This window comes from Anopheles coustani, chromosome 3 (assembly GCF_943734705.1).
Source record: "Anopheles coustani chromosome 3, idAnoCousDA_361_x.2, whole genome shotgun sequence".
Classification (NCBI taxonomy): Eukaryota; Metazoa; Arthropoda; class Insecta; order Diptera; family Culicidae; genus Anopheles; species Anopheles coustani.
The window spans coordinates 97,539,949-97,602,170 of NC_071288.1; the positions used below are offsets into that span (position 1 = coordinate 97,539,949).

Sequence of the window (62,222 nt, forward strand, 5' to 3'; positions counted from 1 at the left end):
CATTTGCCGCGTAGAAAATGCGACGATAATGATGGATAATAAGTGATGATGAGTGTTAATTACACATATGGTGGATCTAGGGTGGATGTGCTGAATCAGCCAGGTGCAGCCCTAGATTGTGATGTGGAGGTTGTGTGAGAACCAGCAGCTTTTTAGCGGTAGCTCATTGTTTTAGAGTATCATATGTTTGATTTAATCAATGATACTTTCGGCCTTTGATATCATGCATTCTGATCGTATTTTTGAAATTAAATAAACTTTTAATATCCTAACTCCTAATTTAGGTACGAACGGAGCTGATTTAAATGCATACTAAGCGCGCTAAGCTGCTTTGACATGTGTTGTCGTATAATTCGGTGATTTACATCCCAAAAGCGACAATGTTACACCGTATAGCGTAGAACCTCAACCAGTTCATGTTTAAAAACAACCGACGGTAACATGGGTCTAATTTATTCATTATCTAAAAGCATGTGCGTCTTTTCTTTTTAGGGAGGAACACACATTTTTCCTCCAACAAAATTCATAGGAAAAAAATACCGCATCCAATTACGAATGCATCCAAGAAACTTTCTGTCATGGAGTGGACCTGAAGAATTGTCTTTCCAGTTTAAAATGTTTCCATTTCAAGCAATCGTTGCAATGCCGAGAATCATGGTGGAGGCATTTTTTACGGGTTCCAGATTTTGAACCTTTTCCCGGAAACACGAGACGAAGTCGCTATTCGAGGCTGCCACTGAAAGAACTTTTCATTATCTCTCAATTAACAGCGTTTGACACATGCCTTATTTCGTATTCATGGATTTTGTCTAGCAGTAATAGTAATACTTTGTCTGCGAGACTGCGAGAAAAGTCTTGTAGGAGAAATAATTGTTAACATATGTTTTATGAATCTGTAGTCCAGGGAAAAGATGAATCGGCAGCAAGATCCGCTAGGGGTTCTCATTGCAATACCCCGTGAATAATTTACCTCCGACACTCTTCCGTGTAACAAAAAGTGTTCCAATATTCACAGAAATGCGCGAAAAAGGATTAACGCAAATACGAACGTTGTAGATAGTCACAGATAAAACACCAGTGGAGAAAAACAATTTGTTTCAGACGAGCCCTAGGTAAACAAGAGTAGCAATTTACAGGACATCCTAACAGCGTTACTAGAGTGGACCTGTAACGGATAGAGGATGAGCGCAAGATCTCATTCAAATTCATGTAAACACGACTTCGAAACCATCGACATTAGATTTTAATTGGATGCTCATCCCAGTACTGCACTGTTGGCGTCAGCACACGGCTTAATTTATTTTTCTTCGTCCTTTGAATTATTTATGAAGAGAAGGCCGTACACAGTCAAAGATAAAAAACATACGTTGTTAACCAAGCACCCAAAACTACGTTGTGACTTTTCGTGGGAAGGTTCCAAAAAAGGAACCGTGGAGTGATCGGAAGGCATGAAAAAAGACCTCGAATAGCTATCGGGACGAGCCACAATTTGTCCATTGAATCCTTTTTGCCTGGAATGGTGCAGAAACATTCACATACAAAAAAGTAAGCGGTCCTTACTGACCCGTCCTGAAAGCCTTAGGCGACGGGGATCATTTTCAGGGTAAATTTAATCCCTCCGTTTTGGTATCAAATTTCCACTTGGTATCCCAACACGGACAGTGTCATCCTTCAGCCGTAGGTGTGTGGTGCAGGAGAAAGAATACAATTTTTAAATTTTTTAGAAGCCTTTCAACCGTTCTCGAAACCCCATTGCTCAGGAGCTACCTGCTCAACAAACGGATTGCTCTGAACACCTTCAGCGATGAGCCTCTCGTTATCCATTCGAGAAGACAGCTTATCCTTTTTGAGATCTTTGAAACACTTGTTGTTCCGCCAGATTTCCACGAAAGAAGGAACAAGGTGAATATGCAGTTGCGTATAAGGGAAATTGAGGCAACATGCTCCCTTTAAATGAAAGTCATTAATATCCATTCAACAAAGATACCTCAACTTTTTTACTCTCTACAATATCTTTAACTTTTGAAGTACCGGGATTTTCAATTTTACTGTTTAAACACGTTTATTGTTTACTTTCCTGCACATGTTTTACTGTTTCAACATTAAAACTTACTCGGGAGCATGACTCAAGTAGTGTGACGGAATGCAATCCGTTTATAAATATTTATTATGATCTATACAGTGAGATCTGATTTTTTTTTCTACGGTGATAATTTGCATAATTGCTTCTTTTGATGTTTCCGTTAGGATCAAACCATCGAAGTATATCGATAGGTAATAGTACTGCTAATAAATTAAACGTTGCTCAAAATAGCGCAACGCGCCCACGCAGTGCAGTAAGGGAGAAGGATTTAGGTTCGTGGTTAAACTTGATTCTTGTTGTGATGAAATGCATTAAATATAGATGCAGAATGAGTAAAGGAAGAAGCATCTTACGATGGATCACGCTATCAATTTCTAGAGACCGTCTAGTCAAGTTTTTTTGTGCCAGCTCAATCTTGAACTTCAAGGTGTCGAGTTCTTTATGAGTATGGGCGGACCTTGCATCCGTGGTTCGCTGTTGAACTTATAGCAGTCTAGCAAAAAGGAAATCGGATACTTATCTTGTGCTAGGAGAGTAAAAAAATCGAGCAAAGAGTTCTGTTACAAATGAGACCAGCATATGTGAAGCGGTTGAAATTGATCAATCGATGTCGAAGATGTGTATGTTCTCTAAAGTATGTGTTTGAAACATTTTTAAGAAAAAATCTTGGAAATAGTCCCTGAACCTTTTTTGTGGCAGTGGCGTCAGAATCAGGTGAATTCTATTTACGCAAAAATAAAAACGATCTTCCGAATCCGATTACGAATGTTAAAGCTTCTTTTTGAAGAAATAGTGTCCGTTTGGTTTAAAAACTTGAGCGTTCACGGATGAGCTCATGAGAAAAGGGATGTAACCAGCTGGTTCGAACAAAGGTCTTAATTTACCATAAGTCTGTGCAGTTTCCTTCAATCATAAAAGCAGAAATCCGGTTTTTGAAATTTTAAGTTGAAATCTTAAAATGTTTTGCGCTACTATCGTTCGGGATGACTTTTCAATTCTCACTTTACCTGAACCAATTGGAAGAGGGTAACGTTCTCGATATACCTCTGTTTGCTTTCTCCGTGGCCAGAGGCTTTGCTTCAGATATATGACTGGGAATGCTGTCAGTAAAGTAGCGTCCATGCTTCTTCGCTCAATTGTTTCTACGACATTGCAGGACAAAAGAGCAGGTGGTGACTTGGAAGAAATATTTTCTATTCTTCTTTTTCTTCTTGGCGTAAAGACCTTGTTGGGCATGCCTGCCTGTTAAGGGCTTACGAGACTTTCATCCTTATGTGTACGTGGATAGTCAGTCCTCTCGTACAGGGGACGGTCTATTCACGGTTGGGATTCAAAACCACGCTTTCGAGGTGGTGAGCCCCGGTGCTCATGGGCCGATTTTCTAACCGGCGCTACCGTTCGGCTGCCTTGGACCCACACTGCGGATTTTTTATTCTTAATTTTACTTTTTATTAGAAATTGCAAAAACGGAAGCTTTCATTTGCGACTCATCTGTAGTGAAATCATTAATCTTATTTTTAACGAACAATATTTATGAAAATGGTTGAGAATGTTTTGATTTTATTTTACAAGTAAAACCATATTTAAAAATTAATGTGGTTTATTTATTTAACATGATTGCAACAAACTCCGGAAGAAATTTCGTCTAATACATCTAGGGTAGTCAATTTCCTCCATTTAAAAATAAGATGGTAGATAAAGTAAATTTTACAACATTCAGGTAGGTATATCTCAGTGTTGCGTCCTGCAACAAACAGTCTCGGTTGGAGTCTTGCTCTCCTCTTCGGCCGCCTCCGTCAGCTGGTTGTCTCTTTCCTCCGCAAAATGGACCCTACGGTACTTGACCAGCTAGCGGACGCGGCATCTCGTCGCTACTCTCAAGCCCTTTCCTGGCAGCTCCATCCGGTTAATTTTGAATTGGCGATCGGGCTGTTGTTTTCACAACACTCAGAGAACAAGTAATGATCTAAATTTCATTGGCTGTGTAACTAGTTTCTCATTGCGTATCGGAACAAATAAAGCACAAAATGCTACCTTGAAGTTAATCTGCGTTGAATTCACCCGTTTCTCCATTTATTTAGTTTAGATATAACAGTAGTTAGATGTAACGATGTAGTGTTGCAAACATCCTGTGCAAGGATGAAAATAACAGGTAGGTACATTAGCGTGCGTGGTATGTGCTGTTGTTGTGCCGATTAAGTAACCGAATTCATATAGTCATACCGAAGTCCTGCTTGGCTTTTACTCGAGCCATTCCTTACTCCTTACTCCTTATCCCCAAGTGGGACAAGGCCTCTTTCCGAGGAGAGTTTTCGATGACCGAAAGACGGTATATTATAGATCGTTGGTCAGCCGTTCGTAATACCGGGGGGGAGGTGCCAGACTCGAGATTCGATCTCACACCTGTGGCGTGGTGTTTCCTCGCGCTACCACTGCGCCATGGCCAACCCCCTACCCCCGTACTTCTGCCCATAGGTCCAGCAAAAAAAAGGAAACCATATGTGCTACAAGGTATCAAGAATTTCTTAAAAATGTGCCTTAGTTTTCCCGAAACGTAGTTGAATATATATGTTTACACCAGCTCAGCCAAATTTGCAAACACTTTAAAAATGTGAAGTTAATTAAAAACTCCAGACCACTCTGATGGTCGCTAGACGGTGGTCGAGGAAGGTATGCAATGGATAGTCTTCAGCGAGACTTGTTTGCTACTTGGAAAATGAATGTTTATCTACTACTGTTCTTGGAACTGCACGGTTCATCTTTCGGGAACTAAGCATATGTTTGCTTATGGCTGTGTACATTAGGCCATTCGAGCTTACATTCAACACATCCTCAACGGTAAACGTTATGTGCACATGCTGTGCACGTCACTCTATGAGTGTTCATAAACTGTGAAATTATCTTCCGCTTTCCTTATACAACATTAATACGACCAGGGTGATGGTAGGCATGAAGAGAAATCTCTAACCCATCACTTGCTACCCATGTGGTCAAAACAGCTGCATTGCCTTAACTGAGATTTAGCCAGGCATGGCCAGAGGGATAGAAAATAAAAGTTGTTGGGAGCTTAACTTAGAATTTTCGGCCTGCTTTATTACTTTTTCGTAATAAGGAAACAGTAGCAACCGGTAGCTTTACAAGTAGTTGCGAAAAATGCTTTGTTGCGTTCAATGCACCCAAAGCATACACAGTTGACTGTCGGTCGGGGAAAATTAAGCTTCACGGGGGACCATTTCAGTTGAGTAACATAATCCCGGGTCAAACACGTCTCATAAAAAATATCCTTAATAAAATGTAGCAAAATCGGCTAAAAGTGAAAAATAACAAAAAGTAGAATGTTCAAAATATAAAAAACAAAAGGATTTGAACGAAGTTCTGTTGTATTATACCAATTGACTTTCAATAGCATACAGTTAATAAAATTGATACACCACGTCACACCAACATCTTTTGTCATGAAATTCAAATGTGTGCACTTGCTGCACTTTGTTGGAAACATGTGTAACCAAGATAGCGGCAATCTTGTTATGTGGATTATCATCACGAAGAATAGCAAAAAGCAACCAAAAGCGGTTGTTTTCGAAATTTGTTTTTTTTTGTTTTTGCACAGAATCGAATCTCATGATAAGGTTCGTACTTGCATGGACAGCGATGCAGTTGCAATAATATTTTACTCAGAGTAAGATCGTAGAGAGCTCCACCATGGTGCATTCCTCTTGGAAAAAGTGTTTGTGTTTGATCATCGAATTTTCGGCAAATATCTTACTTCTTGTTGCAGTCATAATTGTTCTACCAGTAGTTATAGTGATTTTAGTTCTGTTCCAAATATATCGTAAATTCGTTGTCCAAGTGCTGATCATAAAACATGGCCAATCCTTCCGTGGTCTTCTGGAAGGGTCAGATGTTGTATGGGCAGTAGAAAATAATTCATCTAGAGCTATGACGAATGCCCTTTTTCTCTTCGAAAACACCAAAAATGAACCGAATGCCGCATTCGTACTCCTCGAGGAGCTACGCAGTCGCGTCTCTACTCACCAGCACGAGCAAGCTTATCAGAAATTGTTCTACGAGCTACGTTATCAGTATGGCTTTTTTTATTGGCTACATCGCCTACCCTGCGCCCCGATAGATTCTTATATAAGGAACGTGAAACCTTCAGAAATTAGTGGCAGCTGTTTAACACGCCGAGAAGTGTGTAGGCAGATTAGTGCCATTAGCAACCGCAAATGTAAACTTGGGACTACTTGGGAACTACTAGTTTGGACGCATCCAGCATCGCATAACATGGGGAATGCATCATTTTATCCGGTACGTTGGAAATATGGTTTGTCAATGAAAGGGCATTAGATCTAATGAAATTGCAGGTCCTTTTCAGATATCACCACTCCATCTCTGACGGGATTGCAATTTTACGTTTGTTTTGTAAAGATTTGATTGACAAACGTGCATCGATAACAATCAAGCAAGCAGAGTCACGGAATCCACACGAGGCTAAATATGTGACAGTGAAGGAGACAATAACAGGGCGTTTTTTGCTAAGGATGGCGCTTACAGCTCCAAGATTTTTAATACACGAACTATTTTTCAAGAAAGAACTAAACCGTATCCATAATGGAAGTCCTTCCGATGATAAAATAACTTCGTGGGTTAGCGAAGACGTCTCCGCTTCATCATTAGTATGCACAATAAGGAATGTGAAACAACTTTCGCCGGGGGTCAGTTTTACCGACGTTTTTTTGACCGCATTCGCAACAAGCTTTCGTTCATACTGTAAAATGTTCGGAAACGACGTGCCAGCGTCTCTTACTCTAGCTGTCATGCGTAGGTTTGAGCGAGAAACAAGTGAAATTCGCTTACGCAACCGATCTTCAGCTGTATTTCAGACAGTACCCATAGGAGACCTTCCTGTCGCTGGAGTTATTACATGCACGACTGAGTTGTTACGTCAAATACATGCTATCAACATTCATAGCAATGCCGTTAGAATGTCCACAGCTCCCGTGGTGAGAACACATTGTCCTAGATTAGTTATACTGCATTGGAAAAGATCATTCATACTCTTCTTTTCTTTTTCAGACAACATACTTGAGCGTCTTTTATCTACCAGAGTTGCTGCCAGCACCCATCGTACGGCCTTTGTTAGCAAGGAGCAAATTCTCGATCGCTATGTCCAATATTCCCGCATTTGAATCTGAAATTTATATACGAGAGTATGCTCTGAAGGATGCCATCTTTTGGGTGCCAAATATTGGAAAAAATATGCTAGGTTTGTCACTCATGACGTGGAACGGTCGGCTAAAGGTAGGTCTAATTGCCGATCGTAGAATCATTCCTTCGCTCGATGAACTGGACAAAATATTACATGGTACAATACGGGAATTACAGAACATGTCGAATGTTTTAGCAAACGGAGCATAGCTATCTGGTCAACGTAACGATTTGAATTAGGTGTTTTTGCACACAATGGTAAAAACATGTCTGATAGAAGAGTGAGCCACATAGGTATACTATCAGATTGTTCCAACATTCATGAAAATTAAATTTTAGTATGAAGCAAGAGAGATGAAGTAAATACCTCATAAATGGATATGGCACAGGTGCGTGGAATGTATAAGCGTATACGAAAGACTTGATCATAATTTCCATTAACTATCGTTGGGAAAGGCCGCTTACATATAAACATACATACATTGCTAATAATAAAAAAAAGGTGAAAAATCTTTGATCTACACTTTTTCTTTGGTATAACTACAAAATTCGATCATCACTGCCCCTTTAGGGACTTACGACACTTTTCTCTTTCGTTTATGTGGATAGTCAGTTCACTCGTACAGAACAGGGTTCGGTTGGGATTCGAACCCATACTGTCAAGGGAGTGCCTCGTCGTTCGCTGGTCAATGTTCAAGCCAGCGTATCTTTTCGGTTGTCACAGACCTCCTTTTTCCGACCATTACAAGAAAATACGAACGAAGATATTCCTATTAAGTTAGGCAAATGTTTTGAGCAGGACAGTGGAATCTATTCAGTAAATGCTACCCTCTTGTCCTGTTTTTCACATTTTGCAATCCAATGTATCCATAAAGGAAATGAAATGCAATAATTTGTGTATCATTTTAGAAATTTGATCATCGTCACCCATCAAATGGAAACATCCATTTCCTCTTTCCTAAAAAAAAACAAAAGAAGATAAAGATTCTTTATGCTTGGCTTCGACTGAAACAACCCGATGCTTGCCATCATTAACAAGTCTCATTTGTAGCCCACTAGTAAGAGTGAGTAGTACATATTAGGGTTATTTTTTTGCCTGCATCGTGTTTTCTAACTCTCTGCGTTTCCTCGCACGACATCGTCATCAGCCCCGGCAAGACAGTAGGATAAGTACTTTCTATTTGCGAGTACCCATTGGTTCTGTCCCCGAAATCACAAATGATGAGAAATGTTTCAAAGCGACTAAAGAAGATCTCTCAATTTAAGCACGAAATCGGAAAATAAACATTCCGCACCCAAGAACGAGATTAAAGATAAACAGTAGCATTGAGAAGCAAAGAGCGAGGGGAGAAGCAAAGGAGGTTTTAGACCGATGAGTGGCTGTTCGAGTTCGTCAGCATGTTTCCCTAACACGGTTCGTTTGCAGCAACTCTTAGGATGTCATTCAACGAGATTCTCCGTTTTTGGGACAGTTCTACAAAATTTTATTACGTTTCATTTTCTGTATCACATAAAGTATATTTAAAAATGTCGCAAAGTTCACGGCATTTGTTCTTTAAATTGTACGAACTGTGCTGTGGTGTAGGGTGGTGGGAGTTCTTCTATGAAGAACTCTCTTGAAGAAATTAAACAAAAATGCTTGATCCTTCTAACAGTTGCTATTCAATTCCATGCTGGCAATTAATGAGCATATTCGTATTTGAGTGAATTGCATTGCACGTTGAAAGATGAGCGACGAATGCGATCGCAAGAAATGGCTTTGATTGCTTGAAAAATAACTCTGTAATTACGTTTTCAAGGATTTACAGAAAAAAATTTACTGGCTAACCAAATCTACCAATTTTTTAAAATTTGGTTTCAAAATCGTACTGTTAATTAATCTCTTGCACGAATAAAGTTCCCTGCTATTTTTGATAAAACTAGCAAAAGTGTAGCTTGTATGTTCCAACAGTTTAATTCAACTTAGGTTAAGATTGTTGAAATGTTGATCTTGAAAGAGATATAACCTAATTGGTATAAGGAAAAGTATTTTACAAAACATTCACTTGAACGAATAATGGTTTGTAATTATCGAGGGCAATGAAAACGGGTATTAATTAACAAAACGGACACTTGAGCGAATAACGCTTGAAATCGGCCTACTATAGCAACAGCCAACGTTTTTCAAAAACTCCAACCTTTTCTACATTTTAATGAAAAAGTGAAAATTCCCCTGTTCATTGGTGGGATCACAGCTCTCACACTCTATTTTACCGGCCTTTCAACCGGGTTCCAGCACGCAGACTCATCAATTAAATTGATGACCCACCGGTATTTAGACACTTGACCCGAAAGTTCGTTTTTCTATAATTTTTTTCCTCATGCCTTCAAAAGATTCCCATTCAGACTTCATGATCAAAAGGAAACGTATGTTGAAGCTGCTAAAAAGGACAATGCGACACGAACAGAGGACCTAAGATGGTTTGGTGAACCGAGCATGGATGCAAAACTAGAATAATTTCGAAATTATTTAACGGATCAATGGCTGCAATAAATTAGACAAGGGTAACCAACAGAATCAGAGTTCCTGTTGGGTCACTTTTCCCTGCTGTTCATCTCATTAGCAATCAAACCATTATTATACTATTTTCCTCACGCTGAAATAGATATATGCTGGAAAAGAATCACTTAGGAAAATAAAAAATAAAAAATTAATAATTTGGAAAACAGTCGTAGAAAAAAAGAAGAAAGAGGATTCAATTAAAAGCTGCAACTGGTGCGCTAAGATGGTCATTCAACCATTCCTGAACAGAAATTGAGCCATTCTATTCTTATTAAACTCACAGTTAGGAGAATCCACATGATATTTGATCGAATCTATTTGATCAAATCAAAATTACTATTATACGATGGGAAAAATATCGAATTTTGCATTTGGCTTTGGCAAAACAAACAACAACAAACATGCGGCTCACATAATAGTGAAATAAGTTTCTATTATATTTCATGTCTCAAAAAGGCCGTTTCACGCCATGTGAATCCTCTATAAAATGTGAAATTTGTGCAATATCAAATAAAAATAGTTATGAGAATCTATGGCAAAAGAAAGTAACCACACAGCACAGTATCTCAAGGTATACGAAGTGAACCACAATTTTCAGAAATATCCTCTTCTTACGAAATGGGTGTAACGTGAATAAAGATTACACCGACCTATTTTCATACAACAATCACTGTTCAAAACGCTCATTTTTCTGCTATAAATATTTGCCACTGGCACTTTAGTATACACATACGTATGCATAGCAAGTGAGAGAGTTGTGTCACAAAATTGTGCATGCGTATGTGAGCGAAATTTGGCGTGTCTGTTACGAACCAAATAACCAACGAACCGACGAACGAGCGTACGACAGTCTGCATAATTGAATCACTGTTGGAAAATTGAAACCCAACATCAAAGCAAAGAAGGCTCTCACGTGTGTGTTATGACGATGGCGGAGACAAACAACGTATGAAAAGCGAGAGATAGACGTGTTGACCAAAAGTAGAGAAATACATTTCCATCGGTCAGATGATTTTGCTAGGTCGAAGCCGACTTTCTTCAAAATTCTGTCGTGGTCAATAGAAGCCTTATGCACGTATTGGTAGCACAAGCTCATCGTCTTACAGGAAGTCTTCTCTATCACTCAATGTGAAAAATTCATCCATCCGAAGTCGAGCAGCTTTGCAGGTTCGGGTTGATGGCGCCGTGTTGGAATGTGATCGAAGCATTCGACGTCGGGCGGCGCCTGCGTACAATCTTGGCATTTCGCTCCATGCACGAATTCCCAGCAAAATATTGAGTCACGAATGCTTGGCACTTCCATATCGTATCCTGTGGACTGTGGCGTGGCTCTTAAGTCGATAAAGTTTTCTTCACAATCGTCAGTCGTTCGGAAATCTCCATAAGGAATCTAGTCGCCAAAACCGCGAGTTCTTTGTGAGGAAAGTGAAAAGGCAAAGCAACTACCAAGGTCAGCTGGTGCTAGCAAAACTGAATATGTGCTTTTTCTTCAATCTGGTCTGTGCATAAATACTTAACAAAATGTGTAAGAATTTTTGTTGTTGTTCTTTAAAAATTAGAATACAAAGAAAGCTTGCAGTTCCTTGAAAGAGAATTAAACGTAAGTTTATCACTTGTGCATTTTTGTTATGTTCTCGTATGTTTCTGACGAATCAATAGTACAGCAAATTTATCTCTAGTGTGTCACTCATGAGAAAATAACTGTGATTGTGTATGTGTTCAACCTAGTGTGTGTTGCAGCAAAGAGAAAGAAGACGACAAAACTGTGACCCTATGTCATTTTTTTGTCATAACATTTCAGAAAATCCAAGGCTCTGTTAGGTCTGTGAAAATCAGTGAATAATACAATACTCAAATTTGATGATTATAAGATGACATAATAAAAGATTAGTAAAAATATAGTTTGAAAAGTGAAATGTATCAATAGCATCCGTTATGTGTTGTAGTATGTGTTCTTCGCGTTTGTGATATGTGCAAAGTGATTTGGGAAATAAAAAATAAATTAATTGTCATATTTGTTGGTGATGTTGGAAAAGAATCTCAACCATGATAAGTAGCTGATTAAACTACAATTATGGATAGTCAAAAAGTTTATCATTTGAGAAAGTATTTTCGAGGTGGCTTCCAATGGTATTAGCTTCGTGCGATTATTTAATTATTCGAACGAGACGTTAATTTGCATGTATGAAATAGTCTGCTGCTGCCAACAAACTATAAGGAAAAAAACGGATATACCCCAAATAAACAAGCTTCAATTTAAAGAGCAGTTTTCATATTTCTGGAATTTATTGGAACCATCATACTCACGAGTGAAATGTAAAATATAATTTAAGGCAAGGAACTTAAGAAGTTTAGAAAATAAATAATACGAGGAAACGTACCACGCCACTAATGAATCGAAAAGAGCTCCAACAAGGCCACATTTCTTTTGTGAGTCTAAGTGCCAGTATATTTACATTTGAAAATACGTCTTTATGATGACCGAACTAAAATAAAAAGCTGGGATATGAAAAGAAATGCTCCATGCCTGCAGGAGGTAATCTTAGACCGTCAATGATTGGCACGATGTTTGAGAAGTACAAACGCCTCACATAAGCTTGTCTTATTTCAAGAAAAAAATTGCTTATACTACTATTTCTGCTTCTTGCCATATCCGCGTTCCTTTGTACTAGGGCAATGTGTTTTTTAGTTTGTGTTTTCATTCTTTTGGAAGGAATTCTTCTTTATTTATTTCGTGAAGCAATTCCACGTACCTAAGTGCTATCCTGTTATGGCGTGGCGGCCTCACCAAAAGCTTTTAATCCTCTTTTTCAGAACCTGTTTTGTGAAGCATGATTTTGGCTTTTCAAAGAAACAACGTATTTTAAGTCTTAGCATAGACTTTGCGCGTTCTCTTCTTAGCATAGGCTTTGGGTGTTATGTACGCTGGATTTAACTGGATTCAATGTTGTATGTATATTTGTGGTGTGTATATGTCAGTGACAGTGATTGTAGTGGAAAAACCGCCTACATAGTAGCCGTTGCAGGCAGCCATTACAAGTAGCAGCAAACCAGTGGAAAGTGTGATTAGGTTTGTGTTTTTGTTTCATAGAAAAAATGAGACAATATAGTTTTTTACGCAAGATTGGCTTCAAAAGGAAAGATTTGGGTTAATGAAGCCGAGTTGTGTTACGATAACAATGACTTTTTACTTGCTGAAAACACTCCAGCGTACACGACACCAGGAAGCATAGCTTTGCAGAAAGAAGCACGTTGCGAAATGATAATGGTTATAAAATATGAAACCAATGCTTGAGATTGACATAAATTGTCATATAGAAGTAGCTGGCTTTTGGCACTTCTTCTTCTTCTTCTTGGCGTAACGACCTCTTGGTCATGCCTGCCCGTTAAGGGCTTACGAGACTTGTTTCCCTGTTGTACGTGGATAGTCACTCCTCTCGTACAGGGGAGGGTCCGGTCTCGGTTGGGATTCGAACCCACGCCGTCGAGGTGGTGAGCCCCGGCGCTCATGGGCCGATTTTCTAACCGGCGCTACCGCTCGGCTGTCGCGGACCCCCCCCCCCCCCCCTTAGATGGCTTTTGGCACTAAGCGTATTATTTGTGCTCAACGTGAAATAGCAATTGAAGGATTGTGCAATGCCGTCGGGTCTGCCGTTAATTACTAAAAATTATAATGTTTGAATTGTTTAGCTTTAACCATGACAAACTCAATATATTATTTGTGATTTGACAGCTAAAAACCTTACCTCCACCAAAAGCAAGCAGCAATAATTCACACGCACATGAAATATCCAAGATGGTCTCTTATTCTCGAATTTTATTTCAATGAAATCAACTTGTATGGGATAAATTACTTGTAATGTCATATTTAATCTGGCTTGAACTAAATCCAGTGTGAGATTTAGATTGTTTCTTTATCTCTACATCAAGTATTGGTTCTGTGTACCTCGTGTCAGGACCACAACTAGAGTTTTTTCTCCTAACATAATCATAGGTTATTTTATCCGGTTCGTTACAACGCCATCTATTCACATATTGCTGTTTTTCTGCTTTCACTTGCTAAGCATATTTTGATATATCATCGGATTCTTACTCGGTTCTACGGGTTGTTTGGAATTGTTTGAGGTACGGTTAATTAGTCCGAAAGTGTATTCTTGTGGCTTATCTGCTTCAGTTTGTCGCCTTTTCCAACTCACTTGATATTTAATGGCTGAAAAAATATATCACTTGAGGTGTTGGTGCCTTAGTACTTTTTACCGTTATTGAACTTGGTTGGAAGAGCTAGAGCAGTAGAACCACAAAGCGAAACTCATAGCGTCTTTATCCATAAGTGCCTTCGGCCGAATAAGCAACTAAAGGGGTTGAAGTTTCTTTGATGTTTTATTCAGAATACCCTACATTTGTGTGCTTTTGCGGTTTTCCACTTCTGATCGAAGAATTGTTTTGCAAAGCTACTGACGCAAACGAGAAATAATGAAATTAAGCTAATATGACCACATAGCTGATTTCGATTTAGGACATTTCAGATATCAACTAATTCCTGCTGTAAATATTATTTTATAACATAACGTAGTCTCACTAGTATAGAATAAACTATTTTAAAGTTTCGATCGTAAAATAAAGTGTTGACCCGAGTATGAAAGCATAAAGTAGATACGAATCAGTGACTTTTCACTGAATAAAATTACATACGAGAAAAAATATCGTAACGACAGTACGACAACGCCCCACAAAATGATTATGGTTCTCAATCGCTAGCAGGCACGAAAATGAATATTTGTAGACAGCTGATGATTTGCCATAAAACGTTTCGTTTTTGCATTCGAAGAGTCCTTCAGATCGGACGGACCGGAAGCAACCTGACGACACTCATCGGAGCAAATATTTCGTTTATAAAGAGCTTCAAACGTTCTCTCTTTTATATATCTCCCCCTCTATATCTTTGTTTATAACCCTTTTTTTCCTTCTTTCCTTTTTGTGTCAATGCATTTATATAAAACAATCGTCTTGTATGCTCAGTTATTCACCCTCTAGTGGGTGTGTTCTGAGGATTAAGTGTGATGAATCATTGAAGCTAGATGATGCCCTTCTTGAGTATACCGATGACCTAGTTTCATGAAACCTAGTTTGGTTTGATCAAAGCTCAAACAGGCTGAGCAATATCGGCAACATGATTTGTAGCCATACTGTCTTGCCACTTTTATTTTGATGGTCAAGTACCATGTGCACACTATTTCAAGCATCTCAACATTGCGTTCATCTCAACCTTGCATCTCAATAATGATGAGGAAAAAATGATGATGGCGCATCTTTGGTCTTGTATTACCTCAACCGAAAGTATTGACACGTTTATGCTAAACTGTATTTTTTCAAATAAAATTACATAACGCATGTTGCTTTTAGGGACCGGACGCTGTTTTGTTTGCACTTCCTGGAATGTGGCTTCATGTTCGTTTCAATGCATATAAAAAGAGATTCTATCCAATTGTTCACACACTAGGATAATACCAACTTTACCGATAAACGGTCCCTGGATGACGATACTATTGTACTTGAAGATTCATTATGATTCACCATGGTGTACCTCTTGCTACCTCGAGTGCACAATAACAATCGCAAACATCGGTGTGCTTAATTTGAACATGAAGCCTAATTAAACTTAATTGCGAGTTGATTTTTTAGCACTGCCGCTTTCACCTTCACGCAGCAGCAATTCCGAAGGTAACAGTTAACGTGGGTGCTGTTAAGCTTCATTTTCATGACCAACAGTCGGATTATTTGGACGAAATGAGCTCTATAAAACTTCGTAACACATTATGTGCTCTGGTGGTTTCGTTGGAACCTAGTCCTGACGAAAGTAACGATTATAATTCCGATTCAGAAAATATTCAGCTGGCTCACAAAGTTGCTTCATTTTAAGTTAATTGCTCCTGTTTTGAGAAAGCCAAAACGCCATATGTATGTCACGTTGCCAATTGTATTGACCTGCGGTTTCTGAAATATTTGGTTTTGTCTACCATAAACATTCCAAAAGAAGTTTAGCATTAACATTCCAAAGGAATAACATTAAAAATAGTCTTATATTTACTTGGGCTTTCTTATGAATCACATCAAGCTGATGAAAACTGTTTCTAACTACTATATATTTAAGAGTTGTTTATAGTACAGTCTTATGTCTAGAACGAAACTTCTTCATTATAAGCATTATAAAATCAAACTATTCCAAACATTTTTAGTTTTGGGAAAGATGTGTAATAATTCTTTGAAATCTCATGTTTTGATCTCAATTTGATCTAATTCAACTGTCAGACTGGGGAAAACCAGGTTGAAACTATGTCGTTCAAAATGCTTCTAAAATGGGTGTACAAAATGTGCAAAAAGGCATATGAAAGATTCCCGAGCAAGCTAACAAATAAATTTAGTGTGTATTATATAAAACGTAAGAAATACAATACAATAACGTTTGCATACAAAAATAAACAAATTTTAACGACTTTTCATGCAAAAACGAAAAACACCAGCAACTTTCTGTCAAAAACAAAATAAAGAATAGCATTTCTTTTAAATTTAGAAGTAGTTTGACAACTGTACCATTTAAATTAAATCCGCCGTGGCCAAAACGTTAAACTATCTAAGTTTGATTGTATGTTAAAACATCTAGCTTTATCGCGGACCACGAGACCAAAGACTGCTTAAAGCTAGATGGCGACAAGTGGTAAAAGACCCAGATACTTTATGTTGCTTTTGAACCTTGTTATAATATATTTAAAATGTTTTGGGGTCTCTTAACTCCCATAGAACGCCACATCGTCACTGAAAACCAGCGAGAAGGATTTGCACAAAGGCACAGACTTCCGGCATATGGAGGAGTGTATAGTGTGCAGTGCCCTCCTGAATTAAGGAACTTTATCTGAAAACATAATAAAGAGTACGATTGAGCGGTTAGGACAAACCTGGCCACAGTAAATCATGCGCAAAGAGCATCGGAGGAGTTGAACAGGTCAAATATAATTGATATACCCCACACTGCTAACACACCTTATGCCTCTCAGCTACACACAATAAAAAAATGAATAACACTTAAAGGTAGGACCTATTTCAACATTTTAAAGTCCTACAGGAGTAGTATTTGGTCATGAATGCCTCACAACAACTAAAAACCATCGTTATACGATTGGTTTTGTCCATGGCTATAGTTTCGGCTAAGGACCGTAAGGCCAGCTTACTGGCCGTCGGAATATTTTTTGAAAGTACTTAAAAGATGTAACTTTACAATAAATTTTATTTCATTCAATTAGATTGGTTGACTATTTTTCCATCACCGATGGTATCACCGATGATCACCAATTTTCGGTGATCTATTTTACAGCAAACGTTAAGACCAACTTTACCATGCATTGATACTTCTGGCAGTATCGTTTTATGTCGCGGTAATTGTTTTTGTGGCATGGCCTTCGTTTTGTTGGAGTCGATAATCGAAAATTAAATTTTAGTTCAACTCGTAGTCGGCCAAACTTGCAGTAGCCATCTGCAATGTGGAATCGATGAGATAACCTATTTTCAACAAAACCTTATGTGTTTCCGATGCCTTATCTTACGATCATAACTGCGGATGGGCAGAATTGAATCTATCCATGTCTCAACTAGAATTGTATTATAACACGGTAGGGTACGCAATACTAGGAGCAAAAATTTGCAGCCTCTGCAATGTGTACACGTTCGCTGTGAGTAAAAATGATTTAAAAACAAAAAGAAAATACTAAATATGTTGAATTTTATAACCTAGGGTCATAACCCCGAAAAAAGCAGAGGTGATCAAGACATAATTGAATTTCTCTTCAAGCATCTTAGGATACATATTATTTGTTTGGTTCATCATTTAACCGGTACGAGGAAGGGTAATAAAATTTGGAGGGTGGATAATAAAATTCTCAACCATCCTCTTCTCTCGTGAGAAAAAACTAAGGAAGGTGAAGCTTGAAAAAAAATCAAGAAACTTGTAAATTTGGAAAAAACTATCTGTTGGGATTATTAGAATCTATTTTTTATGTACAGACTAACGCTGGCTGTGCCTTAGTTTACTACTTACTATATTGTTCAGTTTCGCAATCTTTGAGAATGGAACTTGTTCTATACGGGGGGATTTTAAAGTCATTCATACAAAGATAGAATTACAGTACACTCGAGATCAGATATGATCAAACCCGATCGTTATGCCAGAATTGAAGAAAATTAAATACACAGCGTTTTATACAAACTGTTTAACCTCATTATTTTTTTACTGTTCTGACTCATTTCGAATAGATGCCAAACACCACTAAGCGATGTCGTGTCATTGAAAAAACTTTTGTTGTTAAATATAATTCCTTTTTTTGCTCTATTTTGATATCTTCCGTATGGCCCTTTTGATTCACACTCTTGAATAAACACAGTACATCCTCTAGGATAGACATTAAAGATAGTTTTGTTCATCCAGCATGTTGTTAAGTGAGAAAAAATATTGGCATATATCCAACAATTCATCTTAATACTTGCGGTTTTTATACAAGGTTCATGTAGGAAAATACGTACAATGGATCCATTTTCAATCATAATATTTTTTGACCAAAGTGCACAATTTTCCGTTTTTACATCACCGCATGTGCTTTTCTTGGCCTAACTTTTTTTCATATTGGGCAGGCATTCAATTCAAGTCATGTGCTGGTGTTGCAGGGTCGCATGAATAATCGCTAACACACATCAGTATAGCGAATATTCCTTTAGTCTCAAGATGTATAGAAAAGGACATCTAAACAATATAATTCAGAAAACCTGTGCCACCCAGTGCGTAGTTCAAAAAGATCTTTTCATCGCGGATTCATGGCAGATTATCCTCAGAACGGCCTCTGAAAGAAATCAATTTGTTCCGAATTATCTCCATGGCAGACGCTAGCCCACGCCGCTTCCTTTTCATTTGTTGTATTCCTTGGCCACCAACATACCGTTGTGCAGCATATAAGTTTTCTACTACCTACTCACCGGTATGCATTTCCCGGTCTGAACTGACAAAAGGCGAGCATGTGTTACGGCTGGTGAAGAATGGGACGATATTTTTTCTGACTTCTTTTCCGCCATTCGCTTCAAAACAAAAGAAAAAAGATAAGAATGGAAGACACAAGGACTTCGATATTGATGATGACGTGTCGATTCGACCGTGCATTGAAAGCTCAGTTTGAAACATGCTTATGAAAAAGGACACCGATAGTGAATACCATGTGCTCGACACGAAGCTGCTGTACAACGTGTAAAATAAATCGACACTACTTTAAAAAAAAAAGCTAGAGATATTGAGAAATTGAGTTGAAACGAAATAACGAAATAAATATCCTTATGAAGAACAGAAGTGACGGGGGTTTGAGGCTTCCTGCGTTTACGAGTTACGAGCCGTTTTAAGAAAAGAAAAGAAGAAAGAAAGAGAGGAATTATGAACGTTAACAGCACGACTCGGACTCGTTAATCTTCTGGTTAGCGTCATGGAGAGATGTTGAAGGATGCATTATCATTTAAAAAAGGAATAATAACAAAGTTATAAACTCGAGTAAGGAGCAGCTGTTATTATTCGGGAAGAAAAGAGAAAGGGAAAATGATGGTTTTCCTATAAATGAGACTAAAATAGAATTGCAATTTCGTGGAGCAGTAAGGAATCCATAATATCAGACATGACTACACCCAACCCGATATGTCTTTGGTTGTGATAGTTCAAGGAGGAATATGTTTGCTCTATTATATTTGAACGACAAACATATTAGTACAGGCAATGAAATTGTGTAGTTGGTAAATCAATCAATTGCATGAATATTTTAAGTCTTGAGAATATCAAAACATATTTTTAATCTAGTCAGACAGTTTTTGTTCTTTATTATAGAAAACAAACCTCGATTTTATTACTCTTTAGAAGTGTACTTCTAAAAACTGTATGCTATACTCTAATTATGACCATGTATTACATAGATAAACTGTATTTGTACAGTTTTTTTTTATTTTTCAGAGTAGCTTGTAATGATAACTAGTGATGTAGGTTTTAGCAAAAATCTTCCCGTTGTAGACATATTTTATCATCCATAAAAAAACAAATCGGTTCAGTACAATTTAGTTCTACAGGTTGCCAAATCGTTGCTGTTCTGCCTGAAAATCTTAAGCGTATCACAAAACCTGTAGTATAGTAGTACCGTAAAATCGCAATTCTGGGAGCTTTTTATTAATTGCGAAGAGTCTATTTATTGATGATGATGATGATGATGAAGATGAGATGAAAATGTCCTTCAATTTTTCTGTCGTTTTGCATGCCGATAAAGAAGACTAATATTATTCGAATTCATTACTCATAAACATACCTAAAATAAAACAATCAAAGTGCTTGGTAAACCAGCAACTTCGAAACATTTGTGAACCTAGATTCACCCAATCTCTCGCACATACCCCCAAAACTGGCATTCATCTGGTACGTTAACATCCCAAACAAGGTACACATATTTTACGGGCGACCACCACCGGCAATCGTCGGAAATCTGAAAGGAAAAATGTTATCTCGTACGGTAACTGGAGTGCCATTAAGTTGTCATCTCGTTGCAGAGTATAAATTCGTACGCGCATACACTGCAGTCATAGCCGCAATAAACAGCTTGTAGAAATGTGAGAGCTAAAGCCTAAAAGCTGAAAAACTTAACACGGGGAAAGTGACAGGTAAAGGGAAGGATAACTTTGGAGGAAAAATTTATCGCAAGTTTGGGAAATCTGAGGGCCATCTGTGAACACCTCTCGAAGCATGCCTCGTTGACGTTGGAGTCCATTTGACTATTTATCGGTTCTGCCACGATGAAAGTTTCATTGCCACAATGAATTTGGTTTAAATATTGATTATCAAAACTCAATTATGTAGAAAACAGATGGAAAAGATTTTAATCAAAAAATATTTCATATTTTAATTCTATTGAATAATTTTTACGACCAAAAATTTGTTTTGATCGGCGATTCACCCAATTTCTTCTCTGTTTTCCGATAAAAGTCCGAATGGAAAGTATTACCGATACGACGAGCTATTCGTTTTTTGAGCAATTGATACAAAAAGTATAGCTAAAACAGAGTGTCCATATAAATAACAGTACTAATTTTTGTCATTTTTATAATGTTATGAAACTTCCTTTGCTCTTTTGCTCTTGGTCGGGAGTATAATTTTGTGGCTTCAAGATAAAGTTTTGTACCTGATATTTTTGCAAGAGTTTTCGAAGGGTGTGAAAGTACAAGAGTATTTTCCGTGGCAAGCGCATTTCAAGTTTTTTTACTTTCACTGTTTTGATTGCTGCTATGTCTGCGAAAGAGAAAATTCGATTTTTTTCATTGGTATGTTGTCAAAAAATCAATTCTTGTAAACAGCACCCAAAAACTGTACAAGCGTGTGTCGTTAAAATACGTTAACTAGTGCTGCGAGTATGGTATTTTTGTGCTTGGTCGCTTGTTGAGAAGATGCTGACTAACAATAATAATACACGAGATGGGATGAACGTCTGTTTTCAAGTGTTCTGCTATCTACCTGTACGTTTTGTATATCCATGACCAAATAAAGTTGCACACCATGACCGAGGATGTACGAAAATGTCAGGTCAGTCAAAACATCAAAACGTTCGCCAACCAAAGGCTTACTACCTTTCACAGAAACAGGGACTGTGGTCTTTGGATTAGGCATAACTGTTGAGCAGTTGTACCTGCAGTATAAGGAATAAGGATAAGGCTCTAGTAATTTGTAAAGAATTTCTAACAAACAGCTAGTGCATCTATTTTTTATCAAACAAGTAACTACTACTGGAAGAATCAACATAAAATCGTGCAATTTTGTTGCTAGTTTCAGATAAAACTTTCTTAACAAACCATTTGTCATTCAAAACTATATTGTTTCAATTGTAAATCCACATTAAGTTTCAAGAAATTCATGCATACTCAGCTACATTATTAACTATTGTGTTTTAAAATAATTTAAAGATATATTAATTGCATTTGTTTTTCCAAAAGGTGATGGATATTTTTCATCTTGATGTTAATGTTTACTCAAACTTATTCATCAAAATTTTTTGGAATAATTTGGGTGAATTTTCGTTTACTTGTATGGCGTATGTCTTTACAAAATCATACTTTAACTAAACGCATGCGTTTATTCGATACGGTTGTCTTGTTGGAAAGGTTTGCGGAGTTTTCTCGTCAACATCCATTTCTCGTTAAAACCCACAAACTCCTGTCACGGTTTGTTTGTTGTTGAGGACAACAAATTTTATAGCTTCCTAAGGTGTCATTGAGTGTGTTAAGTTTGTTGGACCTCCGCTGTTTCTAATTTGCTATTAGTTCACGCCTTCACGTAGCAATCAAAGGCGCGTGAGGTGGGTATGAGGAAGCATCTTGCCATTCAGATCTCCCTTTCGCTTGTCTCTTAATTGGAACAATTTTGACTCAGCGTCAATGACGTGTCTGAAATTCTAATGGCAGTTTGTAGAAGGAAAACTTTCTACTTCAAAATATTCAACCAATACGAAGGAGGAACATTTTGTTATCGAAGCGAATGAGGTTGTCACTAAAACGGATACGATTGTTTTACAGAGGGTTCGTGATAGTCTACTAATATGTCAGTTTTGGTAGTATTTCCAAACCATGTTCTTCTTCATAGAGGATATTCAATATTCCTTTGTAGATTACAACTCCACAATTTCCGGCATGCATACAACGAAGGAACGCTTCGTACAATATGCTAATCACGATAAGCTGGATGTGCGTTGGTTTCCGCATGGCAAACGGAACATTGACTGCAAAAAAGTTAACAACTTTTATAGATATTTTCCATGCCTGAATGTCTCTCACCAGTACTAGTAACAGCCCCCTAGAATGAACATCGATTTCGTTCAGCATATCTTCCATGTTCCTAGTATACTGTGTTAACAGGAAAAGAGCAAAACAGGCCAAGATTTGCCTGTCGAAAAATCTCTCCAACGCAATAGGAAAATCTCTAAACTCACCCATATTTTGCCATGTGGAAAGTATATCGAGAGATTAGTGTAGTAGTGAAGAATCAATAATCAAATGATTTCACTACCACCGTTAATATTTTCCTTACTTATCGCATGGTGTAACCCTAACCTGAACGGGGCTAGCGAACAGTTCAGGCAACTAATCGAATAAATTTAAATATTATCTTTTTGAATTGTTATTTACAAAGCATCATCATTGCAGACCAACGGCAAAGCCATTTCGATACCAGCAGCAAAAAAACCAGCAGTATAAACAACATATGCTTATTTTAATGATTGAAGTTTATTTTGATTGTTTGTGTAAAAGCAGGAGTATGATTTGCACCGAAGCAAAAGTCTCAAATTATTATAAACCAGTTTTATTCGATAGTGAGAGCTTCAGAACCATGTTTTGATTAATTTTTTTCATGGGGCTTTGGATAATTACTCTTTGTTAAAACTGGAAAAGCAAGTTTTTTATAATGACAGATAGAAAATCTCCATAGATATTCCAGTCCTTTGTCAAGGGTCGACGGATAGAACCGGTGATGCTGGGTAAAACTCTTTGTCGTTTTTTAGCCCCTGATTCGTCATTCGGATCTGGTACTACTGACCTTCCACAGACGAAAAATATACTCTCTTAATAAAAGAGTCACAAATAATGTATCATTATTATAGACACCTGTCTTTTCTCAATTTAATTGATTGTTTTGAAAATTCAATGGAGTGAAAATTTTGTTTACTGTTTTTTAGTTTGTTTAATCACCGGGTTGTTTGTTTTGTCGTTCTATGAGCACTTACACAAACTTAATCTCCATAAGGCTAAATTTAGCGCAAACAAGCAGATCATCTTCCCGGGTAGGCATTGGCTTTCATAGAAAAGCAGGCTACAAAAGACAGCTACACAGCTGGTTGCTGTTGCTATCACGTTCTTCTTCCACATTGCTTCTCACCATTCGTCTACTCTACTTATGCTCCCAAACACAGAAGCGCGTGTCTTGAATGACGCCTGCGTGTCTTCTGTTGGTTATTCATTTTTCTTTTAGCTGGCGCATCTCACTTTCGAAGCCTTGGAAAGCTGTCATTGAAAATCTTACTCGAACAAAGGAAAGTTGCTCGGAAAGATGGGAAACAATAAATATAAAGAAATATTTGGTCAACTTTTCTAAGGAATAGAAGGAGTACTGCCTGCGTGAAGAGAAGAGGTAATATATGACGACGTTGGTGTCATATGGCACGGATGGCCAGAAAAATTGTAACGGACCTAGGAATTCGCTCTTGTTTTCCGATAGTGAACCTAGAAGATAAAATAATACTCGATCCAAAAAGTCAACCTTCGTACAACAAAGGCTCCAGTCTCGGTTAAGATTCGAACACACATCATCGAAGAAGTGAGCCCTGGCGCTCATGGGCCGATTGTCTAACCGGCGCTACCGCTCGGCTGTCACGGGCCCCAAATATCCATGTTTTCTTAGATATATGTTTCCGGCAGGTATGAGGATGGTAGAGTCTTTAATCATTACACAGAAATGTTTTCTAAACTGAAACTTGTTTAGATTCAACAGAAATAGATATGCGTTCAACTGTAATTAATATTAAAAGTTTGTCATGCTTTCATGTATAATTCTATATGTTGAGATTCAAGAACACACCTCCTAGGAGAAGCTGCAGCGCTATTTAGGTTCTAACCACCGTAACCTTTCATTCAGATTGAACCTTATGCTTTAATCGAACAACCGGATATATACTGTTGAGGTTTAAGCAAATGAAGTCTCCTAGAATAATTTATTTTTTTTTATTTTATGTGTTAAGGTAAGATGGACGTTGCCGTATTGTTAGAGCCAACATGCTCTAACTGACTTTTTTGTTCTTAGGGCATTTCCTCCCTAGAATTAGGCCTTATCCCGGGCTTTCTCGGTTACTCCTAGAATAATTATTGTATACATTTTCACAAAAAAGTACTGTGTTTTCAATAAATATACGGGCTGGAATCAATTGTTCTAGTTTTGCTGCACACTACTCAATCGCTTTAGGCGAACTGCTGCTGATGTGTTTACAAAACAGTGAAAGTTCTGATGTTTGAAGGTTTTCGGTTACTTTTGCATAACTTTTCACCAAAGCATCATCAAACTTTCTTTTCATTCTTTGGCATCATTATCCTATAACGCGCTGGCTTCTATAGAAGTGGGAAAAATCGTGTGGCATAACAGCTATTTTCAGATCTCGCAGCGTTTCATTTAACTCTCGATTTTCAATTATACTCGAATAGAGAACGTTTTCTCTCATAGGGTAGATCTCTCACTTCTGATGGTTTCCGTTTTTTTACATGTGACAATTTAAAATTGTACGCAATGCAAAGTAATGCATATCTGGAAATGTGAAAATAAACCATCATATGTACTGTGTAGCTAGATTTAACAGATAAATTTAAGTGGTTTGAATACAAAAGATCTAGTGTGATAATGGTGGAAATGCGATAAACAGGGTTCTAGTTACAATAGGAATTCACCACTGAAAATAACTCGAGAGAGCATATTTCGTAGTTAAAATGACGTAACAAAAAATTTAAAACTTTCGAATGATCATGTGTGTGTTGTGTGATATAACAGAAATTCTATTTCGACGGCCACATGGCAATGTTCATTATCACAAACAGAGTATTTGATATGCAAGAAAAGCAAATTGAAAGCCGTCTATAGCGAAAACATAATCATATTCAAACGTTTTTAGTATTTCCCAAAATATGTTACAAGGGCTTTATGGAGACGGCGAAGTCGCGTTCCAACAATCGTGACACGCTACATCACGCACAACGCGTGTTACGATTGAGAGAGAGTTCGTTACATGGAGTGAAGCAGTCAAATGCTGACGTTCCTTTATGGTTATGGTGATGTTTATTGTGACCGGGGGACAAATTGTTTGTGATGCGTTAAATTTAAACGTTGTAGACGGTGGATCAGTATTCTTTAAGACAAATTTCGATAAGCTACTAACACCATCATCACAAGACGAAACATTGTCGCGTGCGCTAAGAATATGTGTTTTACCGTTCCTTGCATATGTTTATTTTATCCATAAAAAATTCGACCATCGAGTGCTGGAACTTGACAAACGAAAATCAATTCATTACGAATCCACAATTCTGCCACTCTTTAATCCCGTCCACATTTTACACAATTTACTTTGATAGGAGGGTATGTTGAGAGAACCCTCAGCAACGTGTTGGGTTCTGATAGTCCCGCTGTGCAGCTGGACAGTTTACGAGTTCAATTGCACCATTAATGTAATTTTAATGAGATAGTGATTTAAGTTCGCTTGATCGATGCAATCGCATTTCCTGGCACTTATTTCGATCCAAACCGGTACGATACAATTTAGGGGTAAAATCCAGACAATCAAGGGGTCTGAAGGGTTTACAACGTAGGATGTAATCCAAATTACGGATTTCCCGATGCCAGGTGATACATAGCCAATCGATGTTGGAAACAATTGAATGCTGATTAAGAATTTTAAATTACAATGGGGATCCAACCGCTCTCATCACGTAGGATACACGGGACGCAAAAGACACTTATGTGTACGGTTCCATTTTCCGCAAACTGGAACCCTTTTGGAAAGGAGTTCGTTTGTTCAAAGGCGCACTAATCATGTCAAAGATTTGCTTATCTTCATTCTCATGCTTTTATATGCTGGCAAAGTGAAAATTTGACGCCCATGCCGTACTCCTAAAATTGCGAAATAACATTTTTTTCAACATGAAGTACAAAGGTTCTTTCTAGCAATAAATACCGTATATGATACAACAAGCATTGGAAAGTTTATAACTATTATATTTCTTCCAGTGAGTGGGATTCCTTGCTTACATGTTTAGGCTCAGATTATTTTACAATCCGGTACAGTGGCTATGCTGGATTTAAAATTATGCTCCTTTCTTTTGGTAAGCTGCTTACCTGTTCCTCGTTGTCTCTTCACATTATGATTAATTCTCTTTCTCTCTCTATCTTTTCACGCCTCTCTTTATTTCTCTCCTTCTCTCGCGTTTTCTCCGTATTTTCACTCTTTCCATTTTCTCGATTTCCTTCTGCCTGGATAAAACGTTCACGGTTATTATCTTTTATTTTTCAAATTTTTAGTTGTCTGGCAATAATATTTGTAGAAACGTAGAAAAATATACTTAAATTATCATTGTTTCCTCTTCTCACATAACATTTTTCATTACAGTTTGCAGATTCCATTGCCGGTAAAATGTAATCCTATAACAGCATCATCAACGTTTATGGGAACAATGATTATAATGCGGAACAGTACAATAATCACCTTGCTGGAAACAAAATCTTCAATAGGCCAGGTCTGACAACTGATATTGAAGTGTGTGTACGTTTTCGAATACAGAAAGTGAGAAATAGAGAGAGAAAGAGAGAGAGATAGAGAGAGAAAAAGAGAGAGAGAGAGAGAGAACAATGCCAGCCGAAAGGATCATCGAACGTCCTTTGAGTCTCTCTACTCCTTCCTCTCAAACGATTATTTCTTCTACTAGAGAGAATTTATAGAAGAAAGCAAAGATAGCATGGACAATTCTGCTCTTGCGGAGATCATAGAGCATAAGCATAAAAAACGGAACTGACTATGGTATGAGTGAGCGAATGTTGCAGATGTACCACAACCACATTTACTGCATATAGTGGAAAAATGGATATGATGTATATACGTGCAGTGGCGTAGCGTGTGGTAGTTTAGTACAAAACGGACTGGGAAACTGAAAGGACGTACGGTCGAATAAAATATGACCCACATAAACAAACGAGTTGGTCGATTCTTAAAAGCACTTTCGTGAAATTTATTCGTTATATTGAGTGCGATATATCTATACAAGTGGATAGTGGATACCCTATTCAAGATTGATTGAGATAGCTGGTGATTGTGTGTGCGCTTCTGTTGTTTTTTGTTTGTGATAATGCCAACAAATTAAAGTGTTTCGCTAATTACAACGATTAGTTGGGAAACGAAAACCTCAACTTCTTTAGTACAAATGAATGTGCAAAAATGCTTCTATCAGGAATAACCCCTCTTCGGGTTGTAATAATGAAACCTCGAAAGTGAACAGTGACCCGCTACTTTGTTTAAGAGAAAGAAACAAAAAATTGCAGTGAGTTTATATGAATAAGGAAATACGTGTTCTCACGCTTGCTATTTTGCGGACGCCGACCAGCTAGCAACAACATGAATCGTTGTGACCTTATCTTACTGGTGCTACTGCTGTTAGTGTCAGTGCAGGTGAATTACAGTTTACAATACGACTCGACTGAGACCCGGTATTTTCACACGACTGGTGCGGGTGCTGATTCCGTCGGGGTTTCGAATCTGCGCTACGATGCACCGGACGACTGCAAGTATCGGGTTTTAACCGGCAACCAAATAGATCTGTCGTGTAGTTTGCGTACAGTGAACAGTGAATTTGATAACACGAACTTCAGCGTTATTCCAGTAGAACACACGACTGCCCTCACTATCCTTTGCAATGAGGCTATTATGGCCCGTAGCAAACTGCAACCGAATTCTTTCATGCATTTAGTTCGGTTAAAGGCACTTAAATTGGAGTTTTGTAAGATCGCCAAGTTTTCTAACGACATGCTAGCTGGATTGAGCGACCTCCGTAATTTAACCCTCCGCACGCATAACATCGTTTGGCCGGACATAAACCTAGAAATAGAGCCGGACATTTTTGGACACACGCGCAACATTGAACAGCTCGATCTTAGCACGAACAACATCTGGTCGCTGCCAGACAACCTATTCTGTATGCTCAGTGAGCTGCATTTGCTCAACGTAAGCTCGAACCGCCTACAGGATGTCAACGATCTGGGTTTTCGCGAAAAAATCGACGCAATCGAAGACTCGCTAGACCAGCAGCATGGAGAAAAAAAGAACATCAATTCAACCGGCACGTCGGTTAAACCTTTCGTTAGTTGCTCGCTGGACATAGAAGTGTTGGACGTTTCGTGGAACCACTTTGTGCTGCTTCCAGCAGCAGGTTTCGGTATGCTTCGGAGATTAAAACAATTGAAGATTCACAACAATGAAATTTCAATGGTGGGAGATAAGGCGCTAAATGGACTGAAAGAACTGCAAGTGGTCGATTTGAGCACGAATAATCTTGTGGCGCTTCCCACCGACCTGTTCCGTGATCCTGCTCAATCTATTCAAGAGATTTATCTGCAAAACAACTCCATATCTGTGCTGTCGCCAGGATTATTCTCAAAACTCGAGCAACTGCAGGCGCTGGATTTGTCTCAAAATCAACTTACCTCCGCATGGGTAAACAGGGAGACTTTCACGGGTCTTATTCGTCTTGTGCTCCTGAATCTCGCAAGCAACAAAATTACCAAACTCGAATCGGAAATCTTTTCGGATCTATACACACTACAAATTTTGAACTTGCGCCATAACCAACTGGAAATTATTGCAGCAGATACATTCTCACCAATGAACAACTTACACACGCTTCTTTTGTCCCACAACAAACTGAAGTACTTGGACGCGTATTCGCTTAATGGCCTGTACGCACTTTCACTACTGTCTTTGGACAACAATGCACTCACAGGTGTACATCCGGAGGCTTTCCGAAACTGCAGCTCGCTTCAGGACCTAAACCTCAACGGCAACGAGTTATCGCAGGTCCCTCTGGCCTTGAAAGATATGCGCTTGTTGCGAACCGTCGATCTTGGTGAGAACTCAATCAGCGTAATAGAGGAACCCGGGTTTCGTGGCATGAACAATTTGTACGGCTTGCGACTCATAAGCAACAACATCGAAAACATTACGCGAAAGGCGTTTAGGGATTTGCCTAGCCTACAAATCCTAAATGTAGCCAGAAACAAGATAGCATACATCGAAAAAGGTGCTTTCGAGCTAGCAGTAAGCGTGCAGGCAATCCGACTGGACGGGAACATGCTCGCCGACATCGATGGACTGTTCACTAACATGCCTAATTTGGTGTGGCTTAATATATCCGACAACAGGCTTGAGCACTTTGACTATTCATATATTCCGGCGCACTTGCAGTGGTTAGATTTACACCGCAACGAGTTGATGGAGTTAACAAATCGGTACGGATTGGACAACCAGGTGCATCTGCAGACACTAGACGCCAGCTTTAATAGATTGACACGAGTTACCCCGGGAACCGTTCCGAACAGTGTCGAATTTCTATTCCTCAACGACAATCTGATCGTCCATATCGATCCGCACTGTTTTATGCACAAGACTAACCTTACACGTGTTGATCTCTATGCAAACCAGCTTACCAGTCTGGACATAAAGGCACTACGACTGCAACCCGTTCCGGAAAACAAGCAGCTTCCCGAGTTCTACATCGGGGGGAATCCGTTCGTGTGCGACTGTAATATCGATTGGTTACAGAAGATCAATCACGTCACTTCACGACAGTACCCCACCATCAACGATATTGAGACAGTTTACTGTAAACTGATGTACAATCGCGAGAGATCGTACATTCCACTCATCGAGGCAGAACCCAAGCATTTTCTCTGCAACTACAATACGCACTGTTTTGCCCTGTGCCACTGCTGCGAATTCGACGCATGCGACTGCGAGATGACATGCCCGAACAACTGCGCATGCTACCATGATAACAGCTGGTCGACCAATATTGTTGAGTGCTCAGCGGCCGGGTACACCGATATCCCTAACAACATTCCAATGGACACAACAGAAGTGTATATCGACGGAAACAACCTAGTAGAGTTATCCGGGCACAGTTTCATTGGGCGTAAAAATTTACGTGTTCTCTACGCCAATAATTCAAACATCGAAGCCATATATAACACAACCTTCATCGGTTTGCGTCGTCTAACGATACTCCACTTGGAGAATAACAACATTCGTAAGCTGTACGGACACGAATTCACCGCGCTCGAAAGTCTCCGAGAATTGTATTTGGAAGGTAATCGAATCGCATACATTGAGGATCACACATTTGCAGAGCTGCGCAAACTTGAAGTCCTACGTATTGATGGAAATCGCATCACAAGCTTCGAAGTATGGCAACTGAACGCCAACCCGTACCTGGTTGAAATTGCTCTCGCCAATAATCTGTGGACATGCGATTGTGGGTTTATCAGCAAGTTGCGCAGTTACTTGCAGTCAAACATCGACAAGATTGTGGATGCTAAGGAGATATCATGCAGCTACAACAATGCGACAAGCATCCTGCGAGAAAACGGTACAAAATGCACGTTTCGTGAGGGTATGTCCTCGATCGTTCACCAGCAGGAAATTGAAGATATGCTACCCCTGTTGCTTGTGGCCACGTGTGCCTTTGTTGGCTTCTTTGGTTTGATTTTTGGAGCGTTCTGCTACCGGAAGGAGTTAAAAGTGTGGGTACACTCCGGGCTGTGTTATAAATCGGGCACCTTCGTTAACGACTACGACAAGGATCGGTTGTATGATGCGTATATCACATACTCTTTGCATGACGAACAATTTGTGACCCAAATTCTCTCCTCAACCCTCGAAAATGATATCGGATTCCGGTTGTGTTTGCATTACCGTGATTTAAACGCCAACGCGTATCTCGCTGATACGATCGTAGAAGCAGTGGAAAGTTCCAAACGCGCAATACTTGTACTTTCGAAGAGCTTCCTCTACAATGAGTGGACGAGGTTCGAGTTTAAGGGTGCAATCCACGAAGTGCTCAAGCGCCACCGAAAGCTGATCATCATTCTTTATGGTGATCTTCCGCAACGAGATCTCGATGCCGACTTGCGTTTGTATCTGCGTACAAACACGTGCATAGAGTGGGAAGATAAGAAGTTTTGGCAGAAATTACGAATTGCGTTACCACCCGTCAAGAAAAACAGCGGAATCAGCAAACCGTCGGCCATCAACATTTACGCAACGACCACTAACGATTACAATACAGCAGGTCGACCTGCAACGCTGAGACCCCCAATAATGTCCACCGGTAGGTTAGATGGCGTTCTTCCACACCACAGCTACGCCACAATCGGCCCCAACTGCGCAAAAAACTGTGATAACTACGATACAGTTAGTAATTGTAAATACAACACCACCCAGCTCCACGAGCGCCATCTCAACGCGGACATCTTTGGTCCAATACGGAAAACAGTACCCGAGGGTCGCCAGCACGAGTATGCAGTCCCGTCAAATTGTCTTCTTGACACAACGCACGAGACGTATAATACGACAACCAGTTGTGAGCGAATCGCCGGTGAAACGTTCGAGTGCACTTCCAGCACCAGCTCGAAGTATTCAACGTCCTCCCGGGGCTCGGGCAGCGAGTCAGGCAGCCAGTCGATTCCATCCACACGGCAACACGATTTTCCCAGCGGCTGTCCACCGAACCAGCTACCCGCGACCAGCTTCTCCTACACCGGAAGTAATTCCCACCATGCTCTGCCTCCTCATCATCGCCATCACCATCAGCAGAATGGGAGTAGTAGGAATAACAGCAGTAAACCCTCAGTCAGCCCTGGAGTTGACAGCGGTACGGTCGGTCCAGTAGTGAAAGCGAGCGACAAAGTGAGCACTGATCGCACGATCGAAGCAAATAATTTCAATGATAGAAGACTGCCACAAGCCATGTGGGCATAGCGATTACTTACGAATAGCAGGTTAGTTAATTATTTTTATCGTTAGAGCCAGAATCAGAATGAAAGCATTTCTGCGTGAAAATAAAAATAAAAAACTTCTCGGTTTTCCAATTGTTGCTCAACGCTAATAGAGGTCAGGGAAGGTATTCGTTAAATATATTTCTCGGTATGATAAAAAATTTCATCCTTTATATGACATTCCCACCACCTATGGACATTTTCCGTACCACACATGTCCTCGCATAACATAAATAGTGAGCATAAACAACACATGCTAGCATGTGATAAAAGGAAAACGCGTTACAGACCGTCGAAATAACAGCGGAGAAAAGCATGTGACAGGAACTTCAGTAAGCTTCTTTTACGTTGTATGTATGTGTGTCCTCTTGAGTCCACGTAGTGCCTTGAGTGGAGTAAGGAACCCGTCTGGAGACATTGTTTGTAGTCATAACAATGGTAGAATGTTCTAGTCAAAGAAACGGGAGCTTAACTCGAATAATTTTTTGGAACTTCATCAACGTTGAAACTACTTCAAAACAGATTCAACGCGCTGGATAGTCTCTGGTCTAATGTCAGTTCTAACGCGATCTGTGGCAACCCACCATCAACAAGAGAAGAAACGGACATCCCTATGAGATTTCTGGAAGCGAGGTAATGAGTAAAGTGTATGTAATGAACAACATGTTTTAATGTAAAAAAAAATACACAATTATCCTATTAGTTGAATCCTAAAGCGTTCCATAGTGTGAAGATCGAATTTCAATCGTTGATTTCCAACAATAGACATGTTTTCAGTACTTCATCTAGACTACATTGAATGCAAAGGGAAAATCACAAATCAAGTATTTGAACAGATTTGATAGAAAGATGAACAAAACGAACTAAAAGCAGTTTTTCAGGTTTCTAGAACATGGTGTTAGGTGAACGAAGTAAAGTTGTGTTTTTGATTAATTTTTGATACCTCAAGAGCAGTCCGAAGAATACCATAATTAATTGAACATAGCATGAACAATATTGAGCAATTGATAAGAAGTGTTGCGATTTTTTAGTAATGTAAGCAGCAGGAATTGTACAAATATTAGTATAGTATTAAAACATTAAAAAAAACAACCATATGTAATTGCTCGTCATTTGACATCATTAAGTTTAATATGTTAATGCCATGTACATGCCATGCCTATAAGCAAATCAACATGCAAAATATCACAGTAAACAAAACGTAGACATGAATGGATAAAACTTTAACTGAACACCATTTTTCTTTGGATTAGCAAGTTATTTCGAGGGTTGTAAAATGCATTTTACTATTTGCAAATAGGACATTAAAAACTACTAACAGCAAACACGAGCGTACTAATACTCAAAATAAATAAAACAATGTATATATAAAATTCTACCAAATGCCGTTAGTTAAACCAGCGCAAACTCGTTGTACTGTGTGGCACGATGTGGTTAATTTTTTAAATTTTTTTACCATATTTGGCCCAATAGTCTTACAAATCTGGAAGGTAAAATTGTGTACATTGTTTAATCATGAGTCTAGCATAGCTCTTGCTCTGGCATCTTGCAATGTGTTTGATCACGTTGTACAATAGAACCTTATTTGATTTTCGAACGAATGGCGTCACTGTGCAATAAAGTAGAAAGAATAATGCCCTCGTGCCCGAACACGATTGTAAAGAGATCATAGAAGTGCAAAAAACTGGTTAAGTTGAATAATGATGAAAAAATGCAAAACAGTTGTTAAAAGAAAACTACCAATATGATTAGCGCTTAAGATTACAATTTGAAACAGCTGGTAAAGAAGCAACGAAACTACAAATACATATACTATTATTGCAGCATACATTTTTTATTGTAGCAATCGAAATTCTTAACAACCGGAAATAACACATTAATTCCAACAAGCCAAATCATAAAACATGTGCTATACATAAAATAATAATATAATTTATTTATGAAAATTGATTATTTCTTTTTGTTAAAGATTGAGTACAAAATATAATTACGCATCACATGTATGAATTGAAAGAAAGCTATTCTTGTAACACAATCTACATTACAAATTTCTTCTGTAAGTGTTTTTCGTTATTGAAACGTATTCGTTCCAGTAAATCGTCTATTTTTTCAGTACAAGTAATTGTTGAACATACTATTTACGATCGTTAGGTGCCTGAAGACTGCTTCAATAACGTATTTATGTTCTTTTAGGCTAATCTTCTGTCAAAAGGAGTACCCCATCAAAATCAAGAAAAATGACTGGTGGATCATATTTCAACGAATGATTTATGCATTCTGAACAAATTCTATTTGACGCGGCTCATTGTCTTCCATTTTTTCGCAAAATCCCGATCTCGTCACTGTGTACGAAATAATATCGAATCGAATTAAACATTTTACATCATAAAACATTTGTTTTGATCGTTAAATTATGGAAATACATGCACAATAGGATAGTCAAACTTTTTTTTCGATTCATTCAAACATACAATCTAAACTTGAAAACAGCTTTTCTTGTATGTTTAAAACATTTGCGCAGACGTTGAGTTTTGAATGATGGAAAAAGCATCACCAAAAAAGTCAGTGGGATATTGTCGAGAGAGTTAACATCGATGCTTTTTCGCACGGAAAACAAAAAACTAAAAGCAATAAAATCGATATCGTGTTTTTTGCTTCGACACTCTCAGGGTACCTTTATATGTGTACCCACACCCGTTTTAAGAAGGGAAGCAAGAAGTTCGATTCACAAGGAACGATGGATAGATATTGATAGGGGCCACATATAATAGAAAGGGCTTTAAGAGGGCACCCCCAACGATGCAGACTTGCCAGCGGGCCATGGCGGCACCGAGTCGACAGTAAGCTCTATTAGATGGCGTGGCAATAGTGACGAGATGAATCCGTCCTAGGGTTCGATATTAGTAAGAAGGATTGTCAAGGAGAGAAAAATACGATTGGATTTTCTTTGACACAACTTAACGCGATTCCACGAACAAGGGTCAGGTGGTGAATGTCGTTCCCTCGAAACAAATAAGGGATTCTGAAGGAGGGTTAGCTTTATTGGTTTCATTTGGTAGGAAAGAGGCGGAAGCGGCGGTTTGAGGTTTTTTGGTGAGCTATTCCCATAGCAAGCTGTGAAGTTGTTAACGATTAGTCAGAGCATTGAGTTTATGTGATGGCATCGATTCTTCAGCACTGATGTTACTGTTTTGTAAGGACTCGCGGAAGTATTAGGCACAATAGAAATGAGACAGCGTTAATTAATACAGGCGTTTGAAGTGGTCTAATTATTATCTGAGGACAGTAAAACCAGCATAATGCTAAAAACCTAAAGATTCCATCCTTTATAGGTCGTATTATTCTCTTTTTCGATTCCTACCCTGCAATGCTACGCTTTTCTGAGCGGTTCACCAACCTTTCTATGAATGATGGTTTAGTTTAAGCATCGCCCAAAACCTAGTTTCAGTGGTTGCATGCCTTGGCAAGTGAGACATCACTGACGATTTTAAAGTGGCAAGCCGTGAAACAAGTGAACCTGCATCTAGCTATTCCCACATAATGACTAGTGAGACACTCATTCAAATTCACAAATGATCAACTAATTAGCATAATTCTCCATAAAAATTTAAAAAAAACAGCAGGAACAGTGTCAAGCAAGGCAACTTCGCTTTGAGTAACCTAAGAGGCATATCTATTCTGCTTCTGAAGTTTCCAGCTTTCATAACAATGTTTAAAGGACACAGAGAGTGCTCTATAACAGTCAGAAGCGGATCAATCCGTTCGGGGGCCCCAAGCGGTTGGATAAACGGGGCCCTCCAAACATTTCCATTGCTATAAATGTTTCTATACCTGTGGCCAAAATTGAACTTATTTTTTACAACAGCTTGCAATCCTTTATACAGATTTTCAGCATGTAATCTCCACGATTTTTGATAGGTATAAATTCTACACATCTTTTCGTTATTATCCATAACTTCGTCACATATCTTATAGTAAATATTAATTCAAAGCATCTAAAATAAATAAACAAATTCAACAATATAATGTGATAGGTAACTTACAATTCCTTTCACACAATTTGCTTGTTTCATGAAATCAGATGTTAGATCTTCATTATCTGAAAATAATTACTCTGAATTAAGCAATCTGAACAAGTTAATAAAATTCCTTTCGTTCTGTTAATTATGGCCTCCACATCCTAAATCAGACAGACCTATTGAAAACTAATCATTTTATTATTTTTCTGCGATAAATGTCATGTTTTTCTTTTTTTAAGTTAATGCAAATGTAGATTACTGTTCATAGATGTTTTTTTATGAGTGCTAAATCACAACAGGGTTTTTTAAATCCCTCTCAAATTATCAAATCATGTTATCAATTTTAAAACCGATGACGAAAACAATTTAACAGGGTAACAATGCAGACTTTTGCTGATGGACCGTGAATTGAGAGCATTTTAAGTCAAACGGTCATTATTAGATGATTTTTTTTAGATGATAAAATCGGTTACTCTAGCGATCTGGGGGTTTCATCACGGGGCCCCCTTAAACTCGGGGCCCCCCGCGGCCGCTCAGTCCGCTCATAGGTAGATCCGCCTCTGATAACAGTATGGAGTTGTGTCTAGAGTATTCCTTACAGTAGTTATCTAGTTGTATATATGATGCTATTTGGTTCATACTCAGTTCAGTTTAATAATTCAATTATGTCTATCTAAATGCAAAATTCAAGAAATTTACGTGATGCTGTCACACTCTTCTTAAATTGTGGTGTATGCCGAAAGTTTGTCGTATGTATACACCATTATTTTTTTATTTTTTATCGATGAAAAAATGTTTTGAGGACTGCTCTATGTAATTTTCTCTCTAAATTTATGTTATGGCATCTGCTACAAACATGATAGCAAAAAGCAGCACCTAGCATAAGTTTCATGAATCAATACCTTTCTGTTTTTTGTACTCAATTCAGTACAATATGTTTCGCGTGATCGGATAAGGTTAAAACTATTTCGAATCCATAAATGGACCTATTAATTCTGAAAAATCAACACACAAATGATAAAACAAACATCAAACATTGCATCATCAATTCACCACGATGGCAGGATGAATGGCATCATCAGTAAAATGGTAAATCTTTTTGAAAACAGAAATACTATAACTTATCTACTCCTCGATCACCTGATTGTAACAAATTACAATAGCACTTTTACAAATGATACCGAATCAGGATCTTCATTATTCAGAGAAAAAGAATGAGATAGGAACGAAAAAACTGTGGAAAGAACTAAAATCTAAACCTATTCAAAATCAGTGTCTCATTTTGTTGTACTTCGTTGTAACCTTTAATCGTCTCAATAAGCCGCGAAGCAATGTCAAACCTAAGATTTGCGCGCATTGCCTTCCAAGATTGGCTGGTTCATGGTACCAGTGCAATGTTTTGTTTTTTTGGTATTTAGCCTGACTTATTGAAAAAAATATTTAAATCAAACTAGTGTGAAGCTGTTGAAATGGAACACGAGAATTGCTGAAGTGGATAGTGAACAGTCGATAATAATACGTTTGCCAGAGCGGTCGATGCTCTACTTTGTTCGCTTCCCTTCGGAATGCCCATAGCTGCCCAGAATCGCATGTGATTCCGCAGTTACAGTAAGGAGTCAAGCATGGAGGGAAGTTCGACGAATCGACGAGCAAACATCTGCATCTGTGAAGAACAGTACCGATTCTCCTAGTGTATCATAAAATTTCATTATATCGTCTCGTGAGCAATGGGAATGTGCCAAGAGTTTTCGCCAGCTTATTTGCAAAGTGGTAGGTCTTTTTGTGCGAATAGACGATGGTTGTATTCTTGTTCAGCTACATAAAATCGATGAGAAACCGTTTAGTTCCCTAGGGTGTTAAAAATTTGAGCAAATCATAAAACAGACCGAAGACCGGGAGAGTTGAAGATCCCTCCAGCATCCTGCGATTTGGAATCAGCTAAGGTAAGGTTCCACCTTGCTCCCACGTATTAAGGAATTTCAAAACATACAGGAATTTGTTTCATGCCGAAGGGTAGGTATTCATAGGCTGGGAGTGAATTTGCCCTCAAATTTTCAACTTTGTTTTATGGAGGTCAACGGCGTTGTAGGGAGAAAAGAATTCCTTTGGCAGCAGGAGGCAAAATAACGTTACAAGATAACAAGATGTGTCATGTACCGTCAAAACAATTTGCCGACGTTTTGATGCTTAAGAGCAACTTTGTTCTACACATTCATACCATGAAAATCCATATTTACAAAGGGGAAAATATATCAATCATATTGACTGGTCATATATGCTGCAAAAAAAAAACATCTCAGTAAGATTTTTTATTGCTAACGGATAAAAATAATTGGCGGTCCGCGACAGGCGAGCGGTAGCGCCGGTTAGAAAATAGGCCCATGAGCACCGGGGCTCACCACCTCGACAGCGTGGGTTCGAATCCTAACCGAGACCAGATCTTCCCCTGTACAAGAGGACTGACTATCCACGTACACATAGGGAAAAAGTCTCGTAAGCCCTTAACGGGCAGGCATTGACCAACAAGGTCGTTCGGCCAAGAAGAAGAAGAACCTGAATCTAAATCCATTTCAATTAGTCTTGCTGGACAGTTCTTACTGGGATCAACAACATTCATTTCAAATACCGCTTCTACCATCTTTATCCTTAAAAAAAACATTAAAAAGCGTGTTTCTATCTCCGAATTCATGTCACGTTTGGTAATTTCACTTAGCGGCCAGTAGGTAGCGCTATTTCCACAAATTCCACCGAACAACCATGATCGTCACGTACGAAAAGAAAAATTATAGAGGTTGATTATATTTTACAACGAACGTCCGTCGAATTACCGTAGGACCGGAAGAAGCAGAACGAAGAAAAACATTTCTTTGTGTATTCCTAGTAACGGAAAAGAAATCAAGATAAATCCAAATTAATATAAACCTTAGTTAAAAATATCAGACTGCCATTTTTAAAAATATGTACTGTACTGCTTTCAATATTTAGGTGCAACATACATTACATACTGAACAAGGTAAATTTGTATGTTTCTGTTTATTTTTGCAGGTATGTTTTATATGAAATTTACTGCGGTTTGTACAAAGTTTTTGCACTAAGTGGAGAGAAGACCGATCTTTTGAAGTTTTAAATGTGATATCAATTCAAAATCGTTTTTAAATGTTGTATCAAATTTCCTCACCAAAAATAACATGAACATATTATATAAAATATTTTAAACTTTTACTTTTCATCGTAAATTTGGAGTCTTTTTTTCGCTGGATTTTGAACATTTTCATCATATTGTTCGTCTGTTGTACATTTAAAAAATGGCTTTTATTCTTCTTCTTCTTCTTCTTCAATGGCCCGCTCATAGTTGAGCACGTCGTATTGACATGGCCTGGTCACCAATCGTTTTTCGAGGTAGCTCGGTCCATGGCTGCAGCCCTCCAACCCCGGCCTAATCCCTAATGGCTTTTATTATATTTCAAATTAATCATTTGCTAAAATTATGTTACCGTATCACTATTTTCCTGGCTTACTCTCAATTATTGAAATTATTCAGCTTCAAAATAGTTTTTGAATATTTTGTAAAGTATCACATTTTGTTTCGTATTGGTTCTGAAACATGTTTTCCTTCTAGTAGTTAGTCTGGCCACTAAGTTAACATTTTATTTTTCCTCTTGGTTCTGGACGAGATTCACGAGAGATTCACGATCAACAGGATAATCTGCTGCGATTGATAAAGTCTAATATAGGTAAACGAGGAAGTGGTGCCATTGCCAACTTCGTTCAATAGTTTTAACGTACCTTTTATGAAAGAAGTAACTGCAATATCGTGAACAATTTCGATAAGAATTTACATATTTGTTGTTTGTATATTGGTCAACAAAATTTTTACAGATCGGATAAAATCAACTAGCAGATAGAATTAGGCCTGGGGGCCGGACTTTACCTACCACTGGTCTAAAAGGAAGCGACGATTTCGCCGCACTTCCGCATGTACAAATAATAAGCTGACGAGGAACAATTGCCGCTGTGTCTAGCAACTGTCGAAATCATGCTACAATGTTTTCGAAGCTGAGCTAGATGTGGTTATCTATTAGTCGATAAAAGATGAGCTAAAGGATGCGATGGCAGCAGTCGATCAAGAGCGCCTGATGACAGAATTCGTCCAACCTACAAAGAAATGGGTAACTCACGACCGTTGACAGACGTACCAGTTGAGGATGAAGCCGAAGCCCCACTAACTCCCAATCACTTCATTTTAGGGCGCTCCAACGGTAGTAAACCAGCAGTTCCATTTGACGACTCGTCGCCGTCGCTAAGAAAATCAAGGAAGTCAGCCAAACAGTTCGAAGATCTATGTTGGAAAAGATGGGCTATCGAGTACTTACCCCATCTGACGAGGAAGACTAAATAACAAAAATCCACTAAACCAAGTGAGGAGGGAGACTTAGTCCTCGTAGCTGATACAAACAATCCTCGGAACTGCTGACCTCGGGGGCACGTTATAAAAACATACCGATCCGCGGATGAGCAAGTACGACGCGTAACAGTTAAAACTTTGAGTGGATTAATCGAACGGCCCGCTGTCAATATCGCGGATTTAGATGTTAGCCAGAAACGGAGGGTAGGCCACTTCACGTGACATACCGGTGAGGAGAATGTTACCAAAGTAACACTGGCCGACGACTTAACTTAAACTAGATAGGTATCTACGCGGAAGTGGTATTTCGAAAGTCAACAACAACAGATAGTGGGTTTTAGTGGTAGGGTTTAGAAAGTAAGGGTGGCCAGATCAATAGCAGCTCAGTTCCAGGTTGGCAGTGCATTAGATCGGATCGTTAGCAGTGCACGGGGTTCCTGAAATAGTTGGCGAAAAGTAAGGATCTTACGGCACGGCCGCGTGGTGACGCCGAGCTGGAGCTCAAGTCAGATAAATCCTAGCCGCCGCCCATCTCGTACTGTTTGAATAATCAAACAGATCACGAGTTTCGTGCGATCTGACAAACGGAAGGAAATATTCCTTTCGTGACGGCGGGTGAACAGCCATAATTTGACTGCGCACTAGCGTGGTTGGTTAGCAGTGCTCCTGGCCGCATGGTGGCAGTGTGGCAAATGTGACGCCTACAGAAAATCAGACTAATCACAGAAAATTAGGACATATGGCATTTGTCCTTAACCAATAGAGGTCTCCAGGTTAGCTTGCGAAGGCCCAGGAAGCTGGATTCAATAGCCGTACTGGAGTAAATCCTCGCCGAAGAAGAAGAAGAAGAAGAAGAAGATCAATAGCACTTCTTAACTGCTAAGAAAACGCGGAACCCGATTTTCGCCCGATCAAAATGCGCGAATGATGGCCCCGATGGGCATTTTGAAAATGAACTGGCCATCACGAAACGGCCATCGCGATACCGTAAGAATATAAAAGTAAGCGCGCCAACGAAAGTGGTATTTTTAATTAAGTAGACATACGCGAAAAAAAAAGCACCGCGTTCTTTATAACGCTCGTAACCGAAAAACAGCGGTATTCACGGAGGCATACATAACCGTTTATTCATTTTTATCTCAACGTAATTTGGCTTGTTTAAAATTGTGAAAAGTAATTTCCGTCGTTACCATGAGACGTGTGATAGTGAGCTAGGAACGTGAACAAATAAACCATAAAACTTGAGTTCTATGCATGATTCATACTCTTACTGATATATTTAAAAGAGTTTTTTTTAAATAAGTATTGACTACTATGTGCAATTAACTACTTTCTATAAAAGACAGCTGTGATTTATGTCGGATCAAATGTACAATAGTTAAAACAAATAGTTACCACGAATTTGTGTTTTATTTTAACCGGTCTTTTTGATCACTGGCCCGGTTACACGGATTTCCCTATTTATTTTATTAGGTGAAAGCTATCTAGGAGAAAATATTTAAATTGTTGTCTTATAGAAAACGCATTTAACATTTTTTTCAAAGTTCAGTTGGGAAGAAAATATCATGTTTCAAACCATTGGTATCTATTACAAATCAATATTAGTTGCCTTTGAAATAATATTTTTTCGAAAATATCTACCAAATGTCTCCTTCTGTTTTTACGAGTCCAACGGGGTAAGTTCTGGATTGTGCTCTGGTCGTTTTGTGAGTCTGTTGCAGTAGAAGAGCTCAAATTAAAATCTTAATCTTGTCGGTGGATGTTTTTTACACGAGTTTATGTTTTGTTCGTGTTTCAAATTTTCGAGATGCAAATGTAAATAAAATTTGTTGTAGTTAGCTTTAACAAGTCAACCCAACGAATTGTATGTCATAGTATGTTGATGCATTATTTCGGCCTGATTCGTAATGCACATGCCGGTTCTTTAAGGGCCTACCAGACTTATTCCCTTTGTGTACGTAGATAGTTTCCTAACCAGCGCTACCGCTCAGCTGTCCTCCAACTGGTTGGTCTGATCTGATTTATTGTATTACTCGTATATCAAATCATTGACTTTATTATGACCTTATGGGCTTGTAAGTGATCTGGTATCGTGTGTAGATGATCAATCCCAAGCATTTCGGAGATAATGTTAAAACTAATCTCAGATTCCGGTAAGATAAAAAGGTTGTACAAAACTACATCCATTGTGGCCTGTAATAGACGATTTAGCTTCTCATGAAAACAGTACTGCCGGATGATTATCCATAGCTCTTTCCTATCTATGGTATCGTAAGTCGCGGTGAAGTCGATATCGAGATATGGTTCTCTTGACTCTTAAGGAGGATATTTCGTTGAATGAAGATCTGGTCATTGGTTGGATTTGCCTCCAAATGTTTAACCGTCGTTTAGCCTGATGACCTAGTTACAACCAAGCTGTTTCCTCAGGGAGAAATACAATGGTGGAAGATCGTGTCTGTAATGCCTGCGGTTTGAGTGAATATATAGAATTGAATAATGCAATGTTAGGTAAGATGAATGTTCGTTGATCGCAATGAATGGGGTGATAAATGAAAAATGTAAATTAAATGAATCAAAGATACGGGTACTTTTGAGTATGAAGTGTGCACCTGGTATTATAAGGCTTGGTTCATTTAGAAATGGGACAGTTTGTTTGAATGATAGTCCCCCGTGGACAAAAATGGACAATTTTTACAGTATTTGGTGAGAAAAGTATATTGTGCTGTACCAAGCATACATGCAGGCGCAATTACCAGAAGCGGATCAATCCGTTCGGGGGCCCCAAGCGGTTGGATAAACGGGGCCCTCCAAACATTTCCATTGCTATAAATGTTTCTATACCTGTGGCCAAAATTGAACTTATTTTTTACAACAGCTTGCAATCCTTTATACAGATTTTCAGCATGTAATCTCCACGATTTTTGATAGGTATAAATTCTACACATCTTTTCGTTATTATCCATAACTTCGTCACATATCTTATAGTAAATATTAATTCAAAGCATCTAAAATAAATAAACAAATTCAACAATATAATGTGATAGGTAACTTACAATTCCTTTCACACAATTTGCTTGTTTCATGAAATCAGATGTTAGATCTTCATTATCTGAAAATAATTACTCTGAATTAAGCAATCTGAACAAGTTAATAAAATTCCTTTCGTTCTGTTAATTATGGCCTCCACATCCTAAATCAGACAGACCTATTGAAAACTAATCATTTTATTATTTTTCTGCGATAAATGTCATGTTTTTCTTTTTTTAAGTTAATGCAAATGTAGATTACTGTTCATAGATGTTTTTTTATGAGTGCTAAATCACAACAGGGTTTTTTAAATCCCTCTCAAATTATCAAATCATGTTATCAATTTTAAAACCGATGACGAAAACAATTTAACAGGGTAACAATGCAGACTTTTGCTGATGGACCGTGAATTGAGAGCATTTTAAGTCAAACGGTCATTATTAGATGATTTTTTTTAGATGATAAAATCGGTTACTCTAGCGATCTGGGGGTTTCATCACGGGGCCCCCTTAAACTCGGGGCCCCCCGCGGCCGCTCAGTCCGCTCATAGGTAGATCCGCCTCTGGCAATTACCAAAAGTACAGATTAAGATAAGCTTAAAACAATTAACATTTCAAGCTCCATTGCAGAGCTTAATCTTCCAAGCAAGTTCTAAGTAGAATACAATGTAGAATGCAATATGGCATGCAACACAATTGCAAGGCAAGATAAAACGCAAAGATGCAACGTAACCACAATCAAAGCCAAACGGGCATGTACGCATATTGTAACCTGATATTGTTTACCGATAACAAATTCAACCACGAAAAAACCAAAATAACTATTCGCAATAAACCAAATGTTAAAGAAGCAATGCATGCGTAGTTGGGAATGCGTGTTCCCACGCTTTCAAGTGCATACGCCCTTAGGTAGCATACGACTCGTCTCAATATGACACCGCGAGATAATTCTCACGATTTCGGGTGCACATGCAATCGCGCCAATAAACAACATATTTAGTTCAAGGGCAAAAGAACGTTTAGAAACGCATTCCAATACAATGTATGGATTCCCACACTTTCAGGTAAAATAATGAACCCCAAATTAGGCAAACGAACATGTTCAATCATGAAAGGCACGTGTAGGATCATATTAACCAAACTAACCAATCATAATTAAGTAAACAGGAAGTTAGCCAGACAGTAAATCGACATTAAATCTATAAACGACCAATAAAAATTCAGGCAAACAAAAGTGTTAAATTCAATATTATTTTCTTTATCAATATTCTTAGAAATTCCGAACACGACCCGTGGGAACCCATTAGAAATAATCCAAAAAGAAATGTTAAACTTAAGGAAGAAATTGTACTATAAATAAAGGGCCAAAGACTGATCGAACAAGTCTCAGTTGAACAGAAGCCTCAGTTCGCGACGCTCAGTTCCATCCCCGTTCAAAGATGGAGTTACAGACAGCAAAGGAGACATAGTGAAAGATTTACAAAAACACAGTTCGATCAGTTTAGGCAACTATAGAAACGAAACCACACTTGTGTTTTATTTCGGGACAAAGTCTCGAGAAGGAAGAACGATGGGTTTCTTACAGGTGCATAGTGATCAGTGAATTCCACTACGAGTAAAGGGCATTCTACAGTCAGCAGTGAAGCTGCTAATTGAAGTGATAGAAGGAAGATAATATATCATGGCAACCGTGATGCCGATAGTTCACGTGTAGATATATTATGCTAAGAAAGTGATGTGAAGAAGAATATGAAATATATCACGGCAACCGTGATGCCGAAAGTTCACGTGTAGATATATTATCATAAGAAATAGGAGTGAAGAAAATATGTAATATATCAGGGCAACCGTGATGCCGGAAGTTCACGCGTAGATATATTATAATATTACAATATACTTTATTTGGTCTAATTTTCACGCCATTTAGTTATTCCTGCTCCAAGATATTCGACATGCAAGAGGAGAAGCGAAAACTTACAGTGTACAAATAAAAATACAAATACAAATACAAATACAAAACTATCTGCAGAATCCATCAGTGTCATGTCGGGAGCTGGCAGAACGGTTAAGTTTGCTAAATCTACGGTTACGTGAGTGATTAAAAAGTACAAGCAAACACAGACGAGTGCCCGTAAGGTGCAAACTAAGCGATGGAGTGGAACCGTGAATCGTCAATTGCGATTGAGAGTTATTCGGAAAATCAAAGCTAACCCAAATATCTCGGAATATAATTTGGCCCAAAATCTTAACGCCGACCGCTCTTCTGAACGGCGAAACCGACTCCAAGTAGGCTTTAAGTGTTTTCGAGTCAGTAAACATCCAAATTGAAACTTAAAACAAAAAACAATGGTCAAAACCGGGCTCGGAAGTTGGACGATCAGGTGCTGACCAAACCGTATGGTTGCATTTTGATGGACCATGAAACCTGCATTAAAGATTTTAAACAAATTTCGAGCATTAAATTGTATAAGGCTTATGCTCGTGGCAACGTCCCCAAGAGGTTCAAACTTGTTTTCGCCGATAAATTCGCTAAAAAAATATGATTTGGCAAGGATTCTGCACATGTGGCAAAAAGACCACCGTGTTTGTGACGAATAAGAACATGAATTCGGACTTGGATGGATGTGCTACAATGGTACAACAATAATGGTGTGAAATTGATATCCAAAACGCTGAATCCACCGAATTGTCCCCAGATCCACTCAATAGAACGATATTGGGCAATAATAAAACACAAATTAAAGAAGAAGGGAGCAGTAACTAAGGACATAATACAAATAAAGAATTGGTTGAATTTACTGACCAGAACAGTAACTTAAGCTGCTGTGCGCCATTTGATGGGCGGTATGAACAGAAAAGTGCGAGAATTTCTTGGTAAAACCGAAGTATAATTTTTGTAATATTTCTTTTAAATATATTATATCAAAACCTATTATTCATTCGAACAAAGTTAATCCATTGGATTGCTGGTATAAAAAATACACGCAATACAAAGTGCCCCATTTCTAAATGAACCAAGCATTAGAAGGCCTACTGATTGGCTATATCAGCAATTGCTTGGTCAGGAAGTGGGAGGAGATGAGGCAATAAATTGGTAACAAGGTATGCATAGCTAGAGGTACATAAATTGTGAGAGAGAGAAGGAAGATCGACCGAGGTAGTTAAAGTGTTGAGGGTACCTCCTGGTGCGCCTGTGCTCCTGGTACAAGTCGGAGCGGTAGAAAAATGTACAAGTGTCGGGTACCAGTCTGGGTAAACTACCAGGCGGAGGTAAAATACCAAGGTGTATACAACAAATACCAAGGTGTATATACCTCAAATACCAAGGTGTGTATGATCATGTTTTTAACTACTAATTAGTAGGCGTGACGAAAACAGTGTCATGGCGTAAAGATGGCGTAAAGATGGCGGTAGCTTTTGCCTAAATCTGCTGCCGCGATGGTGGCTTCTTTTTGATATTCGGCTCGTATTAGCTCGCCAATTATTGTGCATTGCGCATCAAAACATGAAAGAAAATAAGCCAAGTGTGAAAAACGAAGAGAATGTTTGTTTCATCTTGTAAATAAAAATAAATTAGAGAATTAAATAATAAGAATTATTTTAATCATTAACTTTATCTCGTTATAGGTTTTATCCATACATTGTCCATCGAGTGATGGTAATAAAACAGGATTCGAGATGGACTATCTGTTGACGTGCTGGTAGGTTTTTATTTAATAGTTTTAAGTTAGCATTATTTTAATCATTGACTTTATTAAATACACTACAACTTTATCTCGTTATAGGTTTTATCCATAGATTGTCCATCGGGTGATGGTAATAAAACAGGATTCGAGTTGGACTATCTGTTGACGTGCTGGTAGGTTTTTATTTAATATTTTTAAGTAAGCAATATTTTAATGATTAACTTTATCTTGTTACAGGTTTTATCCATACATTGTCCATCGGGTTATGGTGATAAAACAGGATTCGAGTTGGACTATCTGTTGTCGTGCTGGTAGGTTTTTTTTATTTAATAGTTTTATTTAGTATCTCGTTTTAGGTTTTATCCATAGATTATCCATCGGGTGATGGTAATAAAACAGGATTCGAGTTGGACTATCTGTTGACGTGCTGGTAGGTTTTTATTTAATAGTTTTAAGTTAGCATTATTTTAATCATTGACTTTATTAAATACTACTTCAACTTTATCTCGTTATAGGTTTTATCCATACATTGTCCATCGAGTGATGGTAATAAAACAGGATTCGAGATGGACTATCTGTTGACGTGCTGGTAGGTTTTTATTTAATAGTTTTAAGTTAGCATTATTTTAATCATTGACTTTATTAAATACTACTACAACTTTATCTCGTTATAGGTTTTATCCATAGATTGTCCATCGGGTGATGGTAATAAAACAGGATTCGAGTTGGACTATCTGTTGACGTGCTGGTAGGTTTTTATTTAATAGTTTTAAGTTAGCATTATTTTAATCATTGACTTTATTAAATACACTACAACTTTATCTCGTTATAGGTTTTATCCATAGATTATCCATCGAGTGATGGTAATAAAACAGGATTCGAGTTGGACTATCTGTTGACGTGCTGGTAGGTTTTTATTTAATAGTTTTAAGTTAGCATTATTTTAATCATTGACTTTATTAAATACTACTACAACTTTATCTCGTTATAGGTTTTATCCATAGATTGTCCATCGGGTGATGGTAATAAAACAGGATTCGAGTTGGACTATCTGTTGACGTGCTGGTAGGTTTTTATTTAATAGTTTTAAGTTAGCATTATTTTAATCATTGACTTTATTAAATACACTACAACTTTATCTCGTTATAGGTTTTATCCATAGATTGTCCATCGGGTGATGGTAATAAAACAGGATTCGAGTTGGACTATCTGTTGACGTACTGGTAGGTTTTTATTTAATAGTTTTAAGTTAGCATTATTTTAATCATTGACTTTATTAAATACTACTACAACTTTATCTCGTTATAGGTTTTATCCATAGATTGTCCATCGGGTGATGGTGATAAAACAGGATTCGAGTTGGACTATCTGTTGTCGTGCTGGTAGGTTTTTATTTAATAGTTTTATTTAGTATCTCGGTATAGGTTTTATCGAGTGATGGTAATAAAACAGTGGTAATAAACAGTGATGTGATGTAGTGTGATTTGAGAAATAAAATAAATGAATATAAGGTATAATAAATATAGGGGTAATATATTGTTAAATCTGACGAAAGAAAAGAAAGAGAATATAAGGTATAATAAATATAGGGGTAAAATGTGGTAAAATAAATGAGGTAAAATAAATAAGGTAAAATGTGACGAAAGAAAAGAAAGAGAATAGAAATTAAGTTGCTTCTATATATTTTAATTTGAATAAATCTGCCTTCCATCCATTCCATCCAATTAATAGTTCGTTTTGGCAGTGGTGTACGCAGCCACCTTTATGATAGTTGGTGCTGTCTTCGGTGCAGTTGGTGCTTGCTCGGTGCAGTTGGTGCTTGCCGGTGCAGTTGGTGCTTGCTGCCACCGTCATGATACATGTCAGACAACCTACAACATATTGAGCTGGCAATTTATATTTTTCCTCTCTCATTAATAAGGATTTATTTATAACGTTAGTGTAGTTCTTTTTTCTATCAGTATTTATTGTATTGTTACTATTTTATATTGACCGGATGTCGATCCGAACCGGTTATCATACGTTATACAAACCTTGTTAATAACCGCATGGCTGACAGATTGTCATCTGTCATCTGTCATCTGTGAAGTGTGTCAAGTGAAAACATGTGCATACGCATAGTGAAGCGCTCGCATAGTGAAGTGGTTCAAAAGTGGAACGCAGTGGCAAAAAGTGGAGCACAAAAGTGCATAATGCGTGTGCGTGAGTGAATGCAGTATGCATCGGGTGCAGTGCGTAGTGCGTAGTGCGTAGTGCGTAGTGCGTAGGCTGTGTGTTGCTGTGGCAAGCTTAAGAGGTTAAGAAGTGGAACGCCGTGGCGTTGTTGACGTGCTGGTAGGTTTTTATTTAATATTTTTAAGTAAGCAATATTTTAATGATTAACTTTATCTTGTTACAGGTTTTATCCATACATTGTCCATCGGGTTATGGTGATAAAACAGGATTCGAGTTGGACTATCTGTTGTCGTGCTGGTAGGTTTTTTTATTTAATAGTTTTATTTAGTATCTCGTTTTAGGTTTTATCCATAGATTATCCATCGGGTGATGGTAATAAAACAGGATTCGAGTTGGACTATCTGTTGACGTGCTGGTAGGTTTTTATTTAATAGTTTTAAGTTAGCATTATTTTAATCATTGACTTTATTAAATACTACTACAACTTTATCTCGTTATAGGTTTTATCCATACATTGTCCATCGAGTGATGGTAATAAAACAGGATTCGAGATGGACTATCTGTTGACGTGCTGGTAGGTTTTTATTTAATAGTTTTAAGTTAGCATTATTTTAATCATTGACTTTATTAAATACACTACAACTTTATCTCGTTATAGGTTTTATCCATAGATTGTCCATCGGGTGATGGTAATAAAACAGGATTCGAGTTGGACTATCTGTTGACGTGCTGGTAGGTTTTTATTTAATATTTTTAAGTAAGCAATATTTTAATGATTAACTTTATCTTGTTACAGGTTTTATCCATACATTGTCCATCGGGTTATGGTGATAAAACAGGATTCGAGTTGGACTATCTGTTGTCGTGCTGGTAGGTTTTTTTTATTTAATAGTTTTATTTAGTATCTCGTTTTAGGTTTTATCCATAGATTATCCATCGGGTGATGGTAATAAAACAGGATTCGAGTTGGACTATCTGTTGACGTGCTGGTAGGTTTTTATTTAATAGTTTTAAGTTAGCATTATTTTAATCATTGACTTTATTAAATACTACTTCAACTTTATCTCGTTATAGGTTTTATCCATACATTGTCCATCGAGTGATGGTAATAAAACAGGATTCGAGATGGACTATCTGTTGACGTGCTGGTAGGTTTTTATTTAATAGTTTTAAGTTAGCATTATTTTAATCATTGACTTTATTAAATACTACTACAACTTTATCTCGTTATAGGTTTTATCCATAGATTGTCCATCGGGTGATGGTAATAAAACAGGATTCGAGTTGGACTATCTGTTGACGTGCTGGTAGGTTTTTATTTAATAGTTTTAAGTTAGCATTATTTTAATCATTGACTTTATTAAATACACTACAACTTTATCTCGTTATAGGTTTTATCCATAGATTATCCATCGAGTGATGGTAATAAAACAGGATTCGAGTTGGACTATCTGTTGACGTGCTGGTAGGTTTTTATTTAATAGTTTTAAGTTAGCATTATTTTAATCATTGACTTTATTAAATACTACTACAACTTTATCTCGTTATAGGTTTTATCCATAGATTGTCCATCGGGTGATGGTAATAAAACAGGATTCGAGTTGGACTATCTGTTGACGTGCTGGTAGGTTTTTATTTAATAGTTTTAAGTTAGCATTATTTTAATCATTGACTTTATTAAATACACTACAACTTTATCTCGTTATAGGTTTTATCCATAGATTGTCCATCGGGTGATGGTAATAAAACAGGATTCGAGTTGGACTATCTGTTGACGTACTGGTAGGTTTTTATTTAATAGTTTTAAGTTAGCATTATTTTAATCATTGACTTTATTAAATACTACTACAACTTTATCTCGTTATAGGTTTTATCCATAGATTGTCCATCGGGTGATGGTGATAAAACAGGATTCGAGTTGGACTATCTGTTGTCGTGCTGGTAGGTTTTTATTTAATAGTTTTATTTAGTATCTCGGTATAGGTTTTATCGAGTGATGGTAATAAAACAGTGGTAATAAACAGTGATGTGATGTAGTGTGATTTGAGAAATAAAATAAATGAATATAAGGTATAATAAATATAGGGGTAATATATTGTTAAATCTGACGAAAGAAAAGAAAGAGAATATAAGGTATAATAAATATAGGGGTAAAATGTGGTAAAATAAATGAGGTAAAATAAATAAGGTAAAATGTGACGAAAGAAAAGAAAGAGAATAGAAATTAAGTTGCTTCTATATATTTTAATTTGAATAAATCTGCCTTCCATCCATTCCATCCAATTAATAGTTCGTTTTGGCAGTGGTGTACGCAGCCACCTTTATGATAGTTGGTGCTGTCTTCGGTGCAGTTGGTGCTTGCTCGGTGCAGTTGGTGCTTGCCGGTGCAGTTGGTGCTTGCTGCCACCGTCATGATACATGTCAGACAACCTACAACATATTGAGCTGGCAATTTATATTTTTCCTCTCTCATTAATAAGGATTTATTTATAACGTTAGTGTAGTTCTTTTTTCTATCAGTATTTATTGTATTGTTACTATTTTATATTGACCGGATGTCGATCCGAACCGGTTATCATACGTTATACAAACCTTGTTAATAACCGCATGGCTGACAGATTGTCATCTGTCATCTGTCATCTGTGAAGTGTGTCAAGTGAAAACATGTGCATACGCATAGTGAAGCGCTCGCATAGTGAAGTGGTTCAAAAGTGGAACGCAGTGGCAAAAAGTGGAGCACAAAAGTGCATAATGCGTGTGCGTGAGTGAATGCAGTATGCATCGGGTGCAGTGCGTAGTGCGTAGTGCGTAGTGCGTAGTGCGTAGGCTGTGTGTTGCTGTGGCAAGCTTAAGAGGTTAAGAAGTGGAACGCCGTGGCGTTGTTGACGTGCTGGTAGGTTTTTATTTAATATTTTTAAGTAAGCAATATTTTAATGATTAACTTTATCTTGTTACAGGTTTTATCCATACATTGTCCATCGGGTTATGGTGATAAAACAGGATTCGAGTTGGACTATCTGTTGTCGTGCTGGTAGGTTTTTTTATTTAATAGTTTTATTTAGTATCTCGTTTTAGGTTTTATCCATAGATTATCCATCGGGTGATGGTAATAAAACAGGATTCGAGTTGGACTATCTGTTGACGTGCTGGTAGGTTTTTATTTAATAGTTTTAAGTTAGCATTATTTTAATCATTGACTTTATTAAATACTACTACAACTTTATCTCGTTATAGGTTTTATCCATACATTGTCCATCGAGTGATGGTAATAAAACAGGATTCGAGATGGACTATCTGTTGACGTGCTGGTAGGTTTTTATTTAATAGTTTTAAGTTAGCATTATTTTAATCATTGACTTTATTAAATACACTACAACTTTATCTCGTTATAGGTTTTATCCATAGATTGTCCATCGGGTGATGGTAATAAAACAGGATTCGAGTTGGACTATCTGTTGACGTGCTGGTAGGTTTTTATTTAATATTTTTAAGTAAGCAATATTTTAATGATTAACTTTATCTTGTTACAGGTTTTATCCATACATTGTCCATCGGGTTATGGTGATAAAACAGGATTCGAGTTGGACTATCTGTTGTCGTGCTGGTAGGTTTTTTTTATTTAATAGTTTTATTTAGTATCTCGTTTTAGGTTTTATCCATAGATTATCCATCGGGTGATGGTAATAAAACAGGATTCGAGTTGGACTATCTGTTGACGTGCTGGTAGGTTTTTATTTAATAGTTTTAAGTTAGCATTATTTTAATCATTGACTTTATTAAATACTACTTCAACTTTATCTCGTTATAGGTTTTATCCATACATTGTCCATCGAGTGATGGTAATAAAACAGGATTCGAGATGGACTATCTGTTGACGTGCTGGTAGGTTTTTATTTAATAGTTTTAAGTTAGCATTATTTTAATCATTGACTTTATTAAATACTACTACAACTTTATCTCGTTATAGGTTTTATCCATAGATTGTCCATCGGGTGATGGTAATAAAACAGGATTCGAGTTGGACTATCTGTTGACGTGCTGGTAGGTTTTTATTTAATAGTTTTAAGTTAGCATTATTTTAATCATTGACTTTATTAAATACACTACAACTTTATCTCGTTATAGGTTTTATCCATAGATTATCCATCGAGTGATGGTAATAAAACAGGATTCGAGTTGGACTATCTGTTGACGTGCTGGTAGGTTTTTATTTAATAGTTTTAAGTTAGCATTATTTTAATCATTGACTTTATTAAATACTACTACAACTTTATCTCGTTATAGGTTTTATCCATAGATTGTCCATCGGGTGATGGTAATAAAACAGGATTCGAGTTGGACTATCTGTTGACGTGCTGGTAGGTTTTTATTTAATAGTTTTAAGTTAGCATTATTTTAATCATTGACTTTATTAAATACACTACAACTTTATCTCGTTATAGGTTTTATCCATAGATTGTCCATCGGGTGATGGTAATAAAACAGGATTCGAGTTGGACTATCTGTTGACGTACTGGTAGGTTTTTATTTAATAGTTTTAAGTTAGCATTATTTTAATCATTGACTTTATTAAATACTACTACAACTTTATCTCGTTATAGGTTTTATCCATAGATTGTCCATCGGGTGATGGTGATAAAACAGGATTCGAGTTGGACTATCTGTTGTCGTGCTGGTAGGTTTTTATTTAATAGTTTTATTTAGTATCTCGGTATAGGTTTTATCGAGTGATGGTAATAAAACAGTGGTAATAAACAGTGATGTGATGTAGTGTGATTTGAGAAATAAAATAAATGAATATAAGGTATAATAAATATAGGGGTAATATATTGTTAAATCTGACGAAAGAAAAGAAAGAGAATATAAGGTATAATAAATATAGGGGTAAAATGTGGTAAAATAAATGAGGTAAAATAAATAAGGTAAAATGTGACGAAAGAAAAGAAAGAGAATAGAAATTAAGTTGCTTCTATATATTTTAATTTGAATAAATCTGCCTTCCATCCATTCCATCCAATTAATAGTTCGTTTTGGCAGTGGTGTACGCAGCCACCTTTATGATAGTTGGTGCTGTCTTCGGTGCAGTTGGTGCTTGCTCGGTGCAGTTGGTGCTTGCCGGTGCAGTTGGTGCTTGCTGCCACCGTCATGATACATGTCAGACAACCTACAACATATTGAGCTGGCAATTTATATTTTTCCTCTCTCATTAATAAGGATTTATTTATAACGTTAGTGTAGTTCTTTTTTCTATCAGTATTTATTGTATTGTTACTATTTTATATTGACCGGATGTCGATCCGAACCGGTTATCATACGTTATACAAACCTTGTTAATAACCGCATGGCTGACAGATTGTCATCTGTCATCTGTCATCTGTGAAGTGTGTCAAGTGAAAACATGTGCATACGCATAGTGAAGCGCTCGCATAGTGAAGTGGTTCAAAAGTGGAACGCAGTGGCAAAAAGTGGAGCACAAAAGTGCATAATGCGTGTGCGTGAGTGAATGCAGTATGCATCGGGTGCAGTGCGTAGTGCGTAGTGCGTAGTGCGTAGTGCGTAGGCTGTGTGTTGCTGTGGCAAGCTTAAGAGGTTAAGAAGTGGAACGCCGTGGCGTTGTTGACGTGCTGGTAGGTTTTTATTTAATATTTTTAAGTAAGCAATATTTTAATGATTAACTTTATCTTGTTACAGGTTTTATCCATACATTGTCCATCGGGTTATGGTGATAAAACAGGATTCGAGTTGGACTATCTGTTGTCGTGCTGGTAGGTTTTTTTATTTAATAGTTTTATTTAGTATCTCGTTTTAGGTTTTATCCATAGATTATCCATCGGGTGATGGTAATAAAACAGGATTCGAGTTGGACTATCTGTTGACGTGCTGGTAGGTTTTTATTTAATAGTTTTAAGTTAGCATTATTTTAATCATTGACTTTATTAAATACTACTACAACTTTATCTCGTTATAGGTTTTATCCATACATTGTCCATCGAGTGATGGTAATAAAACAGGATTCGAGATGGACTATCTGTTGACGTGCTGGTAGGTTTTTATTTAATAGTTTTAAGTTAGCATTATTTTAATCATTGACTTTATTAAATACACTACAACTTTATCTCGTTATAGGTTTTATCCATAGATTGTCCATCGGGTGATGGTAATAAAACAGGATTCGAGTTGGACTATCTGTTGACGTGCTGGTAGGTTTTTATTTAATATTTTTAAGTAAGCAATATTTTAATGATTAACTTTATCTTGTTACAGGTTTTATCCATACATTGTCCATCGGGTTATGGTGATAAAACAGGATTCGAGTTGGACTATCTGTTGTCGTGCTGGTAGGTTTTTTTTATTTAATAGTTTTATTTAGTATCTCGTTTTAGGTTTTATCCATAGATTATCCATCGGGTGATGGTAATAAAACAGGATTCGAGTTGGACTATCTGTTGACGTGCTGGTAGGTTTTTATTTAATAGTTTTAAGTTAGCATTATTTTAATCATTGACTTTATTAAATACTACTTCAACTTTATCTCGTTATAGGTTTTATCCATACATTGTCCATCGAGTGATGGTAATAAAACAGGATTCGAGATGGACTATCTGTTGACGTGCTGGTAGGTTTTTATTTAATAGTTTTAAGTTAGCATTATTTTAATCATTGACTTTATTAAATACTACTACAACTTTATCTCGTTATAGGTTTTATCCATAGATTGTCCATCGGGTGATGGTAATAAAACAGGATTCGAGTTGGACTATCTGTTGACGTGCTGGTAGGTTTTTATTTAATAGTTTTAAGTTAGCATTATTTTAATCATTGACTTTATTAAATACACTACAACTTTATCTCGTTATAGGTTTTATCCATAGATTATCCATCGAGTGATGGTAATAAAACAGGATTCGAGTTGGACTATCTGTTGACGTGCTGGTAGGTTTTTATTTAATAGTTTTAAGTTAGCATTATTTTAATCATTGACTTTATTAAATACTACTACAACTTTATCTCGTTATAGGTTTTATCCATAGATTGTCCATCGGGTGATGGTAATAAAACAGGATTCGAGTTGGACTATCTGTTGACGTGCTGGTAGGTTTTTATTTAATAGTTTTAAGTTAGCATTATTTTAATCATTGACTTTATTAAATACACTACAACTTTATCTCGTTATAGGTTTTATCCATAGATTGTCCATCGGGTGATGGTAATAAAACAGGATTCGAGTTGGACTATCTGTTGACGTACTGGTAGGTTTTTATTTAATAGTTTTAAGTTAGCATTATTTTAATCATTGACTTTATTAAATACTACTACAACTTTATCTCGTTATAGGTTTTATCCATAGATTGTCCATCGGGTGATGGTGATAAAACAGGATTCGAGTTGGACTATCTGTTGTCGTGCTGGTAGGTTTTTATTTAATAGTTTTATTTAGTATCTCGGTATAGGTTTTATCGAGTGATGGTAATAAAACAGTGGTAATAAACAGTGATGTGATGTAGTGTGATTTGAGAAATAAAATAAATGAATATAAGGTATAATAAATATAGGGGTAATATATTGTTAAATCTGACGAAAGAAAAGAAAGAGAATATAAGGTATAATAAATATAGGGGTAAAATGTGGTAAAATAAATGAGGTAAAATAAATAAGGTAAAATGTGACGAAAGAAAAGAAAGAGAATAGAAATTAAGTTGCTTCTATATATTTTAATTTGAATAAATCTGCCTTCCATCCATTCCATCCAATTAATAGTTCGTTTTGGCAGTGGTGTACGCAGCCACCTTTATGATAGTTGGTGCTGTCTTCGGTGCAGTTGGTGCTTGCTCGGTGCAGTTGGTGCTTGCCGGTGCAGTTGGTGCTTGCTGCCACCGTCATGATACATGTCAGACAACCTACAACATATTGAGCTGGCAATTTATATTTTTCCTCTCTCATTAATAAGGATTTATTTATAACGTTAGTGTAGTTCTTTTTTCTATCAGTATTTATTGTATTGTTACTATTTTATATTGACCGGATGTCGATCCGAACCGGTTATCATACGTTATACAAACCTTGTTAATAACCGCATGGCTGACAGATTGTCATCTGTCATCTGTCATCTGTGAAGTGTGTCAAGTGAAAACATGTGCATACGCATAGTGAAGCGCTCGCATAGTGAAGTGGTTCAAAAGTGAACGCAGTGGCAAAAAGTGGAGCACAAAAGTGCATAATGCGTGTGCGTGAGTGAATGCAGTATGCATCGGGTGCAGTGCGTAGTGCGTAGTGCGTAGTGCGTAGTGCGTAGGCTGTGTGTTGCTGTGGCAAGCTTAAGAGGTTAAGAAGTGGAACGCCGTGGCGTTGTTGACGTGCTGGTAGGTTTTTATTTAATATTTTTAAGTAAGCAATATTTTAATGATTAACTTTATCTTGTTACAGGTTTTATCCATACATTGTCCATCGGGTTATGGTGATAAAACAGGATTCGAGTTGGACTATCTGTTGTCGTGCTGGTAGGTTTTTTTATTTAATAGTTTTATTTAGTATCTCGTTTTAGGTTTTATCCATAGATTATCCATCGGGTGATGGTAATAAAACAGGATTCGAGTTGGACTATCTGTTGACGTGCTGGTAGGTTTTTATTTAATAGTTTTAAGTTAGCATTATTTTAATCATTGACTTTATTAAATACTACTACAACTTTATCTCGTTATAGGTTTTATCCATACATTGTCCATCGAGTGATGGTAATAAAACAGGATTCGAGATGGACTATCTGTTGACGTGCTGGTAGGTTTTTATTTAATAGTTTTAAGTTAGCATTATTTTAATCATTGACTTTATTAAATACACTACAACTTTATCTCGTTATAGGTTTTATCCATAGATTGTCCATCGGGTGATGGTAATAAAACAGGATTCGAGTTGGACTATCTGTTGACGTGCTGGTAGGTTTTTATTTAATATTTTTAAGTAAGCAATATTTTAATGATTAACTTTATCTTGTTACAGGTTTTATCCATACATTGTCCATCGGGTTATGGTGATAAAACAGGATTCGAGTTGGACTATCTGTTGTCGTGCTGGTAGGTTTTTTTTATTTAATAGTTTTATTTAGTATCTCGTTTTAGGTTTTATCCATAGATTATCCATCGGGTGATGGTAATAAAACAGGATTCGAGTTGGACTATCTGTTGACGTGCTGGTAGGTTTTTATTTAATAGTTTTAAGTTAGCATTATTTTAATCATTGACTTTATTAAATACTACTTCAACTTTATCTCGTTATAGGTTTTATCCATACATTGTCCATCGAGTGATGGTAATAAAACAGGATTCGAGATGGACTATCTGTTGACGTGCTGGTAGGTTTTTATTTAATAGTTTTAAGTTAGCATTATTTTAATCATTGACTTTATTAAATACTACTACAACTTTATCTCGTTATAGGTTTTATCCATAGATTGTCCATCGGGTGATGGTAATAAAACAGGATTCGAGTTGGACTATCTGTTGACGTGCTGGTAGGTTTTTATTTAATAGTTTTAAGTTAGCATTATTTTAATCATTGACTTTATTAAATACACTACAACTTTATCTCGTTATAGGTTTTATCCATAGATTATCCATCGAGTGATGGTAATAAAACAGGATTCGAGTTGGACTATCTGTTGACGTGCTGGTAGGTTTTTATTTAATAGTTTTAAGTTAGCATTATTTTAATCATTGACTTTATTAAATACTACTACAACTTTATCTCGTTATAGGTTTTATCCATAGATTGTCCATCGGGTGATGGTAATAAAACAGGATTCGAGTTGGACTATCTGTTGACGTGCTGGTAGGTTTTTATTTAATAGTTTTAAGTTAGCATTATTTTAATCATTGACTTTATTAAATACACTACAACTTTATCTCGTTATAGGTTTTATCCATAGATTGTCCATCGGGTGATGGTAATAAAACAGGATTCGAGTTGGACTATCTGTTGACGTACTGGTAGGTTTTTATTTAATAGTTTTAAGTTAGCATTATTTTAATCATTGACTTTATTAAATACTACTACAACTTTATCTCGTTATAGGTTTTATCCATAGATTGTCCATCGGGTGATGGTGATAAAACAGGATTCGAGTTGGACTATCTGTTGTCGTGCTGGTAGGTTTTTATTTAATAGTTTTATTTAGTATCTCGGTATAGGTTTTATCGAGTGATGGTAATAAAACAGTGGTAATAAACAGTGATGTGATGTAGTGTGATTTGAGAAATAAAATAAATGAATATAAGGTATAATAAATATAGGGGTAATATATTGTTAAATCTGACGAAAGAAAAGAAAGAGAATATAAGGTATAATAAATATAGGGGTAAAATGTGGTAAAATAAATGAGGTAAAATAAATAAGGTAAAATGTGACGAAAGAAAAGAAAGAGAATAGAAATTAAGTTGCTTCTATATATTTTAATTTGAATAAATCTGCCTTCCATCCATTCCATCCAATTAATAGTTCGTTTTGGCAGTGGTGTACGCAGCCACCTTTATGATAGTTGGTGCTGTCTTCGGTGCAGTTGGTGCTTGCTCGGTGCAGTTGGTGCTTGCCGGTGCAGTTGGTGCTTGCTGCCACCGTCATGATACATGTCAGACAACCTACAACATATTGAGCTGGCAATTTATATTTTTCCTCTCTCATTAATAAGGATTTATTTATAACGTTAGTGTAGTTCTTTTTTCTATCAGTATTTATTGTATTGTTACTATTTTATATTGACCGGATGTCGATCCGAACCGGTTATCATACGTTATACAAACCTTGTTAATAACCGCATGGCTGACAGATTGTCATCTGTCATCTGTCATCTGTGAAGTGTGTCAAGTGAAAACATGTGCATACGCATAGTGAAGCGCTCGCATAGTGAAGTGGTTCAAAAGTGGAACGCAGTGGCAAAAAGTGGAGCACAAAAGTGCATAATGCGTGTGCGTGAGTGAATGCAGTATGCATCGGGTGCAGTGCGTAGTGCGTAGTGCGTAGTGCGTAGTGCGTAGGCTGTGTGTTGCTGTGGCAAGCTTAAGAGGTTAAGAAGTGGAACGCCGTGGCGTTGTTGACGTGCTGGTAGGTTTTTATTTAATATTTTTAAGTAAGCAATATTTTAATGATTAACTTTATCTTGTTACAGGTTTTATCCATACATTGTCCATCGGGTTATGGTGATAAAACAGGATTCGAGTTGGACTATCTGTTGTCGTGCTGGTAGGTTTTTTTATTTAATAGTTTTATTTAGTATCTCGTTTTAGGTTTTATCCATAGATTATCCATCGGGTGATGGTAATAAAACAGGATTCGAGTTGGACTATCTGTTGACGTGCTGGTAGGTTTTTATTTAATAGTTTTAAGTTAGCATTATTTTAATCATTGACTTTATTAAATACTACTACAACTTTATCTCGTTATAGGTTTTATCCATACATTGTCCATCGAGTGATGGTAATAAAACAGGATTCGAGATGGACTATCTGTTGACGTGCTGGTAGGTTTTTATTTAATAGTTTTAAGTTAGCATTATTTTAATCATTGACTTTATTAAATACACTACAACTTTATCTCGTTATAGGTTTTATCCATAGATTGTCCATCGGGTGATGGTAATAAAACAGGATTCGAGTTGGACTATCTGTTGACGTGCTGGTAGGTTTTTATTTAATATTTTTAAGTAAGCAATATTTTAATGATTAACTTTATCTTGTTACAGGTTTTATCCATACATTGTCCATCGGGTTATGGTGATAAAACAGGATTCGAGTTGGACTATCTGTTGTCGTGCTGGTAGGTTTTTTTTATTTAATAGTTTTATTTAGTATCTCGTTTTAGGTTTTATCCATAGATTATCCATCGGGTGATGGTAATAAAACAGGATTCGAGTTGGACTATCTGTTGACGTGCTGGTAGGTTTTTATTTAATAGTTTTAAGTTAGCATTATTTTAATCATTGACTTTATTAAATACTACTTCAACTTTATCTCGTTATAGGTTTTATCCATACATTGTCCATCGAGTGATGGTAATAAAACAGGATTCGAGATGGACTATCTGTTGACGTGCTGGTAGGTTTTTATTTAATAGTTTTAAGTTAGCATTATTTTAATCATTGACTTTATTAAATACTACTACAACTTTATCTCGTTATAGGTTTTATCCATAGATTGTCCATCGGGTGATGGTAATAAAACAGGATTCGAGTTGGACTATCTGTTGACGTGCTGGTAGGTTTTTATTTAATAGTTTTAAGTTAGCATTATTTTAATCATTGACTTTATTAAATACACTACAACTTTATCTCGTTATAGGTTTTATCCATAGATTATCCATCGAGTGATGGTAATAAAACAGGATTCGAGTTGGACTATCTGTTGACGTGCTG

At 37.3% G+C, this 62,222-nt stretch overlaps 2 protein-coding genes across 2 annotated transcripts; both read left to right on the forward strand.

Annotated features, from left to right (window-relative positions):
* Window positions 1–5,785: 5,785 nt before the first annotated feature.
* LOC131270611 (uncharacterized) lies at window positions 5,786–7,501 on the forward strand. Its single transcript, XM_058272448.1, has 3 exons — window positions 5,786–6,391; window positions 6,448–7,086; window positions 7,160–7,501. The coding sequence occupies exons 1-3, from the start codon at window positions 5,786–5,788 to the stop codon at window positions 7,499–7,501; spliced, it is 1,587 nt and encodes a 528-aa protein (XP_058128431.1).
* Window positions 7,502–28,081: 20,580 nt separating this feature from the next.
* On the forward strand, window positions 28,082–32,494 carry LOC131270626 (toll-like receptor 6). Its single transcript, XM_058272450.1, has one exon. It carries the CDS (start codon window positions 28,082–28,084, stop codon window positions 32,492–32,494), a length of 4,413 nt encoding a protein of 1,470 aa, XP_058128433.1.
* Window positions 32,495–62,222: the final 29,728 nt, after the last annotated feature.

Excerpts from the sequence above, each read along its gene's own strand:
- LOC131270626 (XM_058272450.1), top strand. The coding sequence starts at position 28,082 with ATGAATCGTTGTGACCTTATCTTACTGGTGCTACTGCTGTTAGTGTCA.
- LOC131270611 (XM_058272448.1), top strand. The coding sequence starts at position 5,786 with ATGGTGCATTCCTCTTGGAAAAAGTGTTTGTGTTTGATCATCGAATTT. Across the intron at positions 6,392-6,447 it reads GGAATGCATCATTTTATCCG|GTCCTTTTCAGATATCACCA; the intron begins GTACGTTGGAAA and ends ATGAAATTGCAG. Across the intron at positions 7,087-7,159 it reads GAATGTCCACAGCTCCCGTG|ACAACATACTTGAGCGTCTT; the intron begins GTGAGAACACAT and ends TTTCTTTTTCAG.